This window comes from Rattus norvegicus, chromosome 1, assembly GCF_036323735.1.
Source record: "Rattus norvegicus strain BN/NHsdMcwi chromosome 1, GRCr8, whole genome shotgun sequence".
Taxonomy (NCBI): Eukaryota; Metazoa; Chordata; class Mammalia; order Rodentia; family Muridae; genus Rattus; species Rattus norvegicus.
In genome coordinates this window covers 2,741,133-2,813,221 of record NC_086019.1, presented here as the reverse complement: position 1 = coordinate 2,813,221, position 72,089 = coordinate 2,741,133, and the positions used below count along the sequence as shown (strand labels likewise).

At 37.8% G+C, this 72,089-nt stretch overlaps 1 protein-coding gene and 1 pseudogene across 2 annotated transcripts; one reads left to right on the top strand and one right to left on the bottom strand.

The window, feature by feature from the left end:
• The window catches only part of LOC134478858 (zinc finger protein 431-like), a 9,777-nt pseudogene extending 6,465 nt beyond the window's left edge, over window positions 1-3,312 (top strand).
• Window positions 3,313-44,723: 41,411 nt separating this feature from the next.
• Vom2r3 (vomeronasal 2 receptor, 3) lies at window positions 44,724-53,598 on the bottom strand. Of its 2 annotated transcripts, none has more exon segments than NM_001099460.3 (6): window positions 44,724-45,629; window positions 46,795-46,918; window positions 48,137-48,361; window positions 49,212-50,015; window positions 50,469-50,751; window positions 53,393-53,598. In NM_001099460.3, coding segments are annotated over 6 exon segments (2,526 nt in total). In that variant the 3' UTR covers window positions 44,724-44,745.
• Window positions 53,599-72,089: the final 18,491 nt, after the last annotated feature.

Sequence of the window (72,089 nt, the reverse complement as noted above, 5' to 3'; positions counted from 1 at the left end):
ATAAAATTAATTTCCACAGGTAAAAAGATTCTTTAGTATAGTGAATGTGGTAAAGCTTTCCCATGGGCCAACTATCTATCTTTGCAGGCATGAAAGATGTCATACTGGAGAGAAGCCCTCTGAAAATACTCAGTGTGGTAAAGCCTTTGCACAACATAGTCATCTCCAAAGACATAAGAGCACACATACTGGAGAGAAACTCTATGAATGTAAGCCACGTGATAAAGCCTTTACATACGATTCTCAGCTTCAAACTCTTGAAAGGATTCATACTGGAGAAAAACCCTACAAATGTAATCAATGTGGTAAAGCCTTTGAACGTCGTTGTAATCTTGGAAGGCATAAACTAATACATACTGGAAGAAAATCCTACAAATGCAATCAGTGTGGTAAAGCCTTTGCACGACACAGTCATCTCAAAACGCATGGAATAACACATACTGGAGAGAAACCTTACGAATGTGATCAATGTGGTAAAGCCTTTGCATATCATAGTTATCTCCAAGTACATAAAAGAATACATACTGGAGAGAAGCCCTATGAATGTAATCAATGTGGTAAAGCCTTTGTAGGTCAGAATGATCTTAAAAGGCATGAAAGAATTCATACTGGAGAGAAACCCTACAAATGTAATGAATGTGATAAAGGCTTTGGACATCACCAAAATTTTCGAATGCATAAAATGATGCATGCTGGAGAAAAACCCTACAAATGCAATCAATGTGGTAAAGCCTTTTCACAAAACAGTCATCTCCAAACACATAAAAGCACACATACTGGAGAGAAACCTTACAAGTGTGATCAATGTGGTAAAGCCTTTACATCTCATAGTTATCTCCAAGTACATAAAAGAATACATACTGGAGAGAAGCTCTGTGAATGTGAGCAATGTGGTAAAGCCTTTGCATCTCATAGTTATCTCAAAGTACATAAAAGAATACATACTGGAGAGAATCTCTATGAATGTAATCAATGTGGTAAAACCTTTGCATCTCATAGTTATCTCCAAGTACATAAAAGAATACATACTGGAGAGAAGCTCTATGAATGTGATCAATGTGGTAAAGCCTTTGCATCTCATAGTCCTCTCCAAGTACATAAAAGAATACATACTGGAGAGAAGCCCTATGTATGTGATCAATGTGGTAAAGACTTTGTAGTTCAGAGTGATCTTAAAAGACATAAAAGAACACATACTGGTGAGAAACCTTACAAATGTAATGAATGTGGTAAGGCCTTTGTAGGTCAGAATGATCTTAAAAAACATAAAAGAAAACATACTGGAGAGAAACCTTACAAATGTAATGAATGTGGTAAAGCCTTTGTATGGAATGGTAGTCTCCGAACACATAAAGTAATACATAGTGGAGAGAAACCTTACAAATGTAATGAATGTGGTAAAGCCTTTGCATGTAACACTAGTCTCCGAACACATAAAGCAATACATACTGGAGTGAAACCTTTCAAATGTAAGCACTGTGGTAAAGCCTTTGTAGGTCAGAATGACCTTAAAAGGCATGAAAGAATTCATACTGGAGAGAAACTTTACAAATGTAATGAATGTGGTAAAGCCTTTGTATTTGATTCTAGTCTCCGAAAATATAAAGCAGTACATACTGGAGTGAAACCTTAAGAATGTAAGCAATGTGGTAAAGCCTTTGTATGTCAGAATTACCTTAAAAAGCATGAAAGAATTCATACTGGAGAAAAACTTTACAAATGTAATGAATGTGGTAAAGCCTTTGTATTTGATTCTAGTCTCCGAAAACATAAAGCAGTACATACTGGAGTGAAACCTTAAGAATGTAAGCAATGTGGTAAAGCCTTTGTACGTCAGAATGACCTTAAAAGGCATGAAAGAATTCATACTGGAGAGAAACCTTACGAATGTAATGAATGTGGTAAAGCCTTTGTATGTAATGCTAGTCTCCGAAAACATAAAGCAACACATACTAGAGTGAAACCTTATGATTGTAAGCAATTTAGTAAGTTCTTTGCCTCTCATGATCAACTTTGACAACATGAAAGAATTCATACTGGAGAGCAACCTTAAAATGTAGTCAATGTGGTAAAGCCTTTTCACAATCAAGCCACCTCCAACTACATAAAAGAACACATACGTACTAAAGAGTAACCGTATGAATGTAACCAATGCAGTAAAGCCTTTACTGTGATCTTCAAAGGTATGGTGGTTTAAATATACTTGGCCCATGGCAAGTGGCAGTGTTAGGAGGTATGGCCTTTTTGGAGTAGATGTGGCCTTTGAGGATGTATGTCACTGTGGGGGAGGGTGGGCTTTGAGTCCCCATGCTTAAACTCTACCCAGGGCAGAAGAGTCTTCTGGCTGCCTTCTGATCAAGATGTAGAACTCTCCTCCAGCACCGTGTCTGCTTGGACACTGACATTCCTTCCACCTTGATAATAGACTGAACCTCTGAATCTGTATACCGCCCCTCCCCCCAATTAAATGTCCTTTCTAAGAGTTGCCTTGGTCATGGTATCTTTTCACAGCATTAAAACCCAAATTAACACAAACAGCATAAAAGATACCACATTAGAGAGAAACTATGAATGTACTAAATATGGTGAAGCCTTTGCACATTTCAATAGTTCTCACTATAACAAAAGTAGTCATACTTCCATTCACTGAAACCCTGTGAATGCAGAAAATAACATTCTTGAGAGAAGCCTTATGAATGGGCTCAATTTGGTAAAGTCTTTGTGAAATCTGCATAAATACCTAACAATTCAAAAACATGGTCAAAGTAAATGCCAGGAGTCTATTGGAAACAAGCTGAGTTAGAAGGGTAGGGGTTATGAAGAGTGTGGTTGGGTGTGCAGTTAGTGCTAGAAAGTTAGGGGTTAGGGTTAAACCGTTGCGGGGCAGTGTGGGTTAAGGTTGGGGACAAGACGGGTAGGGTTAGGTTGGCGTTTAGTTTTAGGGGGTTAGGAAAAAGTGTGAAATTGGGGAAGGAAATGGGAGGAGGTTGGCTGTGGTAAAGGGAGGGATGATAATGATATATAGTATTCATAAAATCCTCAAATACAAAAACAATCAAGTTGAAAAGCTTCAATGTAAATAGTTTGAGGGGTAAGGAGAGTTGTTACTACATACATTAATGAAATTCAGAAAAATCATTAGGTCTTTTCTTAGAAATCATTTATTCCAATAAAGTGGAAAACTCTAAAATAAAGCACATAGTTTTCTGGATGTATATAACCTACCAAAAGTAAATCGTGAAGATCTAAAAAAAAAAAAAAAATGAAAAAAATGAAAAAAAAAATTGAGCAACTTTGTAGAGAGCAGTACAAGTGAAGTTGTGGTCAAATATTTACCAAATAAAATTACCAGACCTTCAATAAAATACTAACACAAATCCTTCTCAAACTATGCTATTAAATAGCAAAGGAAGGTTACATTACCAAACTCTTTATGAAGTTACTATTAGCCTAATACTGAAACCAGATATACACAGACCAATCTCCACCATTTATGGTGCAATTTATATGCAAAATTTCTTTAAAAATACCTTCAAACTCTTGAAAAATAAATCAAAAAATTACCATGGTCAAAATGCTTTATTCCAGAGATGTAGTGCTGGCTCAACATGTCAATATATTTTATAAATTTCTCTCATCTTTTGTTTTTTGATAGAATAGAAATCATAACATTTCAATCATGTCAAATATCCCACAGAAACTCAGAATATAAGAAACACATCTCACCATAATAATATATATGTCAAGCAGTAGCCTTATCAACCAGTAAAAATGTACTGAGAAAGAAATCTGGGAAATAATTCCATTCAAAACAACGTAAAAATCAGAGCGCCCCACCCCCAAAATCTCTTGAATTAAACCTGACCAAGGATGTGAAAGACCTCTATAATGAAAATTTTATAGATACTGAATAAAATTAAAGAGGACACTAGAAGATGGAAAGACCTTGCATGCTCATGGGATGGCCATACTTCCAAAATCAATCTACAGATTCAATGCAATCCCAAGAGAAATTAAGGGGGAATATTGTCAAAATACATTACATAATGCATGAAAACCCTATAATCCCATTATTCTGTATAACAAGTGTTAAGATTTTTGAAAGCTTTAGATCCAAGCTGGTTTTAGGAACACAGACAGTCACACACATGCATATGACAAAACTGCAAAATACAAGTCAGACATATGATGTTCTGCCAGTAAACCCAGCTCTGGTGAGCTGGTGCCTGGGATTCATTGTCAAGACAGCTTAGCCTAAATTACTGATCTCAAGTGAGAGACCCATCTTCAAAAATGAGGTCAACAATTGTTCAAGAAATGCATGCAAACATATATGAAAACACTATATACAAATGGAACATAATTCAGACTAAAAGCTGTGGCACATACCAGAACATAGATGTCGCAAGGAATTTACTCAAAAAGAAATAAGCCAGCTGCCAAGAGACAAATACTATATGATGTTATTTGTGCAAGGAACCTAGAGACAACAAATTGGAAGCAATGGAAAGCAGCATGGTGGTTGCCAAGGGCTGTGAGAGGGAGAAGTGAAGAGCTGGTATTTATTGAATATAGAATTTCAGTTTGAAATGGTAAAAGAATTGTGATGCATGGGAATCATAATCCCACAATACAGTGAATGTACTTCATGCCAATCAAGTATCAACTTAATCAACTTAGATAAAAACGATAGCTTTCATATTATGTATATTTTACAAGAATAATAAAAGTCCTCCATCGCCATAAAGTGATAAGGAGGTTGGGCCCTGTATAGCTGCAACTCAGTAACAGCAATGTTAATCTACTTTGGTGAGTTTCCTAACGGTTTCACTGCATTTAGATACCTGTACCTTGAAAATAAAGTAATGTTAAAATGTCTACCAAGGTCTTTTCTGAGGTATCTTGAAATCTCAAAGGAAACTCCTTTGAGTGACTTGGTGTAATGGAGGCAGCTGTTGGCTGTGAGGTGCAGAGAAGAAGGCAGAATCAGAGAAGCCTGAGTGCTCTGCACAGCACTAACTCCCAGGCAGTACTTAGTTTACTTTCCTTTATAAAACTTTACAGAATGAAATTGTATGCCTATCTCGTTGATTAACCACATGTACTTTCACAAGAAGTCAGCATTACATGCGTCCTTTGTCCTCAAATGTCTTTTTTTTAAGGTATGTCACGGAGGCTAGGGTACATGTTACATGAACACCCCACCCCACCCCAGGCTGCAGTGGTGGCGGCCTGCAACATGCAAGGATTTTTTTTCTTCACTAAATGTTTGTGTCATCTTTGGCTGTCGAGAGATGTTTAAATTCATGCTGGCATAAGAATATATGCTCAATGCCTCTTTAGATATTTAGACTAAAGTTTTGTGTAACAAATATCAGTTTATTACTCCTAGGATGGAGAGCCTCCTCGAGACAGAATAAGCAGTAAACAACACAACACTTAGCATTCAATATTGAGCGACACAGATTCCAGCTCTGAGTCCCAGACCAATGGAGTGCTAGACAGCATCTTAGAACCTTCAACTGTAAAACTGACTACATAGCACATACCATTCGGGATTACTGTAAAACTAGGAGTGAAGTGTGTAAGACTGTGCGGGCCCTGTCACCTAATGAACACCAAATAAACATTAGTTACTATTTCTGTCACTGGTGTTAGTGTTAATAGAGAGCCCATGCAGGATAGGGGACAACAGTAAGTGTGCACTGGTAAACACGATCCCCCACACCACACACACACAGAATTAGGAATGATGAGAGACTGACACTAAGACAACTCTAGCAGTTAACATTTTGGGTTGTTTCAATGACTCCCTTTTCACTTGGTCTTGCTACCTCTGAACATTGCTAATATCCAACCCACCTTTTTATCTGTTTTTAAAAACAAAAATACATAAAATGGACTATTAAAGCAAGCTGACAACTGCTTTTCCTTTTCTTTTTCTTTTTAAATTATTTTTAAAGATTTATTCATTTTATTATATATAAGTACACTGTACCTGTCTTCAGATAAACCGGAAGCGAGCATCGGATCTCTTTACAGATGGTTGTGAGCCACCATGTGGTTGCCGGGAATTGAACTCAGGATCTCTGGAAGAGTAGTCAGGTGCTCTTAACCACTGAGCCATCTCTCCAGCCCGCTTTTTCTTTTTTTAATATTTATTTTTAGTATGTGTGGGAGTGCGAGGCACCCTCAGAGACTAGAAGTGTCTGGTCCCCTAGAGCTGGAGTTAGAAGCAGCTGTGAACCTTCCAATGTGGATGCTGGGAACAAGGCCTTGGTCCTCTTCAATGGTAGTCTGTGCTCTTAACCACTGAGCCTTCTCCCCTGCCCCAAAAATGCTTCTCTTGAAGAAAGGAACACATGTTTTAAAATTGTATCACATTACCTAGTAAGGACTATCACAAACAACAGATGCTGTTTAAAAAAAAAATACAGGTTGTGATTTAGCAATTAAGAGCTAGAAGACGTGCACAGTGCAACCGGTGTCCCTCTAACTGACCTCAGCCTCTGTCAGATTTGCATCAGATGTAGTAATGGAGCCTCAGGTGGGAGGTTCTCCAAGATTGGATACAATATTTTCCACCAAGTTTGCAGAGTAAATACATGTCGCCCCAAACTATTGTATAGTTTTCAAACTTCCAACTTTCCATAAATGATTTTTACTATTTGTTCTAAAAAACAAAAAAGCTCAACAACAACAAGAGAAAACCCCAGCATGCTGTTTCCTGACATTTTTTGTATTTCATTTCCCCTAGAAAGTCTGGGGCCCAAAGTTTCTGAACCATGTTGTGCTGTACTTAAGGACAGTAATGCATTAACACACTTTTCTCCCATGTAATTTATTTTAATCATTTTATTCCAGCAAATCTTCAGAGGGCAGAGGGGAAATTCCATTCACCGCTATCATATTCTGCCCTGCCCTGCTGCAAATCAGCTCAGTGGCTTACCAATGGCAAAGTTTTAATGCAGGTTTTTTTTTTCTTTAAGATCAGGGGTACAGTGTTTCTAAACAGAAAGAACTGCACTAAGTCCATTAGTAGACACCAAATAGCTTTGAGAATAGGTCTTTCTGGAAACACCTTCAATAATGTCATTTTAGGGTGCTAACAGAAGCCACTTTAGAAATTATTTTAAAGCAAAACAAGGAAATCCACTTAAGAAAGGGTTAATAAGTCAGTATAAGGACCATAGGTTGGAACTGGTGAAAGTCAGTGCACACCGACTTTAAACATCAATTAAGATAGTGGTAATTGTTCAAATTCTGAAGGTTATGATAGGATCAATGAAAAAACATCTTTCTTAGTCAATCATAAGGGAGAAGCTTATGATTTGACTCATTTCCCAGTCAATGGAAGCTTGTGGTTTGAACTTGTTTTCTAGTTGATATAGTCACAGCCTTCAATAGGTCAGAACCAAAAGCCATGTACTTTAGAAGGCTTGTAAGAGGCTCAACATTGACAGTAGGAATTATAAAATTATGTATAGCTAATAGTCACATGAAAAGTTAATACAAAACTGGAAACTGAAGTAGAAAAATTAATATTACTCAATGAATACAGTATTACATGTGGTTTTGATACCGTGTAGCTAAATCAATAAATATATTTATTAATATTTTTGAATTAAATATTGCAAAATAAAATAACTTTAAAATATTTACTGACTTGTGTGGGTGTATGTACCTACTTGCACACATGTGAGTGCCACAGTGCACATGTAGAGACAAGAGGACAACGTTCAGAAGTTAGTTCTCTGCTTCCTCCATATCTATTCTGGGGCTAAAACTCAGATCATCATCCCACGTAGACATCTCACTGGCTCTAAATAAATTCTTTAAATCTCTATTTACATCCCTTAAAGTTTCCATACTCAAGGTGACAAGAAAACAAAACAAAAGATACTACTATCTTAGTTTATTTTCTGGCCACAGCCTGGTCAATTTTTTTTAAAGAAAATAGATTTGTTGGGCTCTTGACTGTGGAGACTGGGAGTTTAAAGAACACAGCAACAGTGTCTGATTAGGGCCTTCTTGCTACATCATAACATGATGAGGGCATCACTAGTGAGAAAGGGCAGATGTGATAATGAGGTTTCTCTACTTGTCCTTATACAGCCACTGTGCCATCATGGGGATTCTATTCGTGGTCGTATCTAAACTCAAGTTAATGAAGACACTGAGCAAAAGTTCTGCTTCTTAGCACACAGGAACAAATCTTTTATTGCTTTGAAAAGAAGAAGTATTGCTTCATCAAACCACAAATAGGCTTGCCCATGACAAACTGAGAAGTGGATCCCACCTTTCTCCCTGTGTCTTCCTTTGAAATGTGCTATTGTGCCTGTGAGTAATGGGCACTTGATGTGCATAGAAGTGGGGAGATCAGTCCGGTTTATAGTCTTCAATGTACTGTCTCTAGGTGGCCTCCCAACAGATATGTTCAGAGTGAAGTTAAAAAGCAGAGAGCAATGAAAGTTATTATTCTGTTTTCTGCCTTCTTTTTCTCTCTGGACAACTCTTGTCATAGAGCAATCTACTGAAGAGACAAGACGGGAGGGCTCTTGGTGATCACTGTTTGACTCCATGCCATCTCCCTCACACTGACCCTTTCTAAACATACATGGGCCAGACTCGTCTGTATTAATGACTCTCCCCTTAGATTCTGATTATCACCTCAACAATTTCCATAAGGTGTAGTAACAGTCAGCCTACAGTCAGTTCTCTGTATGCTTGGGATTTTTATTCCAGGTCACCTCATAAATATTACATCTAGGAATGGCCAGGTCTCCTATGTAAAATTGTATAGTAATAGCTTAAGACCCAGATACCACCTCCTTACACCATAAATCAATTTTAGATATTTTACAATATTCAATACAATGTTGCTTCTAAGAAAACATCTTGAATTATTAGGAAATTGTAACAAGCAGATAGATCTCTGTGTGTTTGGTACAGAAACAACATCTTTTAAATAGTCTCTTCTTCCTTCTCCTCTCTACTTTCATTTGTCCTCATTGATATCCTTCTACATCTACTTTTCCTTTCCATTTCTTTATTCCTCATGAGGACAGTGATGTATTAAGATAGAAACTCACATGTAGCTCAGGGTGGTCTTGAATTGAAAATCCTCTTACCTCTAACACTTGAAGGTTGAGTTATAGGTGTGTATGTAGTGCCTAAGTTTTTTGAGCAGAAATCCATGGATATGGAACCCTGAGCTACAAATTAACTGTCTAATCTTTGGGAAATTCCTAAGGTGATGACAATATTGAGGAGTATACTCAGAGAATACAGCCGTGCCTCCACTTCTGTTAGCTCCTGGAAGCACATTACTATGGGGATATAGAATAAGCCTAGGCACTGGTTCTTTTTTTTTTTTTCCGGAGCTGGGGACCGAACCCAGGGCCTTGCGTTTGCTAGGCAAGCGCTCTACCATTGAGCTAAATCCCCAACCCCTAGGCATTGGTTCTAAAGCAGTCTATTTCACTTGAGAAAATAAGAAGCACCAAAATGACCAAGAGGGACTAGATCTTAAAGCACCATAAACGCCCTCTCAAGTCAGACAAGGACTCCAGGAGATGCTCTAACAGATTCAATGATTCCTGGCCAGAGAGGAAAAGGTGTAAGAGTGGGTTCCAAGGTGCTTCCTTCTGGCTTCTCACAGTGTTTATTTTCTTTAAACACAAGTATTTATTTAAACGAAGACACATATTCGACAGGGTAGAGATGAGTATCTTAAGATTCACATGGCAGTCTTTCTAAACCATCCTCCATGTCCACCTCCTTGCCATTTAACAGAGCATCAGAACATGGGATCTGCTGCTGACACTTTTAAGCAGTTCCAGAGAGATCCCTGTTATGTGACTATTAGTTTTCAAAATGTTTAATTCCAAGCTATTCAGAATTTGAAAGGTTCATAGGAAGAATACACAAGTGCCTTTGGCTCTGTTAGTGATGGGCAGGGAAAGAAAAGTCCTAGGGGTTTCCCTTAAAGCTTTTCCTCCTGTGTTCCTTTACATCATGTGAAGCATGAACTGTGCTTGGTCTCTGACGTCTCACGCCGCTTTTCTTTGGTAATGTTGTCTGATGAACAGGTAATGAATTCTGGTCTTTGATGTGCATGCAGAGATCATTCCCTAGTAATTGAATATATTTTCTTAGAATCAATATTTTATTGAGTACTGTAAAACATCTAAGCTGATTTACAGTATAAGGAAGATGTGTCTGGGTTCTATGCTATTTCTATACAATTTTACATGCATCGAGCATAGTTTAACTCAACAGTGTTGTTGTGGCTGCTCAGTATTGCTTCTTGACAATCTAACTTACAGGAAGCATATTATAATGTTTTTTCATGAAATTTGCACTGGCAAACATTAAATCAAAAAGTGTCATTTCTCAGGGCTGGAGAGATGGCTTGGTGGTTAAGAGCACTGACTGCTCCTTTGGAGGTTCTGAGTTGAAATCCCAGCAACCACATGGTGGCTCACAAACATCTGTAGTGAGATCTTATGCCCTGTTCTGGTGTGGCTGAAGATAGCTATTGTGTACTTGGATACATGAAATAAATCTTTTTTTATAAAAACTGTCATTTCTCTGGAGTATGCTCAGCAATTAATTTTGTATAACCAAAGTAGGAGAGCAGCTTTCAGATGCACACATTTACAATTATTAGAGTCTGCTTTTGAAATCTGTTGTGAAGTGTGATGCAGATTTCTTCCATCTAGTCCTCTTGACCTACTATAAATTTGTTCATTATCAGAAAATTAAATTTAACTACTTAACTAAATTATGGATATAGTGATACTGGGAAATTGTATTAAGAATAAAAATACAAAACCTTTGCCATAAAAGGAAGAAGAATTTTTGTCTCCCCTCCTTAAGAAGGTAGGTGAAATTTATTTGAGATGAGAAAGGGCTCTATGGCCCATTTGAAGAAGAGGCTGTGTTAACTAGATGCTTTAATTAGCACCTAAACTACAGATCAGTATATTCCCTTTTGTATAGGAGGACAGTCATGTAAAATACATGTAGTTGAGCAATTTTGCACATCCTGTCCCCCAGCTAGAGTCCTGATCACACTGGGAATAGGCTACTGATGTGTGCTTCAAAGATTCACTCACCCAGAAACAATTTTTCTTTTAAAACTAAAAATCATGAAAAATTTTAAATTTAATTTTTACTTTAAATCTTTTATTTTTAAATGTATTTATATAGATAATGTGACTAATTGTTTATGAAAACTATTATCATTTTTTCTAATAAAATAAGCATCACACATGAACATTTATTTAAAGGAAATTCACTGTACACAGTATAGCACCTTTCTCAACTTTTATCAACTCGTTATATGAGATTGGTTCAGTAGAAGCCACCAGGGGGCACCTTCTAGTTGTGTCCTACTTAAGGTGTCCTGGACACAAGGTGACACTAGAAAATTGATGTCTCTAGGAATGCTGCACCCTATTAGACTAGTTCAACAGGGAAAAACATGAACTTCAACAAAGGAAATGACAGTGCGGATGAGTAGTTGTTCAGTGCTGTGGAAGAAAAATAGAAATAGAGATCCTGGTGGAAACAAGAGACTGTGATTCTCATGACCACTACCTACTAACAGTCCCTTCTCCACATCCACAATCTGTAACTCCCCTATACAGATTTGCAGAGTGACACCATGAGATGTCACTGATACACCTGCTGCTGGTGTATGTCTTATGTGTGAAAATCTCGTTCAGTCATGCGGAACAGTTTTCCTTAAAATATCATCCTCAGAAGCAACAGAAATTACCAAGTCCCACAATTCCTGTAGTTAATAACATGCCTGTTCTCCACTGGCAGCCACCATGGCCCTTCCTCCTTTGTGCATGCTCCTGTGTGATATCAGAAGAATCAAACGCCTCTCTTTTCTCTGTCTTTTCTCTTTTCTCTTTTCTCTGAAGATGCGATTAAAGGTTGTTGTTGAAAGAATAAGAGAAAAAGAATAGGCTAGAAAAGCATCTACCACAAGTCCAGCACAGCAGTATGGGGGCTTTAATTTCTCTAGAATCTTGACTAAATGTCAACTCTGCATTATAAAGGGTAGGGAAAAAGGAAGAGACATGTGGGCATTTGAGAAAACTATTTACGTAAGAAAGTATTTCTAGTCTTGAAGTCATGCTTCCCAGAAACATTCATTCTGTATATTCTCCTCACCGTGCCTCCCTCCACCTCCCCTACCTAGACAGTGGCTAATGATCACATACACATTTTAAAGCTGTGCGGTTTCTTTCTACCTGTGACAGTCCGAATGAAAATGGCCTTCATAGGCTTTTAAGGAATGGCACTATTAGGAGGTGTGGCCTTTTTGGAGGAAGTTTGTCACTGTTGGGTGGGCTTTGAGATTTTAGATGCTCAAGCCAGGCCTAGTTGCTCCCTTTCTCTTCTTGATGTCTGCTAATCCAGATGTAGAAATCTCAGCTACCTCTCCAACACCATGACTGCCTGCATGCCGTGTGCTTCCCACCATGAGGAAAATGGACTAAACCTGTGAACTGTAAGCCAGCCCTAACAAATTGTTTTCTTTTATAAGAGTTCCTATGGCCATGGTGTCTCTTCACAACAGAAGAAACCACTAATAAGACACTACCCATTTGATTTGGGGGACCTTCTTAGTTAGGTTTTCCTGGGATCCCAACTGAGGGCTTAGGAAAATTCTCAGGGCAGGTGGGCCTCTTACCTGTTCCTTATTTTATTTTTTGAGACAGAGTATCACTATGTACCTCAGGCTGGCCTCAAGATTGCAGTCCTCCTGCCTCATCCTCTTGATTGCTGTTATTGTAGGTATGCAGCATCGAACCAGAATAGACTCACAGACTCCACTCTGGAAACTTCAGTGTTTCTGAACAATCAGGAAATGGGTTCAGGTAGGTTAGATAGACCAGTCCTTGTTTGTATTGATTTACAATATTTAATGTCTCAGCTCAATGTCTCAGCTCAAAGATGTTTAGTGGTAGGAAACTTTGAGAAATAGCCAGTGCGGGCACTCTGACAGCCATCAGAACTGACAGCTTGATAGAGTTAGTGGTAGCTAGCTGACTCCAGTCCCACCATTAGCCAGACCTCACATTGGAGCTGTGCAGGAACCAACAACCCCAGAATTCCTGGTAACTTCCAAGATGTCCTTATGCTTGTAGCCTCATTAAGTATTTAATATTTATTAGGATGCCCTTGGTCCATCAAGAAGAGTAAGTCTACTCTGTTCATTCTGAATCCTAAGGCAAGCACTTACATAATACACTTAATTAACAATAAAAATTACTAACACTTAGTGAACTCTGTGTGCCAGGACTCATGTTCCATGCTTTATAGGGATTATCTCATTGTAGAAATATTCCCATATAAAACAACTTTAACCAAAAATATTGGTACTTAAACTTTAGTTGGCTGAAAATTGTACATATGTGGAAAACACTTTTACTAAGAAGGCTTTGGTTAAATGATGGCTTCCATAGTCTCCTTTTGGACTGTGTGTTTGCATTAATCCTGTCAAGTCCATTCAGTGTGTATTTATGTACTGTTCTCTGTCCTTCAGTAGGAGTAGTAGTAGTCCCTTAACCATGGCAAATGCATGCCAAGACTCCAGTGGAATATCATCAAGCCTTACACATGCTGTTTTTCTGTACATGAATGTTGTTGATAAACTTTAGCCTATAAATTAAACACAATAACAGGTTAACAGCCATGTTTAACTGTATGCTACAGTAAAAGTAACACAAACTGGCTGTTTTGCCCTTAAAATATTATGTGCACTGTTCTTCCTGTGATGATGTGCGATGGCAGTGCCATTCCATAGTAAGATAAAGGTGGACAGAAAACACAAGCACTGTGGGAGCAATGGGCTTCTGTGGAATGGTTATCTGAAGTGACAGTAGATTTGGGAGAGACAGTGATGGAGCAGCACATGGGTTGGTGACATACACAGACCATATACAGACAAAGTAATGGTTTACATCTTAGGTGTGAAACCGAGGAAGACAGCACAAAACTGTGCTGAGGGCTTTTCTGTTCCTAAGCTAGTCATGGCACAGAACTTCAGGGGACACCTGCACTGCTCATGTTGCCTTCCACCTCCACCTTTGTCCCTCCTCTCTGAGCTTCTGCAGCCCTCACTTCCTGTGCATTGGGTGCCAACTAACTCTTCTACTCATGTCTCATGTTGATAACCCCCTCTTCTCTGGACCACAAGCAGCTGGAACTGAGGCTCTTCTGTCGGCTCCTCGGATGCTGTCATGTCACTCCTCCATTGTCTTCTGAGATCGTCACTTTTCTCAATGAACAACAGGGATTATATTGCGCACATCATTTTGGCCAATATGTACATTACTCTAAATAACATGCAAAGCGATTGCCACACTAATATTTGTTATCTGTAGTGCAATTTGTATAAGATCCAATGTACTAAAATATGGTGTTCATATCACATTTATTTTTAATGTTTTTGATAAAATTATTGATTTGTATTGTGTGTATAGTGTATGATGAATGGGTGGGCACATACATATTATGGCCTATGTGTGAAGATCAGGAAAATTTTGTGGAATTGGATCTTTTTACCTTTGCATGAGCTCAGGGACTTGGACTCAGGTTTAGGTTTATGTGCTAAGTGCTTTGTGTGTGTGTGTGTGTGTGTGTGTGTGTGTGTGTGTGTGTGTGTGTGTGTCTGAGCCATGTTGCAAGCCCTCACATAGCTTTCTAGAAGTATATTGTTAGGAATAAACATGGAACAATCTGCCCAGCCTAAGGCTTGACCAGGGACCCATCTGCTGCTTCTACATTGTCATCATTAGCCCCTAAGCCAACCTTCTCCAAAGACCTAGACACTCAGATTTCTTTCTCAATGATTGAGCCACAGGAATACTAGATAATCTGTGCTCTAGAGTGAATGTTTATGTCATCCTGAAATATGTGTGTGGTAACGGGGACCACATGTGATGTGATTATGAGCCTTTGGCAGATAACCAAGTCACAGGTATGTTTCCCTCATGGAGTACTCATGAGTGTGGTTCTGTCCTCAGAAAAGAGACCGGAGAGCTCCGCTGTTCCTTCTGCCTTGGGAACACAGCAAGAAGATTGTAGTCTGGGAATGGACATCTGTGGACCTCAGCAAACACCTAACCTGGCACCCTGACTTAGTATTACCAGTGTTTCTGTGCTGGAAATTTATGTGACTTTTTTTTTATAATGACGGACAATCTATGTTGGGCTCCTGAGGTGGAAACATGCATGTGCCATGCACCATCTGCACAGCAGTCTATAATGATGTGTAGATGGCAATTTTATGAGAGCAAAGACCAATGCCCACATGGTCTTGTAGAAGTGGGGCAATACCCCTTGTCTCCAATTTCTTATTTCTAGCTCTATTCTTTCTAGTAGCTTTCCTGATAAAGTGGAAGATGCTATTTCTCTGTAATTATATTTTTCTTACTGCTATTTTCTGTCAGCTATTTTTCATTTAAATTAAAAGAGCATTCTATCTTCAACCATATATTCTGAACATAAAAGGAAAAATAAATTTAAGAAACTAGCATGAGACAAATACCTTTTCATTACAAAGAACACCTTCCCCAATAAGGAACTAATAGAACAATCAAATTATGTGTTCCCTAGAATTATGTTATGAGTCGGAAGCATTAAAGAGAAGCATTTTGTTTTCCAAAGCATATTCTGTATTTTACAAGCACTAGTTAGTGGTACTTATAAAATACAACAGAGCCAGCTTGTTACAAGATGTTCATGATGTCAAAGAGAAGCCAAATCACTTTTTTTTTCATGTCAGGCCAGGAGAGGAAGAGAGGAAGAGAGAGAGAGAGAGAGAGAGAGAGAGAGAGAGAGAGAGAGAGAGAGAGAGAGTAGAAGAGTGGAAGAGCAGAAGAGAGAGTAAATCACTTTTTTTTAAATGTTCAAATCCACAGTCTTTATTTAGCATTCATGTTCTTTCCATTTCTTTAGACTTCGGCACTGTTTACAATTAATTTCAATCATCAATTTATAAGTGCTACTGAGAGATAGAGTTTTAAACTAGCTCAAAACTCAGCAACAGGATCTGACTCAGGAAGACAGATGGTTAAAAGTGCAGGAGGGCTGGTGCAGACTCACTGACCCTCCGGATGTCACTGTAAGTGAGTAAATGAGTAATGGGTTCTGTTCTGCCCCTGTGATGTTTGTTCAAGCCCCCATTGTGTCCTGCAGATAGTATTCCAGGAAACCGGGGCCAAAGCCTAGCCAGATGTGTATCAGATGCAGACGCTTCGTCAATTCTGACAAACATTTACCCTAAAGGACAGGAATCAAGATCTGTTCTCAGGAGAATGAGGGCTTGATCTTTCCTCTGATTTAAACCCTAGTGTCTTAAGAACAATCCTGTGGCTTTGAGAGTTTCCCCTTGTGTCATTTTTGGTATTTCCTTTTGACGTCCCCTCATCTCCTGGGGCTTGTGACTTCTTTCTTTAAATAGCCCTTCTCCCAGCCACTCAGGTTCAATGTCTCTGTCTCCTGCACGGGATACATGTAGACTGGGAGCTCCGTATTAATCCTCACCTCTGCTTATTGCATCAAGATTGGTCTCTCGTGTGTCTGGGTTCTGCGACTTCCTGAGACTTGAGTGGGTTTCTCCCTTCCAGGATGTTTCATTTGGGGGTTCGTCCGGGATCTTCTCGACCACCCCAGGCCCCAAAGACCCATTGGAGGTGAGTTGGATGTTTATCTGAGAGTTTCTGAGTGAGCAGCGCCGCATCTGTCAGTCTGTTTGTTCCTTACTTTCGTTTTCATTCGTCTCCTGGCAGGAGGGAAGCAGATCTGCTTTTAGGGCAGCTGTCGAGGAGGGCCATGAGGACCCTGCAACTGCAGGGGACAGATGTGTCCGGCACTGCAGGCTGCAACCCTGGGGGACGCCTCGAGGGTGGAGGGGGCCCAGAAGGAACTGGTTGCCTGGTTTCAGGTTCACAGTGAGGAGTTTAGACTCCTGGAGGTAGAGTCATGGAGGACTTTGCCTAGTGATCTGGCTTTTAGTCTCTTGTGAAAGAGTCGCACAGGGCAAGTAGATTTAGACATCCTTGTCTCTCTTGTCACTTTGTTAGTCTTCTTTTTTGGGTTTTTGTCCTACTTTGTAGACAGAATGGGACAGACAGTGACGAGCCCCTTTTCCCTGACTCTTGACCACTGGACTGTTGAAGTGAAGAAAAAAGAAATTGCAGACTTTCTGTTCCTCTGAGTGGCCAATGTTGGATGGCTGCCAATAGTGACTTTTAATTTAGATGTTATTTGTGCCGTTAAAGACATTATTTTTTCCGAGAGAACCAGGGTCCCATTCAGACCAGCAGCTGTACATCACTGTATGGCAAGACGTGGCTCAGGAACCCTCCTTGGGACCAACCCTTGATTCCACCGAAGTCAGGCCCCAGAGCCCTGGCTTTGTGCTTGCCCCTTGCCATCAGATTATCTCTGGTGTTACTTTGTTCTGCTACTTCTGATAGTGGCTAGACTGTCCTATAAGCCTGTGTGACAGGAGTGTTGTAGACCTGTTTTCCGGTTTTCTTTCAGCCAGTTATGGGAATAGAGTGTTCTGCTTTCGGGCGTGTAGTTTTTCCTGTCTACAGGTGTTCAGCTGTTCCTGTGGGCCTGAAGAGTTCCTGTGTGTTCCTGTGGGGCAGGAATGTGGGCCGAGTGTAGTCTCTTCTGGCTTCTCAGGCTTGTCTGCCTCTCTGAAGGTTTAGCTCTCCCTCCCATGGGATTTGGGTGCAGAGAGCTGTTAATCCAGTCACTTTAGGTTCCAGCAGTGTCCCGGGTGCAGGGGGTCTGCAGCTCCAGTGCACCTCTCTACCGTTTCCCAGAGGCTGTATACAGTTTCCTCTTGGGCTAGGGATGTGGGCAGGGGTGGGCAGTATTGGTGGTCTCTCCAGTTCTGCAGTCTCAGGAGTGCCCACCTGTCCGGGCGGTGAGCTCTGTCTCCCCTGGGGTTCGGGAGCAGTGAGCTGCGGGCAGGGCTCAGCGAAGGTTGGAATCCAGCTAAAAACTGGAAGTGTCCGGTCCTAGAGGAATTTTGCCTTTGTGTGTCCTGACACCACCAGTCAGGTCGTTTGGAGCAGAAAAGTTGGTCTTACCTGTGGTCCCGAGGCTCAAGTTTGCTCGTGGAGTGTTGCTTGTGAGCTCTCTGCGAGGGCACCAACCAGAAGGGCCTGCGCCACCCTTTCCGGGAGCCCCTGTGCACCGAGGTCCCAGATGGCATTTGGTGTTTTCCTCTGGCTTCAGAAATGTGGGCAGAGTGTAGTCTCTTCTGGCTTCCCAGGCTTGTCTGCCTTTTTGAAGGTTTAGCTCTCCCTCCCACGGGATTTGGGTGCAGAGAGCTGTTAATCCAGTCCCTTTAGGTTCCAGCAGTGTCTTGGGCGCAGGGGGTCTGCAGCTCCAGTGCACCTCTCTACCGATTCCCAGAGGCCGTATACAGTTTCCTCTTGGGCCAGGGGTGTGGGCAGGGGTGGGCAGTATTGGTGGTCTCTCCCACTCTGCAGTCTCAGGGGTGCCTACCTGTCTGGGCGGTGAGCTCTCTCTCCCCCGGGGTTAGGGAACAGTGAGCTGCGGGCAGGGCTCAGTGAAGTTTGGAATCGAGCTGGTATTACTTTTTAAACTTCATTTTCTTTATTTACCACTGCTCTAATCTCTTGTTTCTACTCTCCAGTGTTTCCTGGTCATTAAGAACTCCATTCCTTTTGCTCAAGTGCTTTCATATTTGTTTCTGATTTGAGCAACATCTCCTATAGCGTAGCCTTTCAGGGAAGGGAAAGGTGGGGGAAGGAAGAGCCTGTAAAAAGATCCTCCTTGGCAGTGGAAAGCTGTGGTGCTTATCACTCTCCAGTGTGCACACCCAGGAGTACAGTAGGAAGACAGATTGAAAAACTAAAAGTTTGGTTTCTAGAAATTCTGAACCTTACATTCCATATTCAGGGATTTTTTATGACAAATTTTATAAATAGTTTTGGAAGTGGAAGAAAGGAGGTGATTGGATCATCCTTCAGCTGTACTTGATTAGAATCTTTTTACCTTTCTACTACCACCATCCGCCCTGGCATGATTCAGGGAAATTCAGTTTCAGAGCACAAAAGGAGTTTGTGAGATGCAGACTTTTCCTAGGTAGGGACGGGATGCATAGGACAGCGTCCCCTTCTTGTGCCTTAATCCATGTGGCTGGAAGCAGACATTAAATTATTCTTCAACACTGTTTTGTATGTATGCTTCAGTGGGGATGGGTTTGCCTGAAACCACAAGGGGGCAGTGGGAGCTGCAGAGCCATAGCCTACCTTTCTAATCATTCTCTAAAGCATGGGGTCTCTCTGTTTGGAAGAGAGATCAGTACGAGCTGGTAGGGGGGTGGGGTCAGAAATATAACAGTTTAGGGGTCCCTTTGAGTTGTTTCTGGAGGAGTTGTGAAATCTGTGTATTAAATTTGCATACTTTACAAGAAAGTTGTATCTGCTACTACTAGCCGGGCTGCCATTGTGCTTGCTCCCTGACTTCAAAAAATCCCTGGCTCAACTATCAAGTGTGTACTTTTCTGATAAATTGTTCCTCAATATTTTCTACATCAAAGTGGCTTGAAAAACATCTTACCCTAACTTTACTTACAGTCTTCATTTGCAAACTCACTGTAAAGTTGGTGATTATTAGTAACAATCTACACCTCTAAGTTCTTTCCGAGGGTGTTAGTTGAATCATTAATTCATTCTCATAGCAATACTTGAAAAAGATCAATGACTATTAATGCGAATGCCAAGGACACTGCCCAGTGAGGGGATGGAAACCCCCTTAGAGTTGTCATATAACTCATAGATTAGGAGGGATGTGATGACCACAAAGACAACAAGCAGAATGAAACTTCATAAGTGCATGAAATCCTTAAGATGCAATCCTATGCATCATGTGTCTCTCTAAGGCACAACCACCACGGTTGTGCTAAGCAATGGGTCATACTCCGCAATGAGTTCTAACGCTGTTTGCTATTCCTCTCACATGGGCCTTGACAGAAGATAGCCTCAGAACTCCTGAACTTGGAAGGATGGGTAGTTGTGAGCCCCATGTAAGTAACTGCAAGACCAGCAAGTGCTCTTCACTGCTGAGCCATCTCTCCCGCCCTGTGTTGCCTATTCACGATCAACATTCACATTGCTAATATCTTCATCTGTCCATTTGTAACTGTTTAGACATGCATTCCCTTTTAGTAAGATCTTATTAATATTATAGTTTCAACTGGGGTACTTCAGGTTTCTGCAAGAAGATACAGAACTAAAGTGAATGTATAATTCTTTATATAAGCGAGGTCTTTTCCCTTCCTTCCCTTCTCTGAGAGGGTAGGGACCTACCTGAGTATCTCCCTACCCTGGCTCATCAAGGCTCCACCAGAATAGGCACATCCTCTCCCACAAAGCAGCCTGTTGTAGAACTGAGAGCCTCGACTTCAGTTGTTGTGGTGCCACATGGAGACTGAGCTTCACCTGTGCTATATACGTGCCGGGGGCCTTGTTCCAGGCTGTGTGGGTTCTGTGGTTGGTGGCTCAGTCTCTCTGAGTTCCCCGAGGTCCGAGTTAGGTGACTCTGTTGGTCCTCCTGTGGGGTTCCCATCTGCATCCAGAGCCTTCAATCCTAGCCCCCAACTCTTTCCTAAGACTCCTCTACCTCTACCCAATGTTTAGCTGTGGCTATCTGCATCTGTTACAGTCAGCTGCTTACTAGAGCAGTTATCTTAAGGTTCTGCCCCAAGCATAGCAGAATATCATTAATAAGGTCAGGGATCGGTGTTTGCCCATGGGATGGGTTTCAACTTAGGCTGGTTATTGGTGGGTCATTTTTTCAGTCTCTCCTCCTCTTTTGTCCCTGCATTTCTTGTAGACAGGGCATGTTTTGGGGTTAAAAGTTTTGTAGGTGGGTTGGTGTCCTTATCCCTCAGGCGTCCTGCCTGGCTATAGGAGGTGGCCTTTTCAGATTCCTTGTCCCCACTATTAAGGCATTTCAGCCATCTGCATTGGCTCCTTGGATTCTCCCCAATCTCAGGTCTCTGGGACTTCCTAAAGGTTCCCCCAACTCTCCCACTCCCTGCAGCTGCAGATTTCTATTCATTCTCCTGGCCCTCTGTGCCTCTTTCCATCTATAAACACACCTGATCCTGCCCCCCATCCCCCTCCCCCTCCTTTATTCCACCCACTTCCCTCTCTTCCTCTGCCTCCTATGATGATTTCCTTCTCCCTTCTAAGTGAGATTCAAGCATCCTCATTTTGACCCTCCTTCTTGTTTAACTCTTTGGGTCAGAGGGTATATTCTGGGTATCCTGAACTTTATGGCTTTCCTGTTTACAAGTAGAGATTTTCTGCAATGCAGAAAATTAAAAATTGTCTTATTTTTAATAAGTCAATTGAAAATAACTTGTATTCTTAGTAAACAGTACTGGGCTTATTTGTGGACAAGGATAGGCAGTAAAAATTAGTCTGGTTTACAGAAATAGCATTATTTGGTTTTCCTTTAGGTTGTAAGCCCTCAAGAGTTAAGAGTATATTAGAAGTTATATTTGCCACAGCTCTAGTAGAATATTTGTATTCTTTCTAGGCCTTGTGGTTGTCCACCAGTTTTACAACTGGGTAGGACCTGGATATGATTTCACTATTGGAAACATTTATAGCCTCTTCAATTAAGCTGAATTATTTTCCTCAGAATGGAAACTTCCTATTTTTAGTTTCAGCTTAGCACTTCTAGGTTCTGCAGCTGAAGTATAAGGTACATTCAGTAAAAGGGCATAGATTCTGGGATGTTGTTGTAAAAGTATAAAAAATAAATTGCTGTTTTTTAAACAGTCAATGTCTGACACTGTGGTACCCCAAGATATCTGCTAGATATCTTAAGTTTCAGTCTGCAAAGCCTCTGACCCGCTTTGCTCCATCCCATATCACACTGCCAAAGGCCTCTCTCTGAGCCTGGCAGCAATTTCTCTACCTATCTAGTTCCCAAGGCTGGTCTCTATGCCAGATACCTACATCCCAGTGCTGAGGCAGCCCAGCATCTCTAGCAGCCGCACACTTTCTTACAATTAAATCTAGACATTGAAGAACACACAACACAATAAAATTTGATCCAATTGATAAGATATAATTGCCCACCTAAACATACAATACCCTGTACACATTTATATCAACCTGTAAAGTTACAGTACAGAATCTTAACATCAGCATCCTTGTTCTATTTTGGTGGCTTCTCTCAGTCTCCTACTCTCTTCTGTTCCAGTATTATCCTCTTCCTTCAAAATTCTCTCCCACCCCTCCTTCCTTCTCAACCAAGGACAGGCCTCAATCTCTCTTGCACCTGCCTCATCTGTGATATCATCCCACACTGGGAGGCACTAAGATGAATGACCATAACACAGTTTTCACAGCATTTTCAATTCCCCTATACAATGTCTAGAAATACAGTTTCTCCTATATGATACTGAATTTCATATTAGAGTGTCTGTGGATCTTGGAAGGTTGCTATCAAGCTAAGTAACACAAATATTTTGAATAATACTAAGTTACTGTATATACGTTAAAATACTTTGTACATCTAATTCTATTTTTTACACATATTGTTTTTTTAATCTTTATATTGGTTATTTTACTTATTTACAATTCAATTGTTATTGCTCTTAAACAATTCCCTTCCAAACCACCCCCTATTACACCTGCTTCTATGAGGTGCTCCCCCATCAATCCACCCACGCTTGCCTCACCACAGTAGAATTCTGCTAAGCTGGGACATCAAGACTTAACAGGACCAAGGCCCTACATTTCCATCGATGCCAGATAAGGCCATCCTCTTCTACAAATGCAGCTGGAGCCATGGGTCACTCCCTTTTTATTCCTTGGTTGCTGATTTAGTCCCTTGTTCATCTGGGTATTCAAGTTGGATGATATTGTTGTTCTTATGAACATGCAAATAGCTTCAGTTCCTTTATTCCTTCCCCTACCATCACCATTGCTGCCCCTGTGCTATATCTGATGCTTGGGAACAAGCATCTGCATCTGTAATGATAAGACTCTGGCAGAGACTCTCAGAAGACAGCTACATCAGTCTCTGTCAGCAAGCACGTGTTGACATCAGCAAGAGAGACTGGGTTTGGTGACTGAATATGACATGGATCCCAAGGTGGAGCAGTCTCTGGATGCCCTTTCCTCCAATCTCTGCTCCACTTTTTGTCACTGTATATCCTTTAGACATGAGTGAATCTGGCAACATTTTTGAGAAGAGTGGGTGGTCCCATTCCTCAACAGGAGGCAGTGCCTTATCTCTCCAAATGGTCTCTACAGGTTCTCTCTTCCTTTGTTGAGTATTTCAGCTAATGTCATTCCTATTGTATCCTGGAAACCTCTTGCTTTCCTGGCATCTGGGACTTTCCAGTAACTACCTTCAGTTCCCCATCCACTATTGCTATACACCTCTGTTAAAAATCCTTACCCTCTCAAACTTTCCCTCTTGTTTTCTCACCCTTGATTCTGCCCTGCTTTTGCCAATTATCCTCTGCTCTTCCTCCCAAGTCTGTCCCACCCTCTAACCTCCCTGAGTATTTGGATCCACCTAATAAGTATGTCTGAAACATTCACAGCTTGGTCTTCGTTCTTGAACTTCATACTTTTTCTGTGTTGTATCAGGGTATTCCAAGCATTTTCCCCTAAAATCCAATTATCAGTGAGTACATACCATACATGTTCTTTTGTGACTGATTTTCCTTCACTCAGGATGGTATTATTTACTTCCATCTATTTGCGTGTGAATTTTATGAAGTCATTGCTTTTAATATCTGAGTAGTACTGCATTGTGTAATTGTACCACAATTTCTGTTCCCTTTCCTCTTTTCAGGGACATTTTAGTTGTTTCCAGCTTCTGCTACTATAAATAGTCTGCTATGAACATAATGGAGCATATGGCCTTGTTACAGGTTGGAGCATCTTTTGGCTGTATGCCCAGGACTGATACAGCTGGGTCCTCATGTAGTACTATGTCAATTATCTGAGGAATCATTCCACTGATTTCTAGAGTGGTTGTACCAAATTGAAATTCCACCAACAATGAAGGAGTGCTCGTAGTTCTCCATATCCCTGCTAGCATCTATTTTCACATGTGTTTTTGATCTTAGTAATTCTGACTTGCGTGAGGTGGAATCACATGTTCCTTTTGATTTCCATGACCCTGATGACTAGCCATGCTGAACATTTTTTAAGTGTTCCTAGCCATTCAAAATACCTCAGTTGAGAATTCTTTGTTTAGCTCTGTATCCTATTTTTGATAGGGTCATTTGATTCTTTGGAGTCAAGCTACTTGAGTTCTTTTTATATACTAGATATTAGCCCTGTATCAGATGTAGGATTGATAAAGATGTTTTACCAATCTCCTTGTTGCAGTTTTGTCCTATTGACAGTATCCTTTGCCTTACATAAGCTATGCAATTATATGAGTATCCCATTATCTATAGATGATCTTAGATCCTGTGCCACTGTTTTTCTTTTTTTTCCCATCGTTATTGACTTGATTATTTCTTATTTACATTTCGATTGTTATTCCCTTTCTCGGATTGTGGGACAACATCCCCCTAACCATTCACCCTTCCCTTCTATATGGGTGCTCCCCTCACCAGCCTCCCCCCATTACCTCCCTTCCCCCAATAATCACATTCACTGGGGGTTCAGTCTTGGCAGGGCCAAGGCCTTCCCTTCCACCGGTTCTCTTACTAGGCTATTCATTGCTACCTATGAGGGGTCATTCCTCATGCAATTCCATGTATAGTCTTTGGGTAGTGGCTTAGTCCCTGGAAGCTCTGGTTGGTTGGTATTGTTCTTCATATGGGGTCTCAAATAACTGAAAGTTCCTTCAGTCCATTCTCTAATTCCTACAACTGGGGTCCCATTCTCATTTCAGTGCTTTAATGATGGCATTTGCTTATATATTTGCTGTATTCTGGCTGTGTCTCTCAGGAGATATCTGAATCCGGTTCCTGTCAGCCTGCACTTCTTTGCTTCATTCAACTTATCTAGTTTGCTGGCTGTATATGTATGGACCACATATGGAGCAGGCCCTGAATGGGTGTTCCTTCTGCCTCTGTTCTAAAATTTGCCTCCCTATTCCCTCCCAAGGGTATTCTTGTTCCCCTTTTAAAGAAGGAATGAAGCATCCACATTTCAGTCATCCTTCTTGAGTTTCATGTGTTCCGTGCATCTAGGGTAATTCAAGCATTTGGGCTAATAGTCATTTATCAATGACTGCATACCATATGTGTTTTACTATGATTAGTTTACCTCACTCAGGATGATATTTTCCAGTTCCATCCATTTGCCTATGGATTTCATAAAGTCCTTGTTTTTGATAGCTGAGTAGTATTCCATTGTGTAGATGTACCACATTTTCTGTATCTGTTCCTCTGTTGAAGGGCATCTGGGTTCTTTCCAGCTTCTGGCTATTATACATAAGGCTGCATTGAAAATAGTGGAGCATGTGTCTTTGTTATATGTTGGGGCATGTTTTGGGTAAATGCCCAAGAGAGGTATAGCTGGGTCCTCAGGTAGTTCAATGTCCAAATTTCTGAGGAAGCTGCAGACTGATTTTCAGAATGGTTGTACCAGTCTGCAATCCCACCAACAATGGAGGAGTGTTCCTCTCTTTCTCCACATCCTCACCAACATTTGCTGTCACATGAGTTTTTGAACTTAGCCATTGTCACTGGTGTGAGGTGAAATCTCAGGGTTGTTTTGATTTGCATTTCCCTTATGACTAAAGATGTTTAAAATTTCTTTTGGTGTTTCTCAGCCATTCAGCATTCCTCAGCTGAGAACCCCTTTTTTTAATAGGGTTATTTGGCTCCCTGTGGTCTAAATTCTTTGAGTTCTTTGTATATTTTGGATATAAGGCCTCTATCTGTTGTAGAATTGGAAATTATCTTTTCCCAATCTGTCAGTTGACATTTTGTCCCAACAAGAGTGTCCTTTGCCTTACAGAAGCTTTGCAGTTTTATGAGATCCCATTTGTTGATTCTTGATCTTAGAGGATAAGCCGTTGTTGTTTTATTCAGGAAATTTTCTCCAGTGCCTATGTGTTCGAGATGCTTCCTCACGTTTTTTTCTATTAGTTTCAGTGGATGTGGTTTGAAGTGGAGGTCTTGATCCTCTTGGACTTAAGCTATGTACAGGGTGATAAGCATGGATCGATCTGCATTCTTCTACATGTTGACCTCCAGTTGAACCAGCACCATTTGCTGAAAATGCTATCTTTTTTCCATTGGATGGTTTTGGCTCCTTTGTCAAAAATCAAGTGACCATATGTGTGTGGGTTCTTTTCTGGGTCTTCAATTCTATTCCATTGGTCTATCTGCCTGTCACTGTACAAATACCATACTTTTTTTTTAACCACTATTTTTCTGTAATATTGTTTGAGTTCAGGGATAGTAATTCCCCTGGAAGTGCTTTTATTGTTCATGATAGTTTTAGCTATCCTAGTTTTTTTGTTATTCCAGATGAATACACAAATTGTTCTGTCTAACCCTTTGAAGAATTGGATTGGTATTTTGATGGGGATTGCACTGAATCTGTATATCGCTTTTGGTAAAATGGCCATTTTTACTATATTAATCCTGCCAATCCATGAGCATGGCTGATCTTCCCATCTTCTGAGATCTTCAATTTCTTTCTTCAGAGGCTTGAAGTTCTTTTTTTTTTTTTTTCATCTTTATTAACATGGGTATGGGGCTCAGAGCTAAACAAAGAATTCACAGCTGAGGAATGCCGAATGGCGGAGAAACACCTAAAGAAATGTTCAACATCTTTAGTCATAAGGGAAATGCAAATTAAAACAACCCTGAGATTTCACCTCACACCAGTGAGAATGGCTAAGTTCAAAAACTCAGGTGACAGCTGATGATGGCGAGGATGTGGAGAAAGAGGAACACTCCTCCATTGTTGGTGGGATTGCAGACTGGTACAACCATTCTGGAAATCAGTCTGGAGGATCCTCAGAAAATTGGACATTGAACTGCCTGAGGATCCAGCTATACCTCTCTTGGGCATATACCCAAAAGATGCCCCAACATATAAAAGAGACACATGCTCCACTATGTTCATTGCAGCCTTATTTATAATAGCCAGAAGCTGGAAAGAACCCAGATGCCCTTCAACAGAGGAATGGATACAGAAAATGTGGTACATCTACACAATGGAATATTACTCAACTATCAAAAACAACGACTTTATGAAATTCGTAGGCAAATGGCTGGAACTGGAAAATATCATCCTGAGTGAGCTAACCCAAACACAGAAAGACATACATGGTATGCACTCACTGATAAGTGGCTATTAGCCCAAATGCTTGAATTACCCTAAATGCCTAGAACAAATGAAACTCAAGACAGATGATCAAAATGTGAATGGTTCACTCCTTCTTTAAAAGGGGAACAAGAATACCCTTGGCAGGGAAGAGAGAGGCAAAGATTAAAACAGAGACTGAAGGAACACCCATTCAGAGTCTGCCCCACATGTGGCCCATGCATATACAGCCATCCAATTAGACAAGATGGATGAAGCAAAGAAGTGCAGACCGACAGGAGCCGGATGTAGATCGCTCCTGAGAGACACAGCCAGAATACAGCAAATACAGAGGCGAATACCAGCAGCAAACCACTGAACTGAGAACAGGACCCCCGTTGAAGGATCAGAGAAAGAACTGGAAGAGCTTGAAGGGGCTCGAGACCCCATATGTACAACAATGCCAAGCAACCAGAGCTTCCAGGGACTAAGCCACTACCTAAAGACTATACATGGACTGACCCTGGACTCTGACCTCATAGGTAGCAATGAATATCCTAGTAAGAGCACCAGTGGAAGGGGAAGCCCTGGGTCCTGCTAAGACTGAACCCCCAGTGAACTAGACTGTTGGGGGGAGGGGGACAATGGGGGGAGGGTGGCGAGGGGAACACCGATAAGAAAGGGGAGGGGGGAGGGGGATGTTTGCCCGGAAACTGAGAAAGGGAACAACACTCGAAATGTATATAAGAAATACTCAAGTTAATAATTAAAAAAAAAAACATGGGTATTTCTTATTTACATTACAATTGTTATTCCCTTTCCATGTTTCTGGGCCAACATACCCGTAACTCCTCACCTTCTTCTTCTCTATGGGTGTTTCTGTCGCCATCCTACCCCCATGACCGTCCTACCCTAAACAATCATGTTCACTGGGGCTTCAGTCTTGGCAGGACCAAGGGCTTCCCCTTCCACTGGTGCTCTTACTAGGCTATTCATTGCTACCTATGAGGTTGTAGCCCTGAGTCAGTTCATGTATAATATTTGGGTAGTGGCTTGGTCGCTGGAAGCTCTGGTTGGTTGCCATTGTTGTTCATATGGGGTCTTAAGCCCCTTCAAGCTCTTTCAGTCCTTTCTAAGATTCCTTTGGGGTCACTCAAGTATACTATCATATCATCTGCAAATACTGATAATTTGAAATCCTCCTTTCTAATTTGTATCTCTTTGACATCCCTTTGTTTTCTGATTGGACGTGCTACTATTTCGAGTACTATATTGAATATGTAGGGAGAGAGTGGACACCCTTGGCTAGACCCTGATTTTAGTGGGATTGCTTCAAGTTTCTCTCTGTTTATTTTAATGGTGGCTACTGGTTTACTGTAGATTCCATTTACTACATACGGCCCATGAACCCCTGATCTTTCTAGGACTTTTATCATGAAGGGGTGTTGATTTTATCAAATGTTTTCTCAGCATATAATGAAAGTATCATGTATTTTTCTTTGTGTTTGTTTATATAGTGAATTAGATTGATGGATTTCCATATAGTGATCTATCCCTGAACCCCTGGGATGAAGCCTACTTGGTCATGATGGATGAAATTTTCGATGTGTTCTTGGATTTGGTTTGCTAGATTTTTATTGAGTATATATGAGTCAATATTCACAGCTGAAATTGGTCTGAAGTTCTATTTCTTTGTTGGATCTTTGTGTGGTTTATATATAGGCGTGAGGGTAGCTTCATTGAAGGAATTAGTTAATGTTCCTTCTTCTACTTTGTAGAATAGTTTGGAAACTATTTGTTTTAGGTCTACTATAAAGCTCTGACAGAATTCTGCATTAATCCTACCTGGTAGTGGGACATGTTTGATTGGGAAACTTTTAGTCATTGTTTCTATTACTTTAGGAGTTATGGGAATGTTTAGGTGATTTATTTGGTCCTGATTTAACTTTGGTCCCTGTATCTTTCTAGAAAATTGCCCATTTCATCCAGATTTTTCCAGTTTTGTTAAATATAGCCTTTGTAGTTCAATCTGATCATTTTTTGAATTTCATCAGATTTTCTTGTTATGTCTCCCTTCCATTTATGATTTTGTTAATTATGATAATTATGATACTGTCTCTGGGCCCACTTGTTATTCTAGCTAAGGGTTTACCTATCTTGATTATATTCAAAGACCAAACTCCTGGTTTTGCTGATTCTTTGTATATCTCTTTTTTATTATACTTGATTGATTTCAGCTGTGAGTTTGATTATTTCCTGCCATATACTCCTCTTGAGTTTGCCTTTTTTTGTTCTACACTTTTATGTATAGTGTCTATCTGCTAATGTATGCTATCTCCTGTTTCATTGTGGAGGCACTCAGCACTATGAAACTTAAGATATCTAGCAGATATTTCATGTACCACAGTGCCAGACGTTGACTGGTTAAAAGACAGCATTTTATTTTTTGTATTTTTACAACAACATCCCAGAATCTATGCCCATTTTCTGAATGCACCTTATACTTAAGCTACAGAACATGAAAGTACTAAGCTGAACCTAACCAGGATGTTTCCATTCTGAGGAAAATAATTCAGCTTTACAGAAGAAGTTATGAACATTTCCAATAGTGAAGTCAAATCCAGGCCCTACACAGTTGTTAAACTTGTGGACCATCATAAAGCCTAGCAAGAATACACATATTTTACTAGAGCTGTGGCAAATGTAACTTCTAATATACTCTTAACTCTTGAGGTCTTAGAACCTAACAGAGGACCAAATAATGCTATTTCTGTAAACCAGACTGATTCTTAATGCCTATCCTTATCCACAAATAAGCACAGTACTGTTTACTAAGAATACAAGTCATTTTCAATTGACTTTTTAAAAATACCAAAATATTCCATGACAAAACCAAATTTACCCAATAGCTTTCTACAAATCCAGCCTGACAAAGGATAATAAATGGTAAAGCCCAACATAAGGAGGCAAGCTACACCCTAGAATAAGATAGAAACTAATTGTCTTGGCAACAAAACAAAGAGAAGAAAAGCACAGAAATATTATCTCACATCCAAATACCAATATAACAGGAAGCAATAAGCACTATTCCTTAATATTTATCAACATCAATGGACTATATTCCCCAATAAAAGACACAGATTAACAAACTGGATACGCAATGAAGACCCTGCATTCTGCTGCCTACAGGAATCACACCTCAGAGACAAAGACAGACACTACCTCAGAGTGAAAGGCTGGAAAACCATTTTCCAAGAAAATGGTCTGAAGAAAAAAGCTGGAGCAGCCATTTTAATATTGAGTAAAATTGATTTTCAACCAAAAGTCATCAAAAAGATAAGGAAGGGCACTTCATATTTATCAAAGGAAAAATCTGCCAAGATGTACTCTCAATCCTAAATACCTATGCTCCAAATACAAGGTCACTTCCATACGTAAAAGAAACATTACTAAAGCTCAAAGCACACATTGAACCTCACACATTAATAGTAGGAGATTTCAACACCCCACTGTCGTCAAAGGACAGGTCATAGAAACAGAAATAGAACAGAGACATATACAGATTAAGAAAAGTCATAAACCAAATTGACTTAATAGATATTTATAGAAAATTCTATCCTAAAGAAAAGGATACACCTTCTTCTCATCACTGCATGGTACTTTCTCCAGAACTAACCATATAATCGGTCATAAAACAGGCCTCAACTGATACAGAAAGATAGAAATAATCCCATGCATCCTGTCAGACCACCACGGGCTAAAGCTGTCTTCAGTAACAATAAGGAAAGAATGTCCACATATACACGGAAGTTGAACAATGATCTACTCAATGACAACCACAGAGACAAAGGTAGAGTCAAGGAAGAAATAAAGAAAGAAATTAAAGACTTTTTAGAATTTAATGAAAATGAAGGCACAACATACCCAAACTTATGGGACACAATGAAGCTGGGCTACGAGGAAAACTCATAGCTCTGAGTGCCTGCAGAAAGAAACAGGAGAGTGCATATGTCACCAGCTTGACAGCAACCAAAAAGCTCTAGAACAAAAACAAGCAAATACACCCAGGAGGAGTAGAAGACAGAAAATAATCAAACTCAGAGCTGAAATCGACCAAGTCGAAAGAAAAAGGACCATAGAAAGAATCAACAGAACCAAAAGTTGGTTCTTTGAGAAAATCAACAAGATAGACAAAACCTTAGCCAGACTAACGAGGGGACACAGAGAGTGTGTCCAAATTAACAAAACCAGAAATGAAAAGGGAGGCATAACTACAGAAAAAGAGGAAATTCAAAAAATCATCAGATCTTACTACAAAAACCTATATTCAACAAAACTTGAAAATCTGCAGGAATTGGACAATTTCCTAAACAGATATCAGGTACCAAAGTTAAATCAGTAACAGATAAATCATTTAAACAACCCCATAAATCCTAACGAAATAGAAGCAGTCATTAAAGTTCTCCCAACCAAAAAGAGCCCAGTTCCAAACGGGTTTAGTGCAGTATTTATCAGACCTTCATAGAAGACCTCATACCAATACTATCCAAACTATTCCACAAAATTGAAACAGATGGAGCACTACCGAATTCCTTCTATGAAGCCACAATTACTGTTATACCTAAACCACACAAAGACCCAACAAAGAAAGAGAACTTCAGACCAATTTCCCTTATGAATATCGATGCAAAAATACTCAGTAAATTCTGGAAAACCGAATCCAAGAGCACATTAAAACAATCATCCAACAGGATCAAATAGGCTTCATCGCAAGCATACAGGGTTGGTTTAATATACGGAAAACCATCGACGTGATCCATTATATAAATAAACTGAAAGAACAAATCCACGTGATCATTTCATTAGATGCTGAGAAAGCATTTGACAAAATTCAACACCCCTTCATGATAAAAGTCCTGGAAAGAATAGGAATTCAAGGCCAATACCTAAACACAGTCAAAGCCATATACAGCAAACCAGTTGGTAACATTAAACTAAATGGAGAGAAATTTGAAGCAATCCCACTAAAATCAGGGACTAGACAAGGCTGCCCACTCTCTCCCTACTTATTCAATATAGTTCTTGAAGTTCTAGCCAGAGCAGTCAGACAACAAAAGGAGATCAAGGGGATACATTGGAAAAGAAGAAGTCAAAATATCACTATTTGCAGATAATATGATATTATATTTAAGTGATCCCAAAAGTTCCACCAGAGAACTACTAAAGCTGATAAACAACTTCAGCAAAGAGGCTGGGTATAAAATTAACTCAAATCAATCAGTAGCCTTCCTGTACACAAAAGAGAAACAAGCCGAGAAAGAAATTAGGGAAACGCTGTGAATTCTTTGTTTAGCTCTGAACACCAATTTTAATAGGGTTATTTGTCTCCCTGTGGTCTAACTTCTTGAGTGCTTTGTATGTTTTGGATATAAGGCCTCTATCTGTTGTAGGATTGGTAAAGATCTATTCCCAATCTGTTGGTTGCCGTTTTGTCCTAACCACAGTGTCCTTTGCCTTACAGAAACTTTGCAGTTTTATGAGATCCCATTTGTCGATTCTTGATCTTAGAGCATAAGCCATTGGTGTTTTGTTCAGGAAATTTTTCCAGTGCCCATGTGTTCCAGATGCTGCCCTAGTTTTTCTTCTATTACTTTGAGTGTATCTGGTTTGATGTGGAGGTCCTTGATCCACTTGGACTTAAGCTTTGTACAGGGTGATAAGCATGGATTGATCTGCATTCTTCTACATGTTGACCTCCAGTTGAACCAGCACCATTTGCTGAAAATGCTGTCTTTTTTCCATTGGATGGTTTTGGCTCCTTTGTCAAAAATCAAGTGCCCATAGGTGTGTGGGTTTATTTCTGGGTCTTCAATTCTGTTCCATTGGTCTATCTGTCTGTCTCTGTTCCAATACCATGCAGTTTTTATCACTATTGCTCTGTAAGTTTGATTGAGTCCAGGGATAGTGATTACCCCTGAAGTCCTTTTATTGTTGAGGATAATTTTAGCTATCCTGAGTTTTTTGTTATTCCAGATGAATTTGCAAATTGTTCTGTCTAACTCTTTGAAGAATTGGATTGGTATTTTGATGGAGATTGCATTGAATATGTAGATTGCTTTTGGTAAAATGGCCATTTTTACTATATTAATCCTGCCAATTCATGAGCATGGGAGATCTTTCAATCTTCTGAGGTATTCTTCAATTTCTTTCTTCAGAGACTTGAAGTTCTTATTGTACAAATCTTTTACTTGCTTGGTTAAAGTCACACCGAAGTACTTAATATTATTTGGGACTATTATGAAGGGTGTCGTTTCCCTAATTTCTCTCTCGGCTTGTTTCTCTTTTGTGTAGAGGAAGGCTACTGGTCCATTATATAAACAAACTAAAAGAACAAAACCACATGATCATTTCATTAGATGCTGAGAAAGCATTTGACAAAATTCAACACCCCTTCATGATAAAAGTCCTGGAAAGAATAGGAATTCAAGGCCAATACCTAAACATAGTCAAAGCCATATACAGCAAACCAGTTGGTAACATTAAACTAAATGGAGAGAAATTTGAAGCAATCCCACTAAAATCAGGTATTAGACAAGGCTGCCCACTCTCTCCCTACTTATTCAATATAGTTCTTGAAATTCTAGCCAGAGCAATCAGACAACAAAAGGAGATCAAGGGGATACAGATTGGAAAAGAAGAAGTCAAAATATCACTATTTGCAGATGATATGATATTATATTTAAGTGATCCCAAAAGTTCCACCAGAGAACTACCAAAGCTGATAAACAACCTCAGCAGAGTGACTGGGTATAAAATTAATTTAAATCAATCAGTAACCTTCCTGTACACAAAAGAGAAACAAGCCGAGAAAGAAATTAGGGAAACGTTACCTTTCATATTAGTGCCAAATAATATATAATACCTGGGTGTGACTTTAAACAAGCAAGTAAATGATCTGTACAATAAGAACTTCAAGCCTCTGAAGAAAGAAATTGAAGAAGACCTCAGAAGATGGAAAGATCTCCCATGCTCATGGATTGGCAGGATTAATAGTGTAAAAATGGCCATTTTACCATAAGCGATCTACAGATTCAATGCAATCCCCATCAAAACACCAATCCAATTCTTCAAAGAGTTAGACAGAACAATTTACAAATTCATCTGGAATAACAAAAAACCCAGGATAGCTAAAACTATCCTGAACAATAAAAGCACTTACAGGGGAATTACTATCCCTGAACTCAATCACTATTACAGAGCAATAGTGATAAAAATTGCATTGTATTGGTACAGAGACAGACAGATAGACCAATGGAATAGCATTGAAAACCCAGAAATGAACCCACACACCTATGGTCACTTGAGTTTTGACAAAGGAGTCAAAACCATCCAATGGAAAAAAGATAGCATTTTCAGCAAATGGTGCTGGTTCAACTGGAGGTCAACATGTAGAAGAATGCAGATCGATCCATGTTTATCACCCTGTACAAAGCTTAATTCCAAGTGGATCCAGGACCTCCATATCAAACCACATACACTCAAACTAATAGAAGAAAATGTGGGGAAGCATCTCGAACACATGGGCACTGGAAAAAATTTCCTGAACTAAACCCCAGTGGCTTATGCTCTAAGATCAAGAATCGACAAATGGGATCTCATAAAACTGCAAAGCTTCTGTAAGGCAAAGGACACTGGGGTTAGGACAAAATGGTAACCAACAGATTGGGAAAAGATCTTTACCAATCCTATAACAGATAGAGGCCTTATATCCAAAATATACAAAGAACTGAAGAAGTTCGACCGTAGGGAGACAAACAACCCTATTAAAAATGGGGTTCAGAGCTAAACAAAGAATTCATAGCTGAGGAAGAATTCATAGCTGAGTAATGCCAAATGGCTGAGAAACACCTAAGGAAATGTTCAACATCTTTAGTCATAAGGGAAATGCAAATCAAAACAACCCTGAGATTTCACCTCACACAAGTAAGAATGGCTAAGATCAAATACTCAGGTGACAACAAATGCTGGCAAGGTTGTGGAGAAAGAGGAACACTCCTCCATTGTTGGTGGGATTGCAGACTGGTACAACCATTCTGGAAATCAGTCTGGAGGTTCCTCAGAAAATTGGACATTGAGCTCCCTGAGGACCCAGCTATACTTCTCTTGGGCATATACCCAAAGATGCCCCAACATATAAAAAAGACAAGTGCTCCACTATTTTCATAGCAGCCTATTTATAATACCCAGAAGGTGGAAAGAACCAAGATGCCCTTCAACAGAGGAGTGGACACAGAAAATGTGGTATATCTACACAATGGAATATTACTCAGCTATGAAAAACAATGATTTTATGAAATTCTTAGACAAGTAGATCGAAGTATAAAATATAATTCTGTGTGAGATAACCCAATCACAGAAAAACACACGTTATGTACTCACTGATCAGTGGATATCAGCTCAAACGCTAGAATTTCCCAAGGTATAATCCACAGGCCACATGAAGTTTACAAACAAGCATGACTAAAGAGGAATTGGGTCACCTCACTCAGCATCTGCTGTCACCTGAGTTTTTGATCTTAGCCACTCACACTGGAGTGAGGTGAAATCTCAGGGTTGTTTTGATTTGCATTTCCTTTTGACTAAAGATGTTGAACATTTCTTAGGTGTTTCTCAGCCATTCGACATTCCTCTTTTAAAAATAGAGTTATTTTGATCAGATTGTACTACAAAAGCCTATATTCAACAAAACTGGAAAAATCTGGATGAAATGGGCAATTTTCTACAAAGATACTGGGGCCAAAGTTAAATCAGGACCAAATAAATCACCTAAACATTCCCATAACTCCTAAAGTAATAGAAACGATTACTAAAAGTCTCCCAATCAAAAATGTACCACTACCAGATATGATTAATGCAGAATTCTGTCAGACCTTTATTGAAGACTGAAAAACCAATATTTTGAAAACTATTCTACAAAATAGAAACAGAAGGAACATTAACCAATTTCTTCAATGAAGCTACACGCCTTCCTATTTCTAAACTGCACACAAATCCAACAAAGAAATAGAACTTTAGATTAATTTCTGCCCGGAATATTGACTCATATATGCTTAATAAAAATCTAATGAACCAAATCCTGGAACATATCCAAAAATTCATCCATCATGACCATGTAGGCTTCATCCCAGGGGTGTAGGGATGGATCACTATATGGAAATTCATCAATGTAATTCACTATATAAACAGACTAAAAGGAAAAAAAAACATGATAATTTCATTATATGCCGAGAAAGCATTTGATAAAATCAACACACCTTCATGATAAAAGTCCTGGAAAGATCAGGAGGTCATGGCCCATATATAGTAAATACAATCTACAGTAAACCAGTAGCCAACATTAAAATAAAAAGAGAAAAACTTGAAGCAATCCCACTAAAATCAGAGTCTAGCCAAGGGTGTCCACTTTCTGTACTTATTCAATATAGTACTTGAAACCCTGCATTTCCAATCAGAAAACAGAAGGATATGAAAGAGATACAAATTAGAAAGGAGGATTTCAAAATATCACTGTTTGCAGATGATGAGATAGTATACTTGAGTGACACCAAAAGATCACCCAGAGAACTATTAAGCCTGATAACCAATTTCAGCAATGTGCTGTGTACAAAATTAACTCAAACTAATCAGTAGCCATCTTCTACTCAAAGGGTAAACAGACTGAGAAAGAAATTAGGGCAACACCACCATTCATAATAGTCACAAATAACATAAAATACCTCGGTGTGACTCTAAGCAAGTAAGTGAAAGATATTTATGAAATGAACTTCAAGTGGCTGAAAAATGAAATTGAAGATCTCAGAATATGGAAAGACCTCACATGTCCATGCATTGGCAGGAATGATATAGTAAAAATGGATGTTTTGTTGAAAGCAATCTACAGATACAATGCAATCCCCATGAAAATTCCAAGAGGGTTTTTCACAGAGTTAGAAAGAGCAATTTAAGGGGTTGGGGATTTAGCTCAGTGGTAGAGCGCTTGCCTAGGAAGCACAAGGCCCTGGGTTCGTTCCCCAGCTCCGAAAAAAAAAAATGAAAAAGAAAAAAGAAAGAGCAATTTAAAAACCCAGGATAGTGAACACTACCCTCAACAAGAAAAGAACTTCTGAGGGAATCACCATCCCTAACCTCAAGCTGTATTACAGAGCAATAGTGATAAAATTCTATATGGTACTTGTACAGAGATAGGCAGGAAGACAAGTAGATTGGAATTGAATACCCAGAAATGAACACACATTGCTATGGTCACTTGATATTTGACAAAGGAGGTATAAACCTCTAGTGTAAGAAAGATATAGCATTTTCAACAAATGGTGTTCTTTCAACTTGAGGTCAGGATTTAGAAGAATGAAAATCAAGCCACTCTTACCACCTTAATCTAAGCGTAAGTCCAAGTGGATCAATGATCTCTGCATCAAAGCAGATATGCTCAACCTAATAGATGAAAATTGGGGAATTGTCTCAAGTGCATGGACACTGGGAAAATTTCCTCAAGAAAAAACAAACAAACAAACAAACAAACATGAATGGCTTACGCTCTAGGATCAAGAATCAACAAATGGTACTTCATAAAACTGCAAAGCTCCTTTAAGGCAAACAACAGTGTCATTAAGAGAAAACAACCACCAACAGATTGCGATAACATCTTTACAATCCTGCAACTGATAGAGAGCTAATATCCAAAATGTAAAATAACTCAAAAATAAAACTCAAGAGAGCCACATAACCCTATTAAGAATGGGCTGCAGAGCTAAACAAATATTTCTCAGCTGAGGAATATCAAATGGCTGAGAAGTACATAAAGAAATGTTCAACATCCTTAGTCATCAGGGAAATTTAAATCAAAACAACCCTGACATTCCACATCACACCAGTCAGGATGGCAAAGTTCAATAAATCAGGTGACAACAGATGTCAGGGTAGATGTAGAAAAAGAGGAAAATTCCTCCATTGTTATGTCTCCCTTTCATTTCTGATTTTGTTAATTAGGATACTGACTCTGGGCCCAATGGTTACTCTATCTAAGGGTTTACCTATCTTGATTATTTTCAAAGAACAAGGTCCTGGTTTTCCTGATTCTTTGTAAAGCTTTTTTTTTTATTATACTTGGTTGATTTCAGCTGTGAGGTTGATTATTTCCAGCCATCTACTCCTCTTGAGTTTATTTGCCTCTTTTCGTTTTAGATCTTTATGCATACTGTCAATCTGCTAATATATGCTATCTCCTGTTTCATTGTGGAGGCACTCAGCACTATGAAACTGAGGATATCTAACAGATTTTTGGGGTACCACAGTGCCAGACATTGACTGTTTAAAAGACAGCATTTTATTTTTTATATTTTTACAACAACATCCCCGAATTTATGCCCTTCTTCTGAGCTGTGGCAAATATAGCTTCTAATGTACTCTTTAACTCTTGAGGGCTTAGAACCTAACAGAGAACCAAATAATTCTATTTCTGTAAACCAGACTAATTTTTAATGCCTATGCTTATCCACAAATAAGCATAGTACTGTTTACTAAGAATACAAGTTATTTTCAATTGACTTATTAAAAATAAGACAATTTTTAATTTTCTGCACTGCAGAAAATCTCTACTTGTTAACATGAAGGGACATCTAACTTTGGGGTGTCCAACCCTATGTGATACATGCACCACATGACACTACCCCCTGGAGTTCATAGGTACCTCATGTGAAGGGACTAGAAGATGGTGAAATCTAGAGCATTAGGGTTCGTGCTAAGAGGAAATATCCTGTATGAAATAGTGGAGCTGCACCTTGCTAACATAATAAGTGAATCACCTAAGGAAGACATTCAAAATGACATGTTGGCATGCCATACGGAAGGGGACATTTTCACATAACCATACAACTAAGTGGATAATGGTATGCATTCAACTGATGCTGAGAGATGGACTTTTACTTCTTCTATGTTATATGACATCCTATGTATCGTCATCATTAGGAAAACTTGTTTCACATACATTTATGAGGCTTACCATTAATATGCATAAGCATCAATCAATAAATCAATAAACAAATCAATCAATTTTAAAAAATTACTTGCACGAAATTGTGAACTGTAAGATTGCATCCAATCTGTTCTCTATAATAGTCCTGTCAGTGCCAACTACATAACTGAAGATCACTTAAAAGATGTATTTAGAAGAAATCTAATAATTTTAACTGGATGTTTTATGTATTTACATTTCAAATGTTATCTCCTTTCCCTCCCTTCTATCCACCTTCCCCTCCACATTCTTCCATGAAGATTTTCCATTCCCATGCACCCTTCCCAATTCAGTGCCCTGGCATTATGCTATATTTGGGAAATGAGCCTTCACAGGGCCAAGGGCTTTTCCTCCTATTGATGCTGGATATGCCATCCTCTGCCACATATTTGGCTGAAGTCATGGGTCCCACCATTTTTGTTTGGTGGTCCAGTCCTTGTAACTGTGGGTGGAGGTCTAGCTGGTTGATAGTTCTGTTCTTCCTATGCGGTTACAAACCCCTTCATCTCCTCCAGTCCTTTCTACAACTTCTCCATTGTCTTCCCTGTGCTCAGTCTTATGATTGACTTCAATCCTTATTCCTATTAGTAAGGTTCTGATAGAGCCTCTCTGGAGATATCCAAATCAGGCTCTTGTCAGTAAGCACTTTTTGGCATCAGCAATAGTGACTGAGTTTGGTGGCTGCATATGGGATGGATTCATAGCTGTGTGAGTTTCTTAAAGAGTTTTTGTTCAGTCTCGGCTCCACTCTTTGTTCCTGTATATCTTCCTGTGAGTATTTTGATTTACCTTAAAAGAAAGACTGAAGCATGCTCATTTTGGTCTTCCTTCAACTTGAACTTCATATGGTCTGTGAATTGTTTCTTGGGTATTCAGGACTTTTGGGCAAATATCAACTTATCAGTGAGTGCAGATCATGTGTGTTCTTTTGTGAGTGGGTTAAATGACTCAGGATGATATTTTCTAGATCCACCCACTTGCTTAAATATTGCTTTTAGTCATTGTTTTAATAGCTGAGTAGTTTTGCATTGTGTAAATGTACCGCATTTTCTGTATTCATTTTTCTGTTTGAAGGGCATCTGGCATCTTTGTAGCTTTTGGCTATTATTAAGTAAGGCTACTAAGAACACATTGGGCCATGTGTCCTTGTTATATGTTGGAGCATCTTTTGGGTATATATTCTGAGCTGTAGTATAGCTGGATCCTCAGGTACTACAATGCCAAGTTTTCTGGGGAACTGCCACAGTGATTTATAGAGTGGTTGTAGCAACTTGCAATCCCACCTAAAATGGAGGAATGTTCCTTTTTCTCCACATCCTTGCCAACATGTGAAGTCACCTGAGATTTAATCTTATCCATTCTGTCTGGTGTGATGTGGAATCTCAAGGTTGTTTGGTTTGGCATTTCCATGACAACTAAGGATGTTGAGCATTGCATTAAGTTCTTTGTGTCCATTCGAAATTCCTCAGTTGAGAATTCTTTGTTTGGTCCTGTATTCCATTTTTAATAGTATTATTTGGTTCTCTGGTTGACAATGGGTGTTCTAAATCCTCTTGCCAAAATCTTGCATTCCATTTGACATTATACAAGAGAATTAATAATTCTGAACTGTGACACCAAGAAGAAAGTGAGAAACATAAGGACTAGAAGATGGAGTTTCTTAGAAAGGTTCATGTTTTATTTTTCTTGTGCCAGTGCCCTCAACTGAGAGAATGAGTGATGCTGTTGATTCCAGAAGATTCTACAATCCACCAAGCTTTCTAGCCAATATTCAACATAGGGAAATGAAACTTTTAAAGCTGAGAGAATCTTTGCTATTTCTTGTAAGATATTGTCTCATCATTTACGTTAGTCATAAGGACACTGTGTAGAAAAGATGTTTTTGATTAACTTATAGTCCTCCCATACGCCTTCTTCACAAGATTACAGGCATTTGGCAGCAATTCTACACACCTTCCCAGAGAACATTTATGTGTGTGTGACTGCTGCTGTTTTACTTGTTATGTGGTTTATATGAGGGATTGCTTTTTCACATTAGGAAGTACATCTGCGAAGTGTATAGATGCATGCCATAATCCCTTAGGGATGATTGGCTTGAAAATTGAATTTGCAGAACTAGTGTGAGTTCTTGAATTTGAGCCTAAAATAAGGTTATGTCCAAATATCTTCAATTCGGAAAAAATAAATCTGGGAAAAATTTCAAAGTATATTTGCTGTCTTTTCATTTGTTTTGTTTTCCCATTTATTTTAAATCCTATCTGTGTGATTGGAGAGACTCATATGTTCATGAGTGCATGATGACAAAAGAGGATTATGAAAATCAAAAGATGTATTTATAGGTGCTTGTGAGCCTGGGAACAACATTCCCTTAAATAACAAACATTCTCCACAGTCCCAAATACAGAACATTTAATATATCTATTTAAATTAAAAGTACAGATACTTACAAATGCTAGATGTGATCTAGCATCACTCAGCCTGGTTTTAACTTTGTTTCTCTAAATCCATTCTTACCTCATCCTAAATATTGAGAATATTACTATCATTTGCCACCATGCCTGGCATTATGTTTTCATTAAAAAGCAATTGCTTAAAAAACACTTCAATCATATTGTTTTGTGATTAAGACCCAGTCCTTGATTTATATCAAATTATGCAACAAATTCGCATTTGATTTCTGTTACTGTGCTAACAGAAAATTGGGGAATTTTAGGATTCCTAAAATTCCTGTTTATGGAATTGTATTCCTGCTTATAGAATTGCATGGTAATCTACAGCTCCGAAAAAAAAGAACCAAAAAAAAAAAATGAATTGCATGGTAAAAACTTAAGCATGAATTAAAGGAAGCCATAGAGGAATAAAAATTACTGACTTCCTAAGTATGCTTTTCGACACTGCACTGGGCTGACAAGCCAAGTATAGCATTTCTCACATTGCATTGAGTCCAGCTACACTGATGACTAATGAAAGAAGCACCTTAAACTCATGTTCTCATTTCCTCCTCTCAAATGGTTCTAATTTTATCAAGGTTATAAAAATTAAACAGTACAATATTTTGCATATGCTTTATCAAATGAATCTGTGGAGATGCATAATGTGAAAGTCACAAAGAAGAAATAAAAAGATAAATATATAAATTAAATTAAATGAAAAAAAGAACTTGGTGAAAAAGTCATCTGTGGAAGGAACCTGATCTTAAAAATCTGTCAAAGGATTTCAAACTATTGCACATCATATGAGTACATATCAAACGTTGACCATTGCTGATGATGTGTTCAATGATCAAGTAGAATTTCCGAAAAAGTTACTTGACACTGTTTTATCAGACTAACAAACTTCCTTCACAGTCAGGGAAATGTGACAGTATGCAGAAAATGGAGATTTCACATTTTATATATCTCCATATATAAAATATAGAAGGTGTGGTAGTCAGAAACCAGAAGCTTTAGTTCTAAATACTAGAATTCAAATTGGTAGAAATTACACTACATGTTTCCAGAGTAAAGGTAAAGAGTATAAAAATGAATGTATCCTCTTACAAAATTTTCCCTCACCCAAAGATACGAAACAAAACACAACAAACAAACAAACCAAAAAGTTAAACCAAACAAAACCAACCAACCAACCAACCAACCAAATGAACAGCAATAACAACAACAACAAATACAAAATCAATAGTAACAACAACAAAAACTCCAGGGATTAGTGAAGAAGTTGGTGGGAAAGATCTTCAGTGTCAAAGGATGAGGAAGTTAGCTGTGAAGAAGAATATTCTAAGAAGAACATAGGTAGAAAAAAAAGTTTTAGGAATATGACTCCAACAATAAAATCTGAGGAAGAATCATCACACTGTGCATGTCAGCATGGAAGGAAGAAAGCTTGCAAAGCTTTTAGGCTACACAACAATTTAAAGGAATCTCTAAGTAAGAGAATAGGACACATTGTCATTGCAAGGGAAAGAAACAAAGAATTGTTGGTTATGTAGTATCAAATGGTGAGCCATGAGAACATAAATGTATGTAATTTTTGCATGGTTCCTACAGTTTATATTTCAAAATGTACATGTATATAAAATACATATATGTATTCAGCAATATTTAATGATATAAGAGCACTTGTGCTTTTTGGGAGTGCAGAGAGAGGTTAAAAAAAGGTGTGTTAGAATCAGGATTTGTAAAGTAAAAAAGCAATTAAATTACACTCTGAACAGTAAAGTACCAAATAACAGTAAAAAATAAGAAATCAAAAACCATTATTTTGAAAAATGACACTATTTCACAAACTATTGTTCAGAAATAGTAGTGTGTTATGTTCTTTTTAATCTGTGTGTTTGTGTATCTAAAATGAAATAAATAAACTTCAATTATTCCTATTTGGAGAAAGTGCATGAGATTCTTCATCTGAAGTATTTTATATGTTTGCAGAATTAACTCACCAAATTTTGAAAATGGTAATTTGTACTACATTATTTTTCTTATCAATTTTTCTCAGTATATGAGACACTCTTACATTTTGTAATGATATGGTGTGTTTTCATATAAAGATCAAGAGCAGGCAAAATCTGACCCCCATAGTCCTTTTCATATACTGTACTATTCTTAGTATGTTATTGATATTCTGAATATCTTAATAGTATATTATAAATCTATTCCAATATCTCATCCATAATATATGGCAATCCAATTCCCACATAAGGCAATTTACCAATTAGCTGATGTTTTAGTTTCTGTTGCTGTAAAAAACACCATGGTCAAAACATATATGAGAAAAGTGTTATTTCCCTATGTACCTTGGTCACCCTTAATTGAATGAAGCCAAGAAAAATAACATGGATGAAGGGATTCAATGATAGACCATGGAATAATGCTGATTACTGGCTTCCTGTCCATCCTATGACAGTTTTCTTCCTTATAACTCCCAGAACATCTTGCTTGGAAGTTGTCTTGCATACATGGAGCGGAATCAACTTATATTAATCTGTAATTAAGAACATTTCTTAAACACATATCTACAAATCAAAGTGATTGTAGCCTCTCAGTAATGGATATTTCCTGTTCTCAATATGTTTAGGCTTCTGAGAGCTATCAAAGTGATTGTAGCCTCTCAGTAATGGATATTTCCTGTTCTCAATATGTTTAGGCTTCTGAGAGCTCATTTGCCACCAAAACTTACTAATTGATATTGCTTTAGGCAGTGCTGTTCTGTGTTACAAATACTATCCCTAGATATTACTTAATTTTCTTTGATGATTTATGAACACTTTTCTTAAGACAAAGCAAAATAGATATGTTGAGCAACATCTAAAATTTTAAAACTCTCAAAGGTTCAATAAAGCAATTTATCTTTTTATTTCTGAAGAACATTTAAGTCTGGTCGAACTAAAAGAACATAACACTTTTGGACAAATATACACCCTAGCAACCCTGCACTAGAAGCCAAGATGGAGAAAACCTCCACAATAACCATAACCTTCCCCCTGGTGCTGTGGTAGACAGGGAGGAAGGTGATCCAAACACTGTAGAACACCAACATGCTGAATGTTAGGAACTTGGCCTCATTGAATCTGTCAGGAAGGTTCCTAGCCAAGAAAGCCACAGTGAAGCTCCCCAGAGCCAAGGAGCCCAAATATCCCAAGACAAAGTGGAAGGCAGTGACTGAGCCTTTGTTGCAAATGATGATTACCTTCCCATGTTCAGATTGTATATCTCTGTCAATAAATGGAGGAGATGTCACCAACCAGATTGCACAGAGAACAAGTTGGATTAGGGTACAAATGGGAATGAGCAAGTTAGTTGCCCCTTTTATCATCATCTTTCTTATCCTTCTCCCTGGAGTAGTGAGCTTGAAAGCTGTGACCACAGTTATTGTTTTGGCCAACACAGTAGAAATAGCAACAGTGAAAAATATTGCAAACGTGGCCTGCTGCAGGATGCAGGTGGCCTGGTTGGGATGTCCAATGAAGAGCAATGAGCAGAGAAAACAGAAGACTAGAGATATGAGCAGGATGTAGCTGAGAATACGGTTATTGGCTTTCACAATGGGAGTATCCCTGTACTTCACAAAAGTGACTAGTACTAGAATTGTGATGGCTGAAAAGGACAGGGCCATGCAGCCTAGAGCCATCCCCAATGGATCTTCATAAGCGAGAAATGTCACAACTCTTTGGAGGCACTCGGTTTGTTCTAAGTTGGCATATGAATCATCTGGACATCTCACACACTGCTCCATATCTGTTAGCAAAGAACAATAATCCCTTATAAGATATCATAATCATGTAGTTAATAATTATATATTTGTTTTTTTTCAGAGGATATATCAATAAATAATTTGGGGTTGAGAATATATTACACTCATTATTGCTTCAGGGACTACTAACTTATGTTGCCTGTCTATTAACCTATGCTTTGTGATAGAACAAATCATCATCACAGAAATTGGAAAAGTTATCACTTAAACAAAAATGAAATAAAAATATGATGATTACTAATATGCATAATCTCAGTTTATTTTATTTCTCAATCCATAAATTTACTATTCAGATACAAGGGTAGTATGCTGACATATTTATTGATGCTGGTTGATGAAAAACATTATGTATTTTGTTTGCTTTTGGTATTGTGCACTTTGTGTCTACATCTAGGCTTGTGAACATACAATTCCTCATTCAAAAACCTTTTGTGTATAGGAATATTTTCATTCTTGAAGCCGTATGTCTCATAAAGTTATGCATGTCCTTCTTGTTGTCGTACAATTTCTATTCCCCCAACTATACTTTCCATGGTTATGGCTATAGAAGGTTATGGCATGAAGATTATTGATATTGACATTCATCCCGCTTTCCTTATTTACGCTGTGATTAATGATAAGCACTACTCCTATTTCTTGTTGCATTCTTGATATCTTCACTCTTTTTCTAATTCTTTGATAGGAAATGCCTAATCCTTTATGCCATGTAAGCTCTTAAAATATGTTTCACTAGAGAACACTTGTTGTTCTGACCATCTTGTCTTTGTCAGGGTCTAAGCTTGGCGACAAAAAGTTTGTGGACTGTACATGTAGTCAAGATTCTTCGTACAAAGGATCAAAGAAGAATATACATCAGCTTTGGTTATGTCTAAAATTATCTTTTAAAAAATGTTAGACATGTATGTCCCCCTAAGCATTTTCTGCATAGTATAAAAGCATTAACCATTATATTCTGAGACATGGGTTGTTTTTGAAAGAAATTGCAGGTAATTAACTGGGTCCAAGGGAAACTGATATTATTTAACCAATTAAATTTTGAAACATGGAGATTTTTGGGCTGTAGTTTCCATCTAGGACATATCATATTTCTAGTTTGTAAAGAGAAGATATTCAAATTCAGCAAATTTTTCTCTGCATGCAAGCATGTACCTGTATCATTGGCAATCTCATTTTCTTGGCACTGGACACAATCAAAGCAGCAGTCGGCTGTTTGTTTCTGATGACTTTTTCTGAACCCTGCAGTACATGTCTCACTACACACTGAGGAGGGAACCTGAGGCAATACACGTACAGACACACAGACACACAGACACACAGGCACACACACATATAAATATAAATTATATATAAATAATATATATATACATGAAATATGCACATTATATATGTTATATAAATATGTATTTAATATGTATGTCTGTGTGAAGATCATGAATACATCATATATAAAATGAACTATAGATTAATATTTTGGAATTTAACAGATGTATTCCTCTGAAAATTTATTATTTTATATTACCCTGAAATGCATTGAATATAATACAATAATTTGTGTCATGAATATTATATATGCAACATTTTAGGTGTAATAATTTAAATTTTCTCCTTGCTAAAGTGATTAATTCAAATGTAACTTTTATGTGTCATCAGTTTTTCTCTTAAAAACTGATAAATAAAATAATAAGAACACAGAGTTGTATGGAAAGAGAAGGTTGGATATCTCAAGTAGACTTGTTCAATAAATAAGAAAAAAGTATGTCATATAAGACTCTCATACAATTAATGAACTTTTCCTAAGTGTAAAAGAAAACATTTAATCCCCATTCCATCCCACCCCTGCCCCTGCATCTATTAAAGAGCTCCCCAACAATCTGGCCACTCTGGCCTCAATGATCTAACATTTTCACATTCTTTGGCATGCACCCTTCACAGGACCAAGGGTCTCTCTTCACTCTGATGCCAGATGAGGCAATATTCTGCAGAGGAGGGGAAACTGGGAAGGAGGATAATATTAAAATGTAAATAAGTAAAATTAATAATAAAAATCTATAAATTAAAAAAAGTTTTAATCTAGGAAAATACTTCTTATAATGAATCTATGCTATACTTAATTAGACTACAACTATGTTCATACATAATCAGGTTATATATAGTTTATATGTAGTAACAATATATATATATGTATATATGTGTACATATATATGTGTGTGTGTGTGTGTGTTTAACTGTATATATTGCTATAAATTAAAAAAATATGTTTCTGTAGGGTAGGGTAAATGGTCATATGGATGCAATTGACCATAGGATTCAGAGTCCTTTGATCCCTATAACCAGATCAAATGAATTTCAGTGTCATTTAATTTTGGTGCTTGTAACTGAGAATGGTCATTTGCAAGAATATTAATTGGTCTTGACCACAGGGATATTGTTGAGTGCTTCCCATTTTAAAATTTAGATATCTTTAAAAAAATAAAAATTGTAGTGTACCTACCAATGTTTCTCCTGTAACCCATTCCCAGTCTTCAGATATATGAAGATGTTGACTCTGTTGCAAACAAGGAAAATAGCTTCCTATTTTCACTTTTAATCCAAGGCCTTTTGGAAAATTCCAAATGATGAAAATGTCATACTTGGCACACTGATTTTCCTTATGATTCATGTTCACCAGCTCTCCAACAGGGTTAGTAAATACCCTAGTTTTCAGCAAAGAAGCCACCTGAAAGAGATGAATCATTATATGATTACAAATGCATATCAATACAGAAAATACCAAATTGAGAATGTCCCATAATTTTTTAATGTCTTTCAGAAAATACAGGTATATTATAGTAACCCCATGTAGTAAAATACACTATACTGTATTATTACAAGTTATAATTACATGTTATATTGTATAATTACAATTTAATATACTTCACATTAATTGTTGCTGGTTAAGAAAGCTAGAATAAATGATTACCAGAGAACAAATCACATGGTATGTGTGTGTATGTGTACATGTCTGTCTAAAATAATATTTAAAAGCTAAAGCCAAATATGTAAGAAAAAAGGGGGAGTTATAAAATATGGAAGTTTTGGAAGTAAAGAATGGTAGTGGGTCAATCATGGACATACTGCATAGATGTATGAAATACCCATTAACTTAATGAAATGTGTACTCTTAATCATACGTGTTGTTATAAATATTATTAATTTAAATGAATAGCTATTATCAGAGCACATGTACTCATTTTTGAGAAATTCTTCTTGAGAAAAATATTCTAGTCTAGTTATCACTTAAGGATTTTATGATGAAACTCTTGCCTCCTTTTAAATTTTGAACTTATTTGGTTAAATGTTAAAACAAATTTTCACATAATTCACTTATATTTATGAAAATGTATTGTCTCCTATTAAATCTTATCACTGTGCATGATATATATCCATGTAAAAAATTCATTTTGGAGTTTTGCAGTATAGAAAACTTTATACCAAGAGATAACCTGTAACAAATGTATGTGAACTTCTCAGCAGCCTGAAAGGTCACATTGCTATATCTAAGCATAATGAAATGTAAGAAACGTTACCTTCTGACAGTCAGTGAATAGTCCTTTGGGTTTGGCCATTTCCTGAGACTCTACTTGTTGAAAAATGAGTTCGTGATAGGTGTGGGCCACAGCATACACAGCATTATACAAATTGTAACCTTCTTCACTCAGGACCATGTCAAATGTGTGCTGTTTTAACCATTCCAATGGGTTTTTCAACATAAAAAAATCCATTTTCTTCTTATTCTTTGAGATTGAACAGTTAAAATGATTCCACTGCCCCATAGACTGAGAAATATCTACTGGATACTTGGATGTGTTTATTGTTTGCATAAAATTTCTAAATGTAGCGATGTCATTGTGGTGGTGGACAAAAATGACAGTCCCGTGGAAGAAATCAAGGCTGAAATCTTTATCATATGTGATGTCATCCAATTTTGAGGTTGTGATCCAGATTCTCCGTGCAACTAAATATGCCCATCTTCTAAAGCTGAGTCCTAGAGTGGAGATCATTTTGCCATAAATGATTGTAACCTTTGCTGAAGATGTCATAAGTTGTTGGTCATATATCTTAAACTTTGTGTTGTATAACTTAATGCTTTCTGGGATCATAATCACAAAAGCTAAACAGATCGCATGCCTTTGCATTTCTTCTCTCAAGTCTGAGTGAAACTGAATACCTTGGTCATCATCTGTGATGACCAGTCCTATCCAAGTCCATTCAAAATGAAACATCAAGGAGACCATGCCATGGAGCAAATATGTGTCCTTGGTTGCTATCTGATAGATATAGGGAAACTGGTCATGGTCACTCAGGTTAGGATTAAATGGTCCAAAGAAAATCTAAAGAGTATAGAAGAGAGGATGAAACATCCACATGAGGAAGATGATTGTTAGGATGTTTGGACATAAATACATGTAATGCAACTCACCATTCAGAACTCAGATTGAGGGTAGTAAGATTGCACAATACATATCATAGATTTTTACTGATATATTCTAGAATATTCCTGACAAAACTGTATGTTCTAGAAAACAGCTTTCTTTGTTTGCCCAGTATTGTTATACACTCTGATTATTTTATTTTCTCTCTCTCTCTCTCTCTCTCTCTCTCTCTCTCTCTCTCTCTCTCTCTCTCTCTCTGTGTGTGTGTGTGTGTGTGTGTGTGTGTGTGTGTGTGTGTGTGTGTGTGTGTTTAGCAGCATACCTATAAATGCATGGGGTCCAAGTTTTCTTGTAGGCACATGTAAATGGAATTTAAAAGTTGGTAATTCGTCCAGTGTCACACATTATTACCTTTGGTGCCCTTGAATTAACTGAAAGTTTTAAGGAAGTTTTCCATGATGGTCCTGTAAGTTTTACATCACAACGTTTCTTTCTTCCACAGTTATAATTAAGTAGATCGAAATAGTTGTTCTGATGTAAATATGCTTTATCCAGAACTCCCATTGTATCTTCACACATACCAAAAATGAAGGAAAATATCAAAGACATGTTGGATAAAAGATAAGGATTCTTGTTGATCTCATCAGTAGCAAAAAACATTACCAGAAAAAATTCATATTTTCTTGCTGGTATCCTAAAACCAAGCATAATGATGATTAAGGGAGATGCTTGAAAAAGAAACTTTCAATTGCAATTAAGTTTGTATCACAAGGCATTCTATATTTCTGTCTAAATGTCATGAAATAAGTCTCATTAATTAGAGATCTTAAGATTTGAATACAATTTAAAAGTTCATAGACCCATGATACTAACCTATGATAAATTTTGTAACTTTGACAATTAATAAGGGGACTATTTTACCTCTGAATACCATCTTCAGACTTCATTAGCGTCCAATTGATTAAGACTGTTATAATATAATCTTGGAGATATAATTCCACAAATACAAAATAAAAAGCATGACATAAACAACACATGAAATACATAACACATTTGAATTATAATTTTAGTAATTAAATGTAATTTATATTAAACATGTTAATAATTTTAATATTTTTTGAATCATATATTACATCAAAAAATTTTGTTCAACTTCTGTGTTCATGTACTTTTTAACCCTAAAAATATCATTAATGCATATTTAAGAATTTCTATTGCTTATGATCCTATACCAAATGTTGCATAATAAATTGTATAAAAATTCAAAATAATTTTTGAGTATCAAGCAGAGCAAAAGAACATAAAAGATTAAAAAGGGAATCCCATTTATTAAAAAGGGAATATATTCAAAAGCCCTTATATAATAATACCTAACACAGAGTAAGTTTATGCAAAATTAATTATGTATCTGTGTAAATTATCTAGCAATCAGTTTACTTCAAAAGGAGTATCAGTGTTTTGAGGAGAGAAATTATTATATCAGTAAGAACATTTTTCAAATTTCAAATTAGGAATAACTCGTTGAAGTTATACAATATGAAAATGCTAATTCTATGCATAGCATAGTAGGAAACATTATCAATAATGTTTCCATGTCCATAGAACAAGCATTTAATAGTTTCAACTGTTAATATACATTAAACAATACATATTTAAAGATATCTTCCACTTAAATTTATTTATTCATTTCAAGTACATAAAATGATGCAATATATTGTGCAACCTGAATATTATCCTTTTGGCTCCTATCACGTCAACATGAAGTCACCTTTTAGTGTGTTGCTACTATTTTAATTTTGTAAAAGTGGATTGAAATTTCTCTTAACACTTCAGGTCTCCTAATTCTTTAAGGTCCTTTAATAGATGTCTTAACCCTAAGATCTTCTTTCATTTCAAATGTGTTCCTCTGCCCAAGCATAGTTGGCAGTTCATCTGTTCATCTGTTACTACTAGCAAATACCTCTCATCAGGACTAAAACACCAAACAGGCTCTTTTTGCTGAAATTTTCACTTTTAATTGACTGTTTGAATCTAAGTTTTTCTTTCTAAACCTTAAAAGTGTATTGATACAATTCATATATTTGTAAATTTAAATCTTATTATGACTTGTAGAAGTGTCACTTATGAGAATGTCCACTATTTTTTCCAATGAGATCTGGAATGATACAGAATGCATCAGAAATTGAATTTCTACTGACCTAACACAGAATTACAATAATGTGAAGCCACCACCAATATCAAAGTGTACAAAGTATACTGTTGCTAACAATTAGAAAATATTTTGTTTAAATCGGAAAGACCCAAATTTGAATAAGAAATGGGATGAGAGTCAGGGATAGAAAAGTGCAGAAAACTTCAGTTTATGAAAGAATGAAGTCACAAGCTCATGGATTAGTTAAAATTTGAGTGATTTCAACATCCCTTCTCTCATGATTTGCAGGCACAAATGATAACATCTCACACTTGGAATCTAAGAACTATGTAGCCACATTGAGAACAGCTTCTTATCAACAAGAAATACATTTATTCTCCTAGATTTTCCATAATGTTACATTTTTTAAAAGTAAGAAAAATATTGAATATCTATATGATGCAGATAATAATTCTACTATGTGACTGAGTGTTTGCATCACTGGATGAAAAGATATTCTGGTAACAGAATAAGAAATCTGGCAGGCATTTTCCATATTCAGTGACAGCTCCAGAATGACAGGAGAGGCTCATTTAAAGAGTATTTTATAATGCAAGACATATATATATATATATATATGTATATATAAATATATACGTACAAATATGTACATATATATACACTCATAAGTATATAAGTAATAATATACATTTAATCATATATAGTAGACATCATTCCACCACCACCACCACACGTTTCAATGTCTCAGTGTATGCCCAACTTTTAGAGGCCAAAATTAGATAACCATTTTATTGAGGCCTTTAGATGCATGCTTATAAAGGAAAGGTTGGCAGAAAATTGAAAAGAGGCAGTGATGCAGTCTCTTCATATTGAGATTTTGCCAAAAGTGGGAATTATGAACTCAAGGTAAAGGTAAAAACATATTTCAATGTATATCAACAAAGATTCAAGAGATAGAATCCAGTCTCTCTTGTTTTCCAGCTTTGTGAACTAAAGCCAATGTACTAAAGCTAACGTAAACTTTGACACATTTGAAAGTATCAAAACACTGATTGAAGTTATAATTAATATTCTGTGGTTCCTAAAGTTACAAGGGGAAAAAAAGACAGGATCTTACAGGGTGTGTGCAGTTATATACTTCTAATTCATAATATTGAAACAAGAAATTAAGTTAGTAACTTACCTAAAATTAATAATGTGATTATAAAAATTTTCTTCAATAGGGCTCTCAAGTGTAAAAAGGACAAAACCACAGTCATTTTGCAAATCTCCATCATAAACTTCGATCTTCTTTATCCTCCAAAAGCAATTGGGTTCAGTCAAACTGCACAAAATGAGACAAAACTTCAGGGGAAAAAAGGCAATAGTGAAAGCACACAGCTTCTTCATGTCTGCTAGGATCTAGCATGGAGCAATTGTGAAACCTGATTCTTACGTAGGCAAACATAAGACACACATTTACCCCAGTTTGTATATTTTAAGGCTTCTGCTGACGGGCGATCCACTTAATTATATTCAACAGTTTCTTTCCGTTCATCATATGTTCTGCTCCCTGGATACAATGGGAAAATTCTGGCCTCAAGCTCTACATCTGAGGTCTGAAAACTTTTGATCAAAACATTTCCAAAAACATGTTTTGAAGATAATGTTCTCCATCCACAGCGGCCATGATTTCATTAACATCCATGCCACAAATATTCCAAAGGCCAATCTTCTCTTGAACAGACTTCAACAGACCATGTGTCAACAGCAATATTTATGAACCCAATAGATTTTCTCAGAACTTTTATAGTAAGACAAGAGTTGAGAAGTTATAAATGTTCCATATCATTTGGACTTTGAGTTGAATCGTGGCACATTATGACTTTCATTCCCTGGTGTAGGGAAGGAAAGTTTCACATGCAACACTGAGCCAGGAGTTGAGCATGTTCACAAAATCTTCTTAAGCTCCCCATGATTCTTGTGATCTGGAGAATATGTCATTATGCTAAATCCAATAATTCCTGGAATCATACAGATTCAACGTGCATCCTGTTCAATATCAATTCCTATGAAGACATTTAATGGGTTGTAATGTTGATCTCTTGCCTGATAATCAGTTCTTGACACTCAATGACATTTGGTAAATATTTTTCTCTTTGATGTTTGTTCACACCTCAATAAGATGGTTGAGAATAATTTTATGTGTTTTCTTTAAAGGAATGAAAGAATATACTTGTCATTTATGAGAGAGAATTTTATTGCTAATATTATTATATAACCTATATTTGTATGCCTAGTTGGTATATGTTTTGAAATGGTATTGTCTTGGTTTACATTGCAACAAGACAGATGCATGTCTGATATGTAGGTTGATTTCTATAGGTAGCAGAGGGCTGGTACCAGTTAGGTCAATGCCATGATTGTACAGTAAAAAAAAAAAAATTAGGTGGGAGAGAAAAAGAAGAGAGAAAAATCAAGATGGAGACAGAGAAGAGTGATCTGCATCTGGGTGGTCTTGAATTGTCAAGGTAGATGGCGTGGATTTCTGTAATCAAATTTATATTTTCTAGGCAGGCAGCTTATATCCTTATCAACTGTTTGTAAGTTTATTGTTTGGATGTATTTTGGATTGAAAATTTATCATACAAATCCGATTGTTGTGTTAGAGTTTGTTGCATCTTGATATTTATGTTTAATTGGGTATTTCTTATTTACATTTCAAATGTTATTCCCTTTACCGGTTTCCTAACCACAAGCCTCCTACAACCCCCCTTCTATATGGGTGTTCCACTCTCTATCCATACCCCTTACTGTTTCTCCACCCCAAAAATACCCTCCACCAGGGGTATGCCCTTGGCAGGACCAAGGGCTTCTCCTTCCATTTATGCCTAGCAAGGTCATCCTTTGCTACATATGCAGTTGTAGCCATGGGTCAGCCTGTGTAGTGGTTTACTCCCTGGGAACTCTGGTTGGTTGACATTTTTGTTCTAATGGGCCTTTAGCACTTTCAATCCTTTCTCTAATTTCTCCAATGGGAGTCCTATTCTCAAGTCAGTAGTTTGCTGCTATCATTCACCTCTGTACTTGACTTGTTCTGGCTGTGTCTCTCAGGAAAGATCTATATACAATTCCTGTCAGCATGCATTTCTTAGCATCATTCATCTTATTGAGTTTTGGTAGCTGCATATATATGGGCCACATATGGGACAGGAGCTGAATGACTGTTCCTTCAGTCTGTGCTCTTAACATTGACTCCCTATCCCCTCATATGGATATTTTTGTTTCCATTTGTAAGGAGTGAGGCATCCCCATTTTGATCATCTTTGTTCTTGAGTTTCATGTGGTCTGTGGATTACATTTTGGGTAATCAAAATTTAGGGCTATTATCCAATTAACGGTGAGAGCATACCATTTGTGTTTTTCTGTGATTTGGCTACCTCACGCAGGATGATATTTCTAGTTCATTCCATTTGCCTATGAATTTCATGATGTCATTGTTTTTTGATACCTGAGTAGTATGCCATTTTGTAGATACACCATATTTTCTGTATCCATTCCTCAGTTGAAGGACATCTGGGTTATTTCTAGCTTCTGACTATTATAAATAAGGCTGCTATGAACATAGTGGAGAATGTGGCTTTGTTGTTTCTTGGTGCATCTTTTGGGTATAAGCCCAGCAGAGGCAGACCTGGGTCCTCAGGTAATACAATGTCCACTTTTGTGAAGAACCTTCTCACTGATTACCAAAGAGGTTGTTCCAGGTTGCAATACCACCACAATGGAGGAGTGTTGTTCTTTCTCCATATCTTCACCAACATCTGCTGTCAACAGGTTGTTGATCTTAGCCATTCTGACTGGTGTGAGGTGGAATATCAGGGTTGTTTTGATTTGCATTTCCCTGATGACTACAGATGCTGAACATTTCTTTATGTGCTTCTCAGCCATTAGATATTCCTCAGCTGTGAATCTTTGTTTAGCTCTGTACCCCATTTTTAATAGGGATATTTGGCTCTCTGGAGTCTAACTTCTTGAATTCTTTGTATATTTTGGATACTAGCCCATTATTGGATGTAGGATTGCTAAAGATCTTTTCCCAATCTGTTGGTTTGCATTTTGTCCTAATGACAGTGTCCTTTGCCTTACAGAAGCATTGCAGTTATATGAGGTTCTATTTGTTGATTCTTGATCTTAGAGCATAAGGCATTAGTGTTCTGTTCAGAAAAATGTTCCCAGTTCCCATGTATTATAGACTCCTCCCCATGTTTTCTTCTATTAGTCTGAGTGTTTCTGGTTTGATGTCAAGATCAATGATCCACTTGGACTTACGCTTTATACATGGTGATAAGCATGAATTGATTTGCATTCTTCTACATGTTGACCTCCAGTTGAACCTGCACAATTTGCTAAAAATGCTATTTTATTTCAATTGGATGGTTTTGGCTCCTTTGTCAAAAATCAACTGACCATAGATGTGTGGGTTCATTTCTGAGTCTTCAATTCTATTCCATTTGTCTATCTGTCTCTCTCTGTACGAATATCATGCAGTTTTTATCACTATGGCTCTGTAATACTGCTTGAGTTCATGGATAGTGATCCCCCCAGAAGTCGTTTTATTTTTGAGGATAGTTTTAGCTATCCTTGGTTTTTTGTTATTCCACATGAATTTGCAAATTGTTCTGTCTAACTCTGAAGAATTGGATTGGTATTTTGGTGGGGATTGCATTGAATCTGTAGATTGCTTTTGGTAAAAATGGTCATTTTTACTATATTAATCCTGCCAATCCATGCACATGGGAGATCTTTCCATCTTCTAAGATCTTCAATTACTTTCTTCAGAGGTTTGAAGTTTTCATCATACTGATCTTTCACTTGCTTGGTTAGAGTCACCCCAAGGTATTTTATGTTATTTGGGATAATTATGAAGGTTGTAGTTTCCCTAATTTCTTTCTCGTCTTGTTTCTCTTTTGTGTAGAGGAAGGCTACAGATTTATTTAAGATAATTTTATACCCAGCCACTTTGCAGAAGGTGTTTATCAGTTTTAGTAGTTTGTTGGTGAAACTTTTGGGATCACTTAAATATAGTATCACATCATCTGCAAATAGTGATACTTTGACTTCTTCTTTTCCAATCTGTATCCATTTGATCTCCTTTGGTTGTCTGAAATCTGTAGCTAGGCCTTCGAGAACTATATTGAATAATTGGAGAGCAATTGGGCAGCCTTGTCTAGTCCTTGATTTTAGTGGGATTGCTTCAAGTTTCTGTCCAAGTTAGATTAATGTTGGCTACTGTTTTGCTGCATATTACTTTTACTATGTTTGCGTATCGGCCATGAATTTCTATTCTTTCCAGGACTTTTATCATGAAGGGGTGTTGAATTTTGTCAAAGGTATTCTCAGCATCAAGTGAAACAATCATGTGGTTTTGTCTTTAAGTTTATATGTATAGTGGATTCCGTTAATAGATTTCTGTGTATTAAACCATCCCTGCATGCCTGGGATGAAGCCTACTTGATCATGATGAATGATTGTTTTGGTGTGTTTTTGGATTCTGTTTGCAAAAATTTTTGTTGAGTAATTTTGCGTTGATAGTCATAACGGAAATTGGTCTGGAGTTCTCTTTCTTTGTTAGGTCTTTGCGTGGTTTAGGTATAAGAGTAATTGTGGCTTCATAGAAGGAACTCGGTAGTGCTTCGTCCATTTCCATTTTGTGGTATAGTTTGGATAGTATCGATATGAGATCTTCTCTGAAGGTCTGATAGAATTCTGCACTGAACCCGTCTGCACATGGGCTCTTTTGGTTGGGAGACTTTTAATGACTGCTTCTATTTCTTTAGGGGTTATAGGGTGGTTTAAATGCTTTATCTGTTCCTGATTTATCTTTGGTACCTGGTATCACTCTAGGAAATTGTCCGTTTCCTCCAGATTTTCAAGTTTTGTTGAATATAGTCCTTGGTAGTAGGATGTGATGATTTTTTGAATTTTCTCTGATTCTGTATTTATGTCTCCCTTTACATTTCTGATTTTGTTAATTTGGACACACTCTCTGTGTCCTCTGGTTAGACTGGCTAAGGGTTTATCTATCTTGTTGATTTTCTCAAATAACCAGCTTTTGGTTCTGTTGATTCTTTGTATAGTCCTTTTTGTTTCTACTTGTTTGATTTCAGCTCTTAGTTTGATTATTTCATGCCTTCTACTCCTTCTGGGTGCGTCCTTCTTTTTGTTCTAGAATTTTAGGTGTGCTGTCAAGCTGCTCATATTTGCTCTCTCCTATTTCTTTCTGCACGCACTCAGAACTATGAGTTTTTTTCTTAGCACAGCTTTCATTGTGTCCTATAAGTTTGGGTATGTTGTACCTACATTTTCCTTAAATTCTAAGAAGTCTCTAATTTCTTCTTTATTTCTTCCTTGACCAGGTTATCATTGAGTAGAGCATTGTTCAACTTACATATATATGTGTGAATGCTTTCCTTATTTTTATTGAAGACAAGGTTTAGCCCGTGATGGTCTGATAGGATGCATGGAATTATTTCTATCTTTCTGTTTCTGTTGAGGCCTGTTTTATGACCTGTTTTATGGTCCATTTTGGAGAAAGTAACATGAGATATTGAGAAGGTATATCCTATTATTTTAGGATAAAATGTTCTATAAATATCTGTTAAGTACATTTGGTTCATGACTTCTCTTAGACTTTGTATGTCTCTGTTGAATTTCTGTTTCCATGATCTGTCCATTGATGAGAGTGGGGTGTTGAAATCTCCTACTCTTATTGTGTGATTGACATTGTGTGCTTTGTGCTTTAGTAAGGTTTCTTTTATGTGTGTAGGAGCCCTTGTATTTGGAGCATAGATATTTAGGACTTGAGGGTTCATCTTGGTGGATTTTTCCTTTGATGAATATGAAGTGTCCTTCCTTATATTTTTGGTTACTTTTGGATGAAAATTGATAGTATTCGATATTAGAATGACTACTGCAGCTTGCATCTTCAGACCATTTTCTTGGAAAGTTGTTTTCCAACCTTTTACTTTGAAGTAGTGTCTGTCTTTGTCTGTGAGGTGTGTTTCCACTGTGGAGCAAAATGTTGGGTCCTCATTGCATATCCAGTTTGTTAATCTGTGTCTTTTTATTGGGCAATTGAGTTCATTGATGTTGAGAGATATTAAGGAAAAGTGATTGTTGCTTCCTGTTATATTCTTTTTGGATGTGATATTATGTTTGTTTGCTTGTCTGCTCTTTGTTTTGTTGTCAAGATGATTAGTTTCTTGCTTTTTCTAGGGTGTAGCTTGCCTCCTTGTGTTGGGTTTTACCATTTATTGTCCTTTGTAGGGCTGTATTTGTAGAAAGATATTGTATAAATTTGGTTTTGTAATGGAATATCTTGGTTTCTTCATCTATGTTAATTGAGAGTTTTGCTGGATACAGTAACCTGGGCTGGCATTTGTGTTCTCTTAGGATCTGTATGACATCTGTCCAGGAAATTCTGGCTTTCATAGTCTCTGGTGAGAAGTCTGGTATAATTCTGATAGGTCTGCCTTCATATGAAGTGTCCTTATCTTTTTTGATGACTTTTAGTTGAAAATCGATATTATTCGTTATTAGAATGGCTACTCCAGCTTGCTTCTTCAGACCATTTGCTTATAAGTTGTTTTCTAGACATTCACTCTTTGGTAGTGTCTGTCTTTATTGCTGAGGTGTGTTTCCTGTAGGCAGCAGAATGCAGGATCTTCATTGCCTATCCAGCTTGTTAATCTATGTCTTTTTATTGGGGAATTGAGTCCATTGATATTGAGAGATCTTAAGGAATGGTGACTTTTTCTTCCTGTTATATTCATATTTGGATGTGAGATTATGTCCGTGTGCTTTTTTTCTATTTTTTGCCAAGAGAATTAGTTTCTTGCTTTTTCTAGGGTGTAGCTTGCCTCCTTGTGTTGGGCTTTACCATTTATTATCTTTTTTAGTGCTGGATTTGTAGAAAGATTGTGTATAAATTTGGTTTTGTCATGGAATATCTTGGTTTCTCCATCTATGTTAATAGAGAGTTTGTGGGATACAGTAACCTGGGCTGGCATCTGTGTTCTCTTAGGATCTGTATGACATCTGTATAGGATCTTCTGGTTTTCATAGTCTCTGGTGAGTAGTCTTGTGTAATTCTGATAGGTCCGTCTTTATATGTTACATGATCTTTTTCGCTTACTGCTCTTACTATTCTTTCTTTGTTTTGTGTATTTGGTGTTTTGATGATTATATGATGGGAGGAGTTTCTTTTCTGGTCCAATCTATTTGGAGTTCTTTAGGCTTCTTGTATGTTTATGGGCATCTCTTTCTTTACGTTAGGCAAGTTTTCTTCTATGATTCTTTTGAAGATATTTACTGGCCCTTTGAGCTGAGAGTCTCCACTAACTTCTATACCTAATATCCTTACGTTTGATCTTCTCATTGTGTCCTGGATTTACTGTAAGTTTTGGACCAGTAGCTTTTTCTGTTTTACATTATCTTTGACAGTTGTGTCAATGATTTCTATGTAATCTTCTGGTCCTGAGATACTCTCTTCTATCTCTCGCATTCTGTTGGTGATGCTTGTATCTACGGCTCCTTGTCTCTTTCTTTGGGTTTCTATATCCAGGGTTGTTACCCTTTGTGCTTTCTTTATTGCTTCTATTTCCATTTTAATTCCTTTACCCCATTACTGTGTTTTCCTGTAATTCTTTCAGGGATTTTTTTCTGTTTCCTCTATATAGGCTTCTGCTTGTTTATTTGTGTTTTCCTGCATTTCTCTAGGGAGTTCTTTATGTCTTTCTTGAAGTCCTCCATCATCATGATCAATTGTGATTTTAAATTTAGATCTTGCTCTTCTGGTGTGTTTGGATATTCAGTGTTTGCTTTGGTGGGAGAATTGGGCTCTGATGGTGCCATGTAGTCTTGGTTTCTGTTGCTTGGTTTCCTACGTTTGCCTCTCCCTATCAATTTGCTTTGGTGTAATCTTGTTCTGCTATTTCTGTCACTGACTAGACCGTCCTAATGGCCTCTGTTTCTGGAGTGCTGTATACCTGTTTTCCTGTTTCCTTTGAGCCAGTTATGGGAACAGTGTGTTCTGCTTTTACGAATGTAGTCTTTCCCATCTACTTGTCTTCAGCTGCTCCTGTGGATATGTGTCCTGAGTCCACCAGGCAGGTCACTTGGAGCAGAAATGTTGGTCTTACCTCTGATCTCCCGTCTGAATTTGCTCCTCGGTGCTGGGTTTCAGCTCTTCGTGAGGGCAGCAACCAGAAGGGCCTGGCCCGACTTCTCTCATGTCCCAGTTCACAGGGTGTCCAGATGGTGCTAGGCATTTTCCTTTCTGGTCTCCGGCCTGAAGTCGCCCCTCTTGTATGGGTTTCATCTGTCTGTGAGTGCAGCAAGCAGAAGCAAATTTAAGTTTTTATTCTGAAGTTCTTTCTCTAGTTTTATTAGAGTCATGGCAGAATATTTTTTTATCATTTGTGTCCATTATGAAATATACTGTTTCCCTGATTTCTTGCTCAGACCATCCATCATTTGAGTAAAGGGCAGATACAAATTTTTGAATCAATTTTGTATCCAAACTCTTTGCTAAAGATATTAATCAGCTGAATGAGTTTTGTGGGAGAAAAGTTGGCACCATTTTTACTATCACATCATTTATATATAGCAAAACTTTGACTTTTCCTTTCAAATTTGTATCCAATTGATCTCCTTTGGTTGTCATATTTCTCTATGTAGTATCTCAAGTACTATTTTGAGTAGACATGTAGAGAGTGGACAAATGTTTTTGTCCATGATTTTAGTAGAATTAACTAAATTTTCTATTCGTTAAATTTGAGGTTGGCTGTTAGTTTGCTGTGTATTGATTTTGTTATGATTATACATTACCTTCTGTCTCAGATTTCTTTAAGAATTAACATGAATTTATGTTACATTTTGTCAAAGGCTTGTTAATCATCCAATAAGATAATTATGTGACCTTTATTTTTAGTTTGTTTATATGATAAATTACATTGATGGACTTTCATATATTGAACCATATCTGCATGCAATGGATGAAGCCTACTTGATTGTTGTCGATGAAGTTTTTGATATGTACTTAGATTTTGGTTGTATTTCATTGGGGATTTTTATATCAGAGTTAACTAAAGAAATTTGATCTGAAACTGTCTTTCTTATCAATTTGATTCTGGCCTCATGTAATGAGTTTGGCACTGTTCCTTCTATATTACTTGTTTTCATTTGTTTATCTTGACTTCTATTTTACTGTTAAGGAAGTTATTTTTTTGTTTTGTGTTTCTTTTTTTTATTAACTTCAGTACTTCTTATTTATATTTCGAATATTAATCCTTTTCCAGTTTGCCAGGCCAACATCCCCCTAACGCCTCCCCCTCCCCTTCTTTATGGGTATTCCCCTCCCCATCCTCCCCCCATAACCGCCATCCCCCCAACAATCACGTTCCTGGGGGTTCTGTCTTAGCAGGACCAAGGGCTTACCCTTCCACTGGTGCTCTTACGAAGCTATTCATTGCTACCTATAAAGTTAGAGTCCAAAATCAGTCCATGTATAGTCTTTGGGTAGTGCCTTAGTCCCTGGAAGCTCTGGTTGCTTGGCATTGTTGCTCATATGGGGTCTCCAGCTCCTTCAAACTCTTCCAGTCCTTTCTCTGATTCCTTCAATGGGGGTCCCGTTTTCAGTTCAGTGGATTGCTGCTGGCATTCACGTATGTATTTGCTGTATTCTGGCTGTGTCTCTCAGGAGAGATCTACATCCGGTTACTGTCAGCCTGCACTTCTTTGCTACATCCACCTTGTCTAATTGGGTAGCTGTATATGTATGGGCCACATGTGGGGAAGGCTCTGAATGTGTTTCCTTCTGCTTGTGTTTTAATCCTTGCCTCCCTATTACTTGCCAAGGGTATTCTTGTTCCCCTTTTAAAGAAGGAGTGAAGCATTCGCATTTTGTTCATCCGTCTTGAGTTTCATGTGTTCTGTGCATGTAGGGTAATTTAAGTATTTGGGCTAATAGCCATTTATCAATGAGTGCATACCACGTGTGTTTCTGTGATTGGGTTACCTCATGCAGGATGATATTTTCCAGTTCTCTCCATTTGCCTATGAATTTCATAAAGTCATTGTTCCTGATAGCTGAGTAATATTCCATTGTGTAGACGTACCACACTTTCTGTATCCATTCCTCTGTTGAAGGGCATCTGGGTTCTTTCCAGTTTCTGGCTATTATAGATAAGGCTGCTATGAACATAGTGGAGCACGTGTCTTTGTTATATGTTGGGGCATCTTTTTAGTATATTCCCAAGAGAGGTATAGCTGGGTCCTCAGGTAGTTCAATGTCCAATTTTCTGAGGAACCTCCAGACTGATTTCCAGAATGGTTGTACTAGTCTGCAATCCCAACAAAAATGGAGGAGTGTTCCTCTTTCTCTACATCCTCGCCAGCATCTGCTGTCATCTGACTTTTTGATCTTAGCCATTCTCACTGGTGTGAGGTGAAATCTCAGGGTTGTTTTGATTTGCATTTCCCTTATGACTAAAGATGTTGGACATTTCTTTAGGTGTTTCTTAGCCATTCGGCATTCCTCAGCTGTGAATTCTTTGTTTAGCTCTGAACCCCATTCTTTAATAGGGTTAGTTGTCTCCCTGTGGTCTAACTTCTTGAGTTCTTTGAATATTTTGCATATAAGCCCTCTATGAGTTAGAGGATTGGTAAAGATCTTCTTGCAATCTGTTGGTTGCAGTTTTGTCCTAACCACAGTGTCCTTTGCCTTACAGAAGCTTTGCAGTTTTATGAGTTCCCATTTGTCGATTCTTGATCTTAGAGCATAAGTCATTGGTGTTTTGTTCAGGAAATTTTTTCAAGTGCCCATGTGTTCGAGATTCTTCCCCACTTTTTCTTCTATTAGTTTGAGTGTATCTGGTTTGATGTGGAAGTCCTTGATCCACTTGGACTTAAGCTTTGTTCAGTGTGATAAGCATGGATCGATCTGCATTCTTCTACATGCTGACCTCCAGTTGAACCAGCACCATTTGCTGAAAATGCTCTCTTTTTTCCATTTGATGGTTGTGGCTCCTTTGTCAAAAATCAAGTGACCATAGTTGTGTGTGCTCATTTCTGGGTCTTCAATTCTATTACATTTGTCTGTCTGTCTGTCTCTGTACCAATACCATGCAGTTTTTATCACTATTGCTCTGTACTACTGCTTGAGTTCATGGATAGTGATTTCCCCCAGAAGTCCTTTTATTGTTGAGGATAGTTTTAATTATCCTGGGTTTTTTGTTATTCCATATGAATTTGCTAATTTTTCTGTCTAACTCTTTGAAGAATTGGATTGGTATTTTGATGGGGATTGTATTCAATCTGTAGATCGCTTTTGGTAAAATGGCCATTTTACTATATTAATCCTGCCAATCCATGAGCATGGGAGATCTTGCCATCTTCTGAGGTCTTCTTCAATTTCTTTCTTCAGAGACTTGAAGTTCTTATTGTACAGATCTTTAACTTGCTTGGTTCAAGTCACACCGAGGTATTTTATATTATTTGGGACTGTTATGAAGAGTGTCGTTTCCCTAATTTCTTTCTCGGCTTTTTTCTCTTTTGTGTAGAGGAAGGCTACTGATTTACTTGAGTTAATTTTATACCCAGACACTTTGCTGAAGTTGTTTATCAGCTTTAGTAGTTCTCCGGTGGAAGTTTTGGGATCACTGCATCTGCATCTGCAGATCATACCATCTGCAAATATTGATATTTTGACTTCTTCTTTTCCAATCTGTATCCTCTTGATCTCCTTTTGTTGTCTGATTGCTCCTGCTAGAACTTCAAGAACTATATTGAATAAGTAGGGAGAGAGTGGGTAGCCTCGTCTACTCCCTGATTTTAGTGGGATTGCTTCAAGTTTCTCTCCATTTATTTTAATGTTAGCGACTTGTTTGCTGTATATGTCTTTTACTATGTTTAGGTATGGGCCTTGAATTCCTATTCTTTCCAGGACTTTTATCTTGAAGGGGTGTTGAATTTTGTCAAATGCTTTCTCAGCATCTAATGAAATGACCATGTGCTTTTGTTCTTTCAGTATGTTTATATAATGGATCACGTTGATGGTTTTCCGTATATTAATCCATCCATGCATGCCTGTGATGAAGCCTACTTGATCATGGTGGATGATTGTTTTGATGTGCTCTTGGATTCGTTCTGCCAGAATTTATTGAGTATTTTTGCGTTGATATTCATAATGGAAATTTGTCTGAAGTTCTCTTTCTTTGTTGGGTCTTTGTGTGGTTTAGGTAAAAGAGTAATTGTGGCTTCATAGAAGGAGTTCGGTAGTGCTACATCTGTTTCAATTTATTCAATAGTTTGGATAGCATTGGTATGAGGTCTTTATGAAGTTCTGGTAGAATTCTGCTCTAAACCCATCTGGACCTGGGCTCATTTTGGTTGGGAGACCTTTAATGACTGCTTCTATTTCATTAGGAGTTATGGGGTTGTTTAACTGGTTTATCTGTTCCTTATTTAATTTTGGTGCCTGGTATCTGTCTAGGAAATTGTCCAATTTCTGCAGATTTTCAAGTTTGTTGAATATTGGCTTTTGCAGTAGGATCAGATGATTTATTGAATTTCCTCTGTTTCTGTAGTTATGTCTCCCTTTTCATTTCTGATTTTGTTAATTTGGACACATTCTCTGTGTCCTCTCACTAGTCTGGCTAAGGGTTTATCTATCTTGTTGATTTTCTCAAAGAACCAACTTTTGGTTCTGTTGATTCTTTCTGTTGTCCTTTTTGTTTCTACATGGTTGATTTCAGCTCTGTGTTTGATTATTTCCTGCCTTCTACTCCTCCTGGGTGTATTTGCTTCTTTTTGTTCTAGAGCTTTTAGGTGTGCTGTCAAGCTGGTGACATAGGCTTTCTCCTGTTTTTTTGTGCAGGCACTCAGAGCTATGGATTTTCCTCTTAGCACAGCTTTCATTGTGTCCCATATGTTTGGGTATGTTATACCTTCAATTTCATTAAATTCTAAGAAGTCTTTAATTTTTTCTTTATTACTTCCTTGACCCGGTTATCAGTGAGTAGAGCATTATTCAACTTCCATGTGTATGTGGGTGTTATTCCCTTATTGTTATTGAAGACCAGCTTTAGGCCGTGGTGGTCTGATAGGACGCATAAGATTATTTCTAACTTTCTGTATCTGTTGAGGCATATATTTTGACCAATTATATGGTCAATTTTGGAGAAAGTACCATGAGGTGCTAAGAAGAATGTATATCCTTTTGCTTTAGGATAAGATCTTCTATAAATATCTGTTAAGTCCATTTGGTTCATGACTTCTCTTAGTCTGTCTATGTCTCTGTTTAATTTCTGTTTCCATGATCTGTCCATTGATGAGAGTGGGGTGCTGAAATCTCCTACTATTATAGTGTGAGGTGCAATGTGTGTTTTGAGTTTTAGTAAGGTTTCTTTTATGTATGTAGGTGCCCTTGTATTTGGGACATAGATATTTAGGATTGAGAGTTCATCTTGGTGGATTTTTCCTTTGTTGAATATGAAGTGTCCTTCCTTATCCTTTTTGATGACCTTTAGTTGAAAATTGATTTTATTTGATATTAGAATGGCTACTCCAGCTTGCTTCTTCCGACCATTTGCTTGGAAAGTTGTTTTCCAGCCTTTCACTCTGAGGTAGTGTCTGTCTTTGTCTCTGAGGTGTGTTTCCTCTAGGCAGCAGAATGCAGGGTCCCCATTGTGTATCCAGTTTGTTAATCTATGTCTTTTTATTGGGGAGTTTAGACCATTGATGTTGAGAGATATTAAGGAATAGTGATTTTTGCTTCCTCTTATATTCATATTTGGATGTGAGGTTATGTTTGTGTGCTTCTCTTCTCCTTGTTTTATTGCCAAGATGATTAGTTTTTTGCTTTTTCTGGGGTGTAATTTGCCTCCTTAAGTTGGGCGTTACCATTTATTATCCTTTGTAGTGCTGGATTTGTAGAAAGATATTGTATAAATTTGGTTTTGTCATGGAATATCTTGGTTTCTCCATCTATGTTGATTGAGAGTTTTGCAGGATACAGTAACCTGGGCTGGCATTTGTGTTCTCTTAGGGTCTGTATGACATCTGTCCAGGATCTTCTGGCTTTCATAGTCTTTGGCGAGAAGTCAGGTGTGATTCTGATAGGTCTGCCTCTATATGTTACTTGAACTTTTTCCCTTACCGCTTTTAATATTCTTTCTTTATTCTGTGCATTTGTTGTTTTGACGACTATGTGTCAGGAGAAGTTTCTTTTCTGGTCCAATCTATTTGGAGTTCTGTAGGCTTCTTGTATGCTTATGGGCATCACTTTAGGTTACAGAAGGTTTCTTCTATGATTTTGTTGAAGATATTTACTGGTCCTTTGAGCTGGGAGTCTTCACTCTCTTCTATACCAGTTACCCTTAGGATTGATCTTCTCATTGAGTACTGGATTTCCTGTATGTTTTGCACCAGTACCTTTTTCTTTTTTACATTTTCGTTGAATGTTGTGTTGATGATTTCTATGGAATCTTCTGCTCCTGAGATTCTCTCTTCTATCTCTTGCATTCTGTTGGTGATGCTTGTATCTATGGCTCCTTGTCTCTTCATTTGATTTTCTATATCCAGGGTGGTTTCGCTGTGTCCTTCTTTATTGCTTCTATTTCCATTTTTAATTCCTTTACCTGTTTGATTGTGTTTTCCTGGAATTCTGTCAGGGATTTCTGTGATTCCTCTCTATAGGCTTCTACTTGTTTATTTATGTTTTCCTTTGTTTCTATAATGGAGTTCTTCATGTTTTTCTTGAAGTCCTCCAGCATCATGATCAAATGCGATTTTTAATCTAGATCTTGCTTTTCTGGTGTGTTTGGATATTCAGTGTTTGCTTTGGTGGGAGAATTGTGCTCTGATAATGCCATGTAGTCCTGGTTTCTGTTGCTTGGGTTCCTGTGCTTGCCTCTCGCCCTCAGGTTGTCTCTGGTTTAACCTTGTTCTGCTATTTCTGACAGTGGCTAGACCATCCTGTAGGCCTGTGTGTCAGGAATGATGTAGACCAGTTTTCCTGTTTTGTTTTAGCCAGTTATGGGAAGAGTGTTCTCCTTTCCGAGGTGTAGTATTTCGTGTCTACTGGTCTTCAGGTGTTCCTGTGGTCCTGTGTGTGAGTAAACCAGACAGGTCGCTTGGACGAGAAAAGTTGGTCTTACCTGTGGTCCCGAGGCTCAAGTTGCTTGTGGGGGGCTGGTTTAGAACTCTCTGTGAGGGTAGCAACCACCTTTTTCCTGGGCCCCCGTGCACCGGGGTCCCAGATGGCGTTAGGTGTTTTCCTCTGGAGTCAGAAATGTGGGCAGAGTGTAGTCTCTTCTGGCTTCAGAGGCATGTCTGCACATTTGAAGGTTTAGCTCTCACTCCCACAGGCTTTGGGTGCAGAGAACTGTTGATGGTTTACCTTCACGTCCAGGTGGTGTCTCTCAGTGTGTCTGTTATAAGAATAAGTATATGTAGTAGTTCAAAAAGTTAAAAATAACATTAAATGATCCATCTGTGTCACTCATTGTAGTCAAACTAAGTTATATAAGTTTGCATATCAGTGTTGCAGTAAAGAAACAAAACAAACAAAAAAACAAACAACAACAACAAATAAAAACAGCTGAACCAGTTCCCATGTGTACCCTTGCTATCATGCTCTTGCTAGTTTAGGCTATAGCAGGCCATTTGAACTAGCACTAAATTATCTCAGCTGCACCATGCTACCCCAAGAAAACAGGTCTAGAGGAGGACTGATACACAGGTCAATAAGAGGGTCAGGCCACCTTCAGAAACAAAAAGACAAACTAACACAGAAGATAACCTGATGGCGAGGCAAGTGCAGGAACACAAGCAACAGAAAGCAAGACTACTTGACATCATCAGAGCCCAGGCCTCTCACCAAAGCAAACACTGGATATCTAAATACACTGGAAAAGCAAGATTTAGATTTAAAATCATGTTTTATCATCATAATGGAGGAAGTTAAGAAAGTCAAAAATAACTCCCTTAAGGAAATATGGGACAGCAAAAGCAAACAAGTAGAAGCCGTTAAAACGGAAACACAAAAATACAATAAAAAATTACAGAAAACCGCAACCAAAGAGGAGAAGAAATTTAACAAAACCATGCAGGAGTTAAGATGGAAATAGAAACAATAAAGAGAGCACACAGTGAGAAAACCATGGAGATAGAAAATTTGTGAAGATATCAGGAGTCATAGATGCAATCATCACCAACAGATTACATGAGATAGAAGAGAGAATTTCAGGAGCAGGAGATATCATAGAAAACATTGACACAACCATCAAAGAGAATGGAAAATGGAAAAAGCTGCTAGCCCTAAACATACAGGAAATCAGGACACAGATCAAAGTTCAAACCTAAAGATAATAGGTATAGAAGAGTGTGGAGACTCGCAACATAAAGGGCTGGTAAATATCTTCAACAAAATCATAGAAGAAAACTTCCCTACCCTAAAGAAAGAGATGGCCATAAACATACAAGAAGCCTACAGAACTCCAAATAGATTGGACCAGAATAGAAATTCCTTCTGTCACAAAATAGTCAAAACAACAAATGCACAAAACAAAGACTAAATATTAAAACAGTAAGCGAAAAAGGTCAAGTAACATATAAAGGCAGACCTATCAGAATTATACCAGAATTAGTCCCAGGGATTATGAAAGTCAGAAAATACTGGACATATATTATACAGACCATAAGAGGACACAAATGTCAGCCAAGGTTACCATATCCAGCAAGACTCTAACTTAACACAGAGGGTAAACCAAGATATTCCATGATGAAAAAAATTTTAAACAAAATATTTCTACAAATCCAGCCCTACAATGAATAATAAATAGAAAACTTCAACACAAGGTAGGAAACTTCACCCTAGATAAAGCAAGAAACTAATCTCCTTGCAACAAAACCAAGAGAAGAGAGACACATAAACATAATGCCACCTCTAACAATGGGAATAACAAGAAACAACAACCACTATTCCTTAATATCACTCAACATCAGTAGATTCAATTCCCCTCAAAGAGATAAACCTTGTAAGTAACCTCAAAACTCCTTAAGAAATAGAAGCAGTTATTTATAGTCTCCCAACCAAAAGGAGCCCAGGACCACATGAGTTCAGTGCAGAATTCTATTAGACCTTCATAGATGATCTCATACCAATACTGTCCAAATTACTATACAAAATAGTAACAGATGGAGCACTACCAAATTCTTTTTTGTGAAGCCACAATTACTCTTACATCTAAACCACTAAAAGACCCATCAAAGAAAGAGACCTTCAGATGAATTTCCCTTATGAAAATGGATGCAAAATTACTCACTAACATTCGTCAAAACCAAATGTAAGAACACATCAAAAAGATGATCCAACATGATCAAATGGGCTTCAACCTAGGTATGCAGGGATGGTTCAATGTACAGAAATCCAATAACGTATATCATAATATAAACAAACTGAAACATAAAAATTACATGATTATTTCATTAGATGCTTAGAAAGCATTTAATAAAATTCAACACAACTTTGTGATAAAAGTTCTAGAAAGATCAGGAATTCAAGGTCCATACCTACACACACTAAAAGCGTTATACAGCAAACCAATAGCGCACATCAAAATAAATGGAGAGAAACTTGAAGCAATCCTACTAAAATCAGGGACTAGACAAGGCTTTCAACTATCTCCCTACTTATTAAATATACTTCTCGATGTCCTGGACACAGCAATCAGACAACAATAGGAGGTGAAAGGAATACAAATTGGAAAGGACGAAGTCTAAGAATCACTATCTGCAGATGATATAATAGTATATTTAAGTGACCAGAAAAGGTGAACCAGAGAACTACTAAAGCTGATAAATAACGACGACAAAGTGGGTGGGTATAAAATTAACTCAAATACATCAGGAGATTTATTATACTCAACGGATAAACAAAATGAGAAATAAATTAGGGAAACAACACCCTTCATAATACTGCCAAATAATATAAAATACCTTGGTGAGACTTTCACCAAGCAAGAGAAAGATTTGTTTGATAATATCATAAAGTCGTAAAGAAATAAATGAAACAAGATCTCAGAAGATGGAAAGACCTCCAATGCTCATGGGTTGGAAAGATTAATATAACAAAAATGGCCCTTTTGCCAAAAGCAATCTACATATTCATTGAAATCATCACAAAAATTCAAATTCAATTCTTCAGAGATGTAAAATAGCAAGTTGCAGAATAATTTGGAATAACAAAATCCCAGGATAGCTAAAACTATCCTCAACAAAAAAAGGACTTTTTGGAGAATCATCATCCCTGACCTCAAGCATTATTACAGAGCAATAGTTAAAAACCTTATATGGTATTGGTACAGAGACAGGGAGACAGATCAGTAGAAAAGAATTGAAGACATAGGAAGGAACACACACACCTATAGTCATTTGATCTTCATCCAAGGAGATAAAACCATCCAGTGGAAGAAAGGTAGCATTTTCAACAAATGGTGCTGGTTCAACGGGCGGTCAGCATGTAGAAGAATGCAAATCAATTCATTCTTATCACCCTGTATAAAGCTTAAGCCCAAGTGGATCATTGATCTTCACATCAAACCAGATACACTCAGACTAATAGAAGAAAACATGGGGAGGAGTCTCTAATACATGGGCACTGGGAACATTTTTCTGAACAGAACACTAATGTCTTATGCTCTAAGATCAAGAATCAACAAATAGAACCTCATAAAACTGCAATGCTTCTGTAAGGCAAAGGACACTGTCATTAGGACCAATGGATTGGGAAAAGATCTTTAGCAATCCTACATCCAATAATGGGCTAGTATCCAAAATAT

What these genes read in the sequence shown, in the direction of transcription:
- Vom2r3 (XM_063271816.1), bottom strand. Translation starts at nt 53,598, where the DNA reads ATGAAGAAGCTGTGTGCTTTCACTATTGCCTTTTTTCCCCTGAAGTTT. An exon ending in TAATCACATTATTAATTTTA is followed by an intron (nt 50,762 to 53,393) that starts GGTAAGTTACTA and finishes TCATCATTATGC; the next exon opens with TTGGTTTTAGGATACCAGCA. An exon ending in TTAATTCAAGGGCACCAAAG is followed by an intron (nt 50,016 to 50,468) that starts GTAATAATGTGT and finishes TATACTCTTTAG; the next exon opens with ATTTTCTTTGGACCATTTAA.